Here is a 72,089-nt window from a genome sequence, read left to right on the forward strand (position 1 = left end):
ATGAATATACTTTCAAAGAGATAAGCACAGTAATATATGTGGTTCATTTGAGCTTGAACACTGTAGAAAACGTGAATCAGAACTGAAAACAAATTGGCAGATAAAGACAAATACAAGATATAGTGGATTTTGAATGACCTAAAGCATGTTTAAGAACATTGACTGCTATTTTGTACTACAGATATGGTGTCATATATGTATCTTTCACTTTTCTTTTAAACTGTATTGCCACCCTTAAGCATTACCGCTGTTTTGTGGAGCTTCTTGTGGAGCTTCTTATGAAACTCCTGGATGACTACAACTCTTAAGTGGTTAACAAGTTACTCCAAAGTCTTATTGCTTCTAGTTTAGAAGTATCAGATTATCCCTTGAAGCAATGATCAAGCATGATGACAAGAAGCTCCAGATTCATAGATTTGACTGAAATGCATCAGCACTTTGGGCAATAATGAGAGATTAAGTCCACATCAATCTGCTTAAATTCTGATTTACCTCTCTTGCGTTGACATTTAGTTCTCCTGTTGTTTCAAATTGAGTGTGCAGTTTTTAGTGTCCTCTCTCAAAAATGGGATCTATTGACTGTGATACCCCAAAATTATGTTATTTTCATGTTCTCTTGTGTTCTGGACAGAGAATCACCACATGACTTAGAGCCCACAAAACACAATTTTCCCTTTTCTGGGCATGGTTGGATTTGTGGATTCATTTCTAGCACACCAAGGAGCATTTGGTAACTACCTCCTCCAACTTGTCTCAATAGTGTAGATTTGATAGGGGAATGGGCAGTAATGTGACATTAACCCTGAATTTAGGGTGAGGAAGGAGGGCAGATGTTCAGCTCATGGTCCCTGGGGATCAGCTGGGGCACTTCTGTGGGTTACTGGTGGAAAGCCTGCTGCCTGCTCTGTGCTTGTCTTGGAAAAGGCCTTATCTGCAGAAAAGCAAATCAAGAAAGAGAATGGAAAGAAAAATATCTCTTCCTTTGAGGCCCTACAGGTAGTTTGGATGCAAAACAGCATCCAACAGTAATAGTAATATTTTTTTTTCTTTCTTGGGCACAACATCACAGGGAAGTGTGGCACTGAGGTGAGCAGATGCAACAAACCAGCTTCTCATGTCAGTCATCAAAAAGCTTTACTGGTAGTATTTTCTTGCCATTTGTTACAGTCTATCATTATGGCACGTTTCAAATTAAAAGGAGTGTCCAGTTAATTCTGTAAAATGTAATCTTGAAAAGGGGAACGTTTTATAAACTGTCAGAAGTTCTGTGTTTCGTTCCCTTCCAGCCTCAGAATTGGACTTTTAGCAGGAAGATTTTCCCCACCTCACTCACAATATGTAGAAAATATTTTCATGAATGGATATATTTATCTTAGCATAATCTATCTGTAAAATTAAACAGACTATAAGAGAATCATAAAGGAAAAGCTACAGAGTTTCTTTCCAATAGCCTTAGAGGCTTGTTTTCAGGGTTTTTTTGTTGTTTTTGTTGTTTTGTTTTGTTGTTTATTTTTTTAAACAAATATGTAACTTTGGGACAAAATAAACACCTGCTGTATTAAAGTGAGGTAGATGGGGCAACTCATCTGAGAATCATAGAATCATAGAATGGTAGGGGTTGGAAGGGACCTTTAGAGATCATCTAGTCCAATCCTCGAGCGGCAGGTCAGAGGAACATAGAATTAGCACAGGAGTCTTACACAGACCACTTCTACTTAATATATTTCTTTATTACAATAGATAATCACAGAAACATCATCTGTATGTTTGAATGTTAAATTTAGCATTTTGAAACACAAGCTGGACACCTTTTAAAAGCTAATGAGAAGGACTTAGCTTCTCATGAAGCGATTCTTAAGAAAACCTCAGCTTTATGCATGATAAGTATAAATATTTTACATTTTATCTGGAAAATACGACTTTTTTTTTTTTTTTTTTTTTTTTTACCACAACAGAAGTAAAGCATTGCTTTGTGCCTGGTGTTTTTTCGTTAGAGTCATGACTCATGTCACAATATGATAGAAATGTTCACAACCAGATTCATACAAAGACTCCTGAGCAGCCCTCATAAGTGCCATGAGATCATGTAAAGCTTTTAATTCCTTTGTACAAAACACTGATGCATGGGCATTTGCTGTGGAGATGAAAACAGAGGTTCATCTTTGGAGTGCTAACTTCAGTAGCTGATTCCTCTAGCAGGTTTCCCTGCTTGGGAGTAGCAGAGGCCCCTAGGAAGAATGTGTCTAAACATCCTCACTTCTTCTTTTCGATGAGGATTGGGGAATTCAGCATCTTGCAAGAACCTACTGATGTTTAGGGAACTACAGTATCATGTTCTGCTGAATTTTGCTGGAAAGCTGAGAGAACACTTCATTAGTAAATTGCAGTAGGAAAATTATTGGAGCATATTGTAAGCTGAAGTTTCGATGCTGTAAGTGCTAGGTTTGTTTTCTGCAACCTACCTCTCTGGGTTTTTATACAAAATTCATTAACAAAGTTTATTGATTCATGAGGCAATACACCACAACAAACAATGCTCCACAAATACATCTGGGTTACCTGTTTTGCTTTAGCAAGCAAGGATGTAAAAGGCAAAGACTGCACTATGTGAATATGACAGTGTTCACTTAAGGCCATGTTTTTCAAAATGTTGTCATCAGAACTACTTAACTTTGACAGAGTTCTTGCTGCTCTGCAATAACAAAATAGTATTTTAGTATCCTTGAGCCAAGATAACAAAGAGCAGGCATCACAGAAAAGAAATGAATACATACATATATATATATATATATATCTATATATACACACAATATTTCAGTTATTCAATTTTATGGCTCTTGGAAAACAAATGAGCTGTCAAAATGGAGTGGAGAGCAGTTACTTTGGTGAGGAAGCTGGAAACAGGAAGGGTTCAAAGCACAGTTTCTAGTCATGTATCACAGGCAATAGTCATGCCATGGAGTGAGTGTTGGGTTTAGAATACTTTACCTGAAATCTACCCTCTCAGAACATTATTCAACTTCTTGAAATAATATTTAGCCATCCTAAAACTGAGAGACATGTTGCAAAGGCTGTATCACTCCATCCTCAGGTTGTTTTCCTTATTGTTTCCAAGTATCCTGTTTAGTCTTCATCTAGACAAAACTACGGATGAAAGGTGAATGTCCATTGATTTTTTTCCACCCTTTTCTTAAATACACATCATACAAAGTATGGTATGGAATTCAAAACTATTTTGGCTTGCAAAATCTCCATAAAAGTGTCAGGAATCTAGAATAGGGAATACATAATAGATAATATGTATAAATATATAGAATAGATGAGGAAGCTTTTCTTTATTTTCAGGATCTGAAAATAAGAACCCTGAAAAAATGAGGTCTGAAAATATGAGCAGGTGGGAAGGGGAAGCCCCTACATCTCTATATGGTGTGCTAAAACACAGAGCAGCAAAATAGGAAGAAAGGTCAGGTCAGAGATCAATAAAGACCACTTCATTCTTGCCTTGCCAAAGGGAGAGAGTGAGCAGAGTCTTCTGGCCATCCCAGGAGCTCTCTTCAGCAGGTTGATTCATGAGTCTATGGCTTTCCTAACACAATGTTTTGGTGACAGAGACTGCTCAACATGCTGCTGCCCCCTTCCCCCACCCTATATCCATGTTGCACCCAATGTTGTGGTTTCTAGGTGTCCTGGCAAAGCAAAACTACTCCTTTACTTTGGGGTGGATGAATCACCGTGCTAGGTGAGACTGTTTACTCAGAGAGTCTCTGCACCATAGGCATTTCAGTTCCGTCACAGTCACAGAAGCACAGAATCTCAAGGGTTACCAGTAGCTTGTTCCTGCCACTCCACAGCACAGCTGGAAGATTGACTGCCAGCACTGAGAGGCCTGCTGGGAAGGTCACATATGTGTGTACAGCTGTGTCTGTCATGCTCTTCCTCATATCCCAGGGGATCCTGGGGCACAGAGGCATTTTAGGGCCAGATGAAGAGGAAAGTGAGATAGCTGTGAGCAAAGTGAGGGTCTCTGTGGGCCCTGTTTCTCCTTTGAATGGCAATCAACCCTTCACTTCGTAAACCAACACTTTGTAAGGCAACTAGAGCTTATCTGAGTCTACATCACACCCAAAATCTCATTTTAGACATCTAATATATGTGATCCACCTAGTCTTCTGAGCCTAGCTCTGCCTCTTTCCCCATTAATTTGGTCTGTAACTCAGACATTCAGATTCCTCTTTTCTACAACATCTTCCACACTTATGAGCTCAAAGTTGTCCAAAATATTGAGACCACATAGCTGCAAAAGCCACAGCTCTGCTTTCCTGAGCTGAAGCCCAAGAAGCTCCTAGCTGGTGCATGAAGCAGATCATCCTCAAGATTTCTTCTCCTGATGGACCAGCCCCTTCCATGCATGGGGAGGGACAGGGGCAGAGGACATCTCCCCATCAGCAGGTACTGCTGATTGTTTGTGGCTACATGTTCTCTGTTGTCTGTACCTGAACAGAGGGCTTCCGCATGAACAGCCACACTTGAGCTTCCTTTGTCTTCTGAGGCAATGGCACAGGGACACACAGGGCTAGGAACATTATCATGAAGACACACAGAGTCACGGAATGGTGGGGCTTGGGAGGGACCTCCAAAAAATCATCTAGTCCAACCCCTCTTCTCAGGCAGGTTCACTTTGATCAGGTCACACAGGAGTATGTCCAGGTGGATTTTAAAAACCTCCAGAGAAGAGACTCTACACCCTCTCTGGGCAGCCTGTGGCAGGGCTGCCTCACCTGAACAGGAAAGAAATTTCTCCTCGTGTTCAAGTGGAACTTCTTGTGTTCCAGGTTACATCCATTACTCCTAGTCCTATCAGTGGAGACAACATAAAAAAGTGTTGCTCCATCCTCTTGACATACATCTTTCAAATACTTGTAAGTATTAATGAGGTCCCTTGCCCTTTTTGAGGACTGGAGTAACACAAGCCTTTCTCCAGTCCTCCGACACCTTGCTGGTCCTTCACCATCAAGCAAAATAAAAAGCCTAGAAAAGTAGCATTTTTATTCTTTTCAAAAAATGGTGATATTTTTATGAAGTGTTTAGCTCTCACTTTATTCTCGAATAGAATGTGTCTGTCTTGCAACTGCAAAGTGCTTAAAATCTTCTTGGACATTGTGACATCGTGTTTTACAAAGATCATGAAAATTGTCAGAGGACTGTTTGCTTAGTGTTATGGGAGAAAATTATTGGTGCCAACACACAGAGGATCATTGTGCGATTGATCTCTCCATATATCTGGTTTAGTGACTGCTGTTGGCAAAGATGTAAAGGGAATCTATGTTACAGGTGGCATGGAGGAATGAAAAGAAAGAAAATGTATCTTCATAGTCTGTGAGTTGGTTTTTTTATAGTGTATTAAAGAAGTTTTAGGAGTGTACATTCTCTAGTCATGATCAAAATGTTAAAAGTAACCAATAGGTAGTTTAAGTCCAAATTTTACTCCTCCCAAAATTAATAAAGTCAAGATTTAAAGAATCTAAAGGTTATTGATATGTCTTTCAGATGACTATATTACCAAAAGAAAATTTTTACTTTGGGTTTTTAAAAAAATACTACATTATACCAAACTTGATGAGTTATAAGAATGGTATATCTGATTAATCTTATTTTTCTGAACTGAATGAAGGCAAATGATGAGCAAGCAAAATAAAAAATGAAAACTATATGGACTGGAAAAAATACTATTGAAATTCAAGAATAAAATTCTAGATCTACCAATGCAATAAAAGTTTAACTGAATTTGCTATGAAAATGCCTGACTGTCCCTGCCATTCCTGTGATATCTGATTGGGTATACTTTTCACTCCTGGCCATGCATGGTAAAGGAGTGTGATGCAGCTATTGAAAGATGTGTGTGCAATGAACCGACATGCTGCGGGCAGCTGTCTGTCAGAGACTACAACCCTTTGTCCCCTATCTACCCCGCTCAGTGTGGCACAGACCTTGTCAGGGATTCTAGCCGAAAAAAAAATCACCCTCTTTAAGCACTTTTTGTAATTCTGTGCTGAATCATTTTCAGTGTACATTCCTGAAAATACCAACCTGTGGCAAGAGATACAAATAATTTCTCCTACAAGGACAGTCCCTCTTTCCCCTGCAAAAACTTTGCCTGATATTAGCTCTTGCTTTGCAGAATGTCCTCATCTGTACCTGATTTAAAGATCAACTTCAGATCTTTTTCTTTAGCTACATTGATCCTGTAGCTATTCAGACAGAATCATAGATATTAAATTTTGATCTTTTTCTCCACCACTCACATATATTCACTCAGGTATATTCCCTGCTGTTCTAAGTTGTCACCTAACAATTTTCACCCACGAAGAATATGTTTCCTAGGTTCTAAACTGGAATCAGATCCATCCCAAATGATCTTGCCTTTTATTTCTGTTCTTAGCAGAAACCTCTCACTTCTCTCCTGGGACCTTCCCACTCCCACAGGTAGGACATTAAAAGCTCTGGTTTTTTGGTTTGGTTCTTTTTTTTTTTTTTCCCCACCATCATGACTCCAGAATTGTTCTGTGTGCTTACAGTGAAGAAAATCAAGACATAGCCAGAATCAGATGTTCAGTTTCTGATTTGTTTTTATTCTGAAAGCATGTTTTGCTTAAAGATGAGCTTATTTTTCAACATACTCTCTGCCCAGGCTAGCAGTTAGAAAAGCCAAGTGTATTGCTCAAGTTACTGGTACACATGCAACCTTGAAGATACTCAGAAGATACACAGTTTTAGTAACCTCAATTGATGTGAAGACTCAATATCCAAACTCACCATGCAGAGGTGTGTTATGTACCTGCAGATACATTCCTCTTGCACAAAAAATCAAAATTCAGGCTGTTGATTGGAAATATATGTGATTTAGGAGATGAAGTCTATATAACGAAGCTGGAGTTTTAGCAATTTCTGTTTAAGCACTTTAAGTCTAAGCTTTTGTTCATCTTAAATACAAAAATAATAACGTAGAACAATTTTGTAAATAATCTGATGATTTCCCATTAGAAAGCATTTACTTCAGGAACTAAAGAAAACTTGAAATTATTCTTATGTTATTTCTGCAGTAAAAAATAAATTTCTAGTATTAATAATTTCATTTTCTTAAAATGTAGAGAAAAACAATGGCCACGGGAAAAAAATCTGGTGACAATTTTTGCAATCCTTTACCATCCTCTAGCATAAATCTGAAAATGCTGTGTAAATACAAACTACCTTTGTGGATTTCACAGGATTCATACTGCTGTAAGAGATTAAGATTGTGCTCAAAGTTATAAAGAGCAGGCTAGAAGAAATTTTAATGTACTATAAAAATCTTGATCCACATCATAACTTTACATGTGGAAAATAAACAAAAGGAATATTGTAGTTGAGCATGAGAATTATGTCACTACCTGTCAATACCTGATTGCGTATTGTCTTGAGAGTGCACATCCATGGCCTGAAATATGGTGTTAAAATAATTAAGAAAAACAACAGAAAATATACCCACTCCTTATGCTGTTCATATTCATTAACCCTCTGATTTGGAGCTAGCTGGACATGTCATGTGCAGACATGACTACTATGGATGGGATGGTGGCCAAATAGAGAACACACAGTCTCTCCTCCCCTTTTCATGCTCACTGTCTGGTGAATGTAGGTTGTTGTACCACGTGAGCACCTTTGCAATGTAGGTGGTTTCAGATAAATAGAAGAAAGGTTGTAGGCACAAATGTAGCTTGGACCAGCCAGCTTGAATAAAGATGGTGGGGATAAGTTAATGTAACTGGCATGCTACTTCAGAAACAGGTGCGGCAAGTTAATCAGTTGGGCCCTGGGTGATCTCAAGGGCAGAAGCAGCATATAAGGAGGTAGCTAGCAAAGGAAGGGTGGCTTTGAGTCAGCTCTGGTGATTGTACTATGTTGCCTGTGCATGTCTCTGTGTGTGCATTACCTAGACTCTCTACGTCTTTGAGTGAATGTTGCTTGCACCACTACAACAAAAGGCAATCAGCATGTCTGAGAAGGGAACAACAGGCTTATCTGGTGGCATCCTAATGCTGAGGGATGATTCAGGAGCTCATTTGAGTTTCTCTTCTCTTTCCCTAACTTATTACCTGTTCATTGTCAGGCTCCTTATGACAAAAGGAAAAGTGCAAAACTGTATGTAGGCTGACTGTTCAGCTTCTAAGTAGTTTTCCACAAGCTGACAACTAGTGGATCTTGCTGCATTTCTGTCCAGGTGTGTGTCTGTGTTCACTTTGCAACTGTATTGTTGAGTCTCGCTCCTGAACAGAAAAGCAATCCAGGCAGAGTATGCCAGGACCCAGGGAGCAGCCCGAGCAATTGAGGTTGGAGGTTAGAGAACTCTTGTAGACAAAGGATTTGATTTTCTTTTGACCTGAGACTTCGGTCTTACTTTAATCTTACTGGAAAAAACCCACCAACAAGACAGAGCATTGTTTTGGTCTGATTGTGTTTTAAACTGAGAAAGTACCTCAGAGACAGTCTGGTGAGGAGGAAACCATAGAGCACCACTAAGGATGCTTTAATGGTCTAACCTATCACTGTAAACAGTGATCACCTGTGATATACATTAGTGAGGAAGGAAGAACTAGTCCCGTGAAGTTATGAGACATGGAGCAGTGTAAAGTAATTGGACCTCACAGTAAGTTTTATGATGGATTTCCTCTTGGAGTCAACAAAAGTCAGCAAATGGTAGGCAGTCGTTGTGACCAGTGCTTCTAGATGCAGTCTAGCAACTGAAACTGCAGCTTCAGTTTCTTTCTTTCTCACACAGCAAGTGCAAATGTCCACCATTTAAAATCTGTGGTTGACAGGAGACAAAAAAAACCCCAAAACCCTGGAGAAAATTCAACACACAATCATGCAACCTTAATAGATCAGATATAATACATGTTCTGTAACTACAGTTGTTCCATGTTGTTCTTCCATCCTCCTTTTTAATGATTGTTGCCTAGGACCAAGTGTTGCCAGTCAAAAATCTCATTAGACTTTATAAAAAAAATAAAACTACCTCACCAAATAGTACTATTGTCAGTCACTACACTCACACACACAACTTCTCCAGAAATATTCAGGAACCATACAATGCTGTCTACTGAGTAATAACTTCTTAGAAGTGATATTCTGTCATTATGCATATACAGAATAACCACCAGCAGTGTTGTATGAGGGTATGTTTTTGGTGCATGAACAGAAGTGAGCTGCCCTGATGAGCAAAAGGGAAATGTACAGCTGAAGAAATCCCAATGGTAAGATTCTAGTGTAGTCTGAGGCTTTTCCTGTAAGTGGATTTTTTTTCCTGTACTTTAAGTTGTAACCAAATGCTTTTCTACAAAACAATAGCAGACTTACAAAAGTGTTTTGTTAAAATAAAAAAAATAAAAAAAAAAAAAAGGAGAGCCAAAACTGAAATCTGCTTAAACTTTTTGAAGAACAAAGGAAATCTAACAGAGCTCAGAGCTTTGCTTTTCTTTTCCCCTAATTATTCTTGGCTAGATGTCTTAACACTCACTTTTTATTTATTGGTAACTATTTTTAACTACTGTGAGGTCACGTGTCAATCCCTATGCTCTGTCACATGCTATCAATTAGTTTACACTGTCTGACTATTGTCTATAGCCTTTAATACATATGAAACCTAACATAGTTTTCTCCAGTTGTCGGGAAGTGTTACAGCAGTTGATAGGAGCATCAAAAGAATGCGATCTGCAGGAGTACAGTGTTTGTTCTGCCAGGTATTTCCCAAGTGTAAAGGTACAAAACAAACCTGCAAAATACAAGAAAATCTAAACCCAAATCCACAATAAAGAAACAAATACCCCCAAACCTCAATGTAAATACAAATAGAAGGACCTTGCCTTGCCTCAGCTCGCCTCACCTCACCTCGCCTTGCCCTTGCCCTTGCCCTTGCCCTTGCCCTTGCTCCTGGCCTTGGCCTTGGTCTTGGCCTGGCCTTGGCCTTGGCCTTGGCCTTTGCCTTTGCCTTTGCCTTTACCTTTGCCTGCGCCACGCCTCGTGCCTTGCCTTGCCCCTTGCCTTGCCCCTTGCCTTTGCCCTTGCCTTGCCCTTGCCCTTGCCTTTGCCCTTGCCCTTGCCTTGTCTTACCTTTGCCCTTGCCCTTGCCTTGCCTTGCCTTTCCTTGCCTTCTCTAAAGCACAAAGAGTTTAAAAAAACCTTAGAGACACAACTTATTGTCATTCATACAGCCATGTAGTACTGATTTCCCAAGAGATTTCTTGGTTATTCAGACCAGCAGCTATAAATCAGAACTGCACCAAGTGGCAGTGGTGGTAGTGGGTTTCCACTATCTTTACTTCACTCCAAGAAAGGACCTTTCAAATTGATCTTGAGTAAACTGTTAGGCTCTCAGAAGAAATACTGTTGTATTATCAGAGCTAACAAGGTAGGAAACATCACTGCATAGTGAAGACTATGCAAATATACCTTTTCCTGTTATTTTTCTAGAGAAGAGACACATCCTACAACATTACATGCCTAGTCTAAGCTTGTAAACATATAATTTCAGGTGTTATGTACACTTAGTGGACATTAAAGTGTATGAAGACTCTTAAAAATCACCAAGAAATACCAGAACAGATGCTGGATTGATTTCCCCATCTAAATAGAGGTAAAACTGTAGCCTTTACTGTTGTAGATTGTCCAGATTTGAGAAATCACCAAAAAAACTGGTGGATACTTTGGCAACTTTCCATGTTATAGATCTTCAAATGTGACACCAAATACCAGCCAAAGCCAAATTCTTTCCCACTTCTGACCCGAACAGGGCTCACAGTTCTTCTCACATAACTTGATGTATGTTAAAAAGTGAAAACACATCCTCTTAATCATACCATCTTATTTTAAAATAGCTCTTGATGGCATTGCTTTAGTAAAGGTAGATATGATTTGGACTAGGTGATCTTTTGAGGTCCTTCCAACCTTTAAGATTCTGTGATTTTGTGTGATTTTGTGATGATTACATTCAGGGTACAAGAGAAGCCTGTCTTTAAGTGTCATTTGCCAGAAATGAGTTTGGCCCACGATGAGTTATAAAGGCCACTTTAAATTATAATAAGGTGTTTATTGCCAGGAAAACTCCCCTCTCTAATAAACAGTCTCACTTTTCCCTCCCCAAAACAATTGACAAATGTGATTGGTCCAAAGATTATAGTCTGCAAATGCTAGTAGTTCATTAAAGTGGTCATAAGATATTAGCTAACTCAAAAGTAAAAAATATGTAGAAGGCAGAGTAGTAAATCTAGCTGTAAAAGCACATAGCCACGAGAAAACTCTGATCATACCACAATCACGAAAGACAAGTAGTAGCTTAAAACCTGTGGAATATTTTCTGGTATTCTAATATGTTCTAATCTGAGAAACTAGATGAAATATCTGTAGTATGACTGTAGTAACTGAAACAAACTCCATATAGCCCCAGATATGTATTATTGTGTAACAAGATATGCAGTTTCAATGCATAGTAATACAACAAATTCCAATACATAACTAAATGTTGGTAACTACGGCCACATTCTCTACAAGTTGCAGCACAGAAAAAGAATCCTTTAGATTTGCCTCTGCTTTTCTCTAGTCCCGTTAGCATTCTGGCAGCTCTCCTCAACAGTTTACAGTGTATGCAATCCAGAAAAGAAACCAAGAAAGCACAGCAGAGAGTGACTTACAGAAAACAATTAGGTGTCCTTCAGAGGTTTTCTTTGTAAGTTGACAAGTGTATTATTTTTACTCTGTTAAAATGTCACAGGTATACTATAGACTGGAAGGAAGATATTAATCTTGATTTTTTTTTTTTTCCACAGGCAGTTCAGATGTGTGTAGTTATTGTCCTAAAGCAATCAAGCAAACCAGTAAATGTCTTTGGGTTTTGCCTCTGGCTTCATTTTCTCAGACTGAAGCAGAATACTATTGCTGATGCAGTTACCTCTATCTTCTCTCCTGTCTGTGTTGGATAAAGGCTCAAATTATTTTTAGCATTCTGAACTCATTTATTTATTCTTATTTTGAACATACTGGAAAGCATCTTTGCTGTAACTGGAAAAAGTCTGTGAAACATAACTTATTTCCTATTGCCAAAAATATGTAAAAAATCAAGGCTTTAACATCATAGATGTCAGTCTGATTGAAGATCTAGTCTGATCATACAGACTGGGTATGGAATTGCCCTGGTCTTCAGTTCTTATCCTGACAGTGACCACAAGAATGGTTTTTTTCTCTAGACACTCCTTACAAGAGACTAGGTACCAGGCCCTGGAAGCACTTGTGTTTGAAGTTGTTTGCTCATCTGTATTTAAACCAGCACTGTACATTTCTAAATTTGTGTAGAGGCTTGATTTTTGTAAAAGCACAGCAGGAAAAGGTTTTTTTTTTTAAAAAAAAAGGTTAACATTTGTTCCTGAAATACGTTCTGAAGGACAGATGAACTTGTCCCTGAAAACCTGGGTAGACATGGTAAATAGTGTCCTCTGTTGTGACTTGGTTTGCATGACTCTAGATGATTCTGGTCAAGCTTTTATTTCTCTACAGTTTGTAATTACACAGGCAAGATATTTTTCTGGCACGAAAATCAGTTTCAATGCTTCTTTCTCCTCAGTTTGTGATTTTCTGGCAGCAGTTGGGACAAATTGGCAGAAGTAAGAGCAAGTCAAGTACTACAGTGGCTGTATGCTGGGAAGTGAGATTACTCTGTCTGGCCTTGGATGTGAAAACTAAGTCAGACCTGAGCACTTGAGTGGTGGAAAAGCTGCTGACAATGGGACCAGAGGCAGGATTAGCAAAGATCTCCTGCTCTCCTAGCTGAGATAGAATGCTCTCACAGTCTCCTTCAATCAGAACAGCAAAACTGTCTAACCTGTTCGAGATGATTCACACATATTTGTGGCTAGCTTATTAGCTTTGCAATCATCAAGGAAAGGAAATCTGCCATTTGAATAAGAAAGACATTTGTGACAATTAAGTCCTTCACAGAGGACTACACAGACTGTCACATACCCTCTTATATGTACCTGCTTACTTAAGAATGATCCTCACTTGGTCAGTGTAGGTTTTCTACTAAACTTCTGCAATGTGTTCCCAGTGAAGAGAAATAAAAGAAAACATGTAATTCTTCAGTGTCTTGTTACCTGGCATGCTTGGCAAACAAAAAACGTTTAGAAGCATGGAAGCTGCTACCCTTTTTAAGATCTTGAAAAATAATTACAAAACAAAATCAAAGTTTTTGATCTATTAGACTGACCCTACGGGACAACACATTAATTTGGTGGTTCACTGTGCCTGTTTTCTTTTGTTGTGCTTGGTATGCACTAAATGTCTCTTTGATTAGGGCCTCTGCTCCCAAGGGAGTATTGAGGATTACATTTGCCGTGTATGCCCTAAGTGCATTACATTCTTTTGCTTTGAAAATTCACCTTCTTTCTCCCAGCCCAGGAAATACACAAAAATCACTCATGGCACCTGCACCATTCTGTGAACTACCAATGTCCATTATCAAAACTTTCAGTTTCTGGGTATTAAAAGTCTCTCCAGCCAAACCATTGCTAGTTGTCTTTTAGAAATAGCATCAGAGACTGCATGAAGGAAGACAGGTGCCAAAGGACTACTTCCTATGTTGGTTTGCAGCTTATCAATTCTCATTATTGTACAACAAAAGAATTAATAATCTTTACAGGAGAGGATACCAACTTGTCTTCACATTATCACTGGATTTACAGCAATAATTCAATTTATTTCAGTAACATTCATCTACTGATTGCTCCCAGGGCAAAGAAGAGGTCATTTGAAAGGGGTTGGAATTTTTTTTATGTCTTTCACAAAACAATTTTTTGTTGATGAGCACCTTCATCTTTAGTACTAAGGCTAACTGAAAATGTTACTCCAGCAACAGTGTGAAGGTGTTTACTGGAAAGAACATTAGAATGAAAAAAAAAGAAATTAGCAGGAAAAAAGGGAGCATCTAATCACTATAAGTGGACTTCCGATGATAGATAAAGTTAGGGGAAAACATACAAGCAAACAAAACCACAGTGGAGGACAATGGACTAAACTTATTCCAAGTGTAACTCCAGCCAGCTGGACAGTATCTGGTTGTCAAAATATGTTTAATGATGAAAGAAAGAACCAAAATAAAGTATAAAGTCTGTCCTAGAATATGGCACATGGGTTTTGTTTGTCTAAACCAGGATGTCATCTATAGTGCAATTCTCTGAGATAAATTACTTGTTACTGCAACTCTAGTATCAAGGTATGATCCTTAACATTTTCATATGCCCCTTTGCTACCTTTTTTATTTCACGGTATTCTATAAATTTTCAATGTAGTGTTTTCTTTTGATCACAGTAAAGAGGGGTTTTAAGATTTTTTTGTACCTATATCAGCATAGGAACAAGGTATGTGTATACATCTATGATTGCTCCTTCTCTAACGTAAAAATGTGGATCATCTGTGCAAGCTTACGGCTAATTGTTCTGCATAAGTTACGCATGTTTTCTTCCTACCCACTATTTTGAAAATTCACTTAATGCAGTTGCAGATAGTAAGCTGTAAAGCAGGTTTTATGAAGCCAATAATGCAGATATAATACTTGAGGAATGCCTTTTAATTTGGATATATTTATTTTTCCAAAAATTTTGTTTGAGAGAAAATGAGATTGCTATCTGCTGTTTCCTTTTTTTTTTTTTTTTTGCAGGAAAGCAAAGGGTTGTTGACTTCCTCTCCCCTCCCTTCCTTCCTTCTTTCTGAAGGTACTGTACTCATCTGAAAAAAAAAAAGAGAACGAAATGATTGTTCCTGTTCTCTTTCTTAAGTCATTTGAAACACTGTCCCTGCTAGTTTTCTAAGTTCACTGCAATCTCTGCACAGGGGGAGGGAGAGAGAGAGAAATTACCAACATGAGAGCAGGTAGAGAGTTTAGGGCAAGACTCCTTCCAGCTTCAACAACTGGTAAGTTAAGTAAAAATGCTTCTACGGCTAACTATTTAAGTACAATATATTTGATTTGTAGTAAGAAAAGGCATTTGTCAGAAACACATTTAAATGATAAAAAGATAATAACCATATGCATTGCCAATCATTATATTTATGCTGTAGATACTAGTGGTAATAGCATACAATGTAACAACTGAGACAAGAAAGCATTTTCCAGTGAGGCTGAAAAGAATTTGCTGTGAATTTTGCATATATGCCTTCTGTTACCAGAATCTTGTTACAGGCTTCACTGACTTTATCCTCAATGTTTCAGCAAGATTTAGGCCACTGTTGAAACAAAACGAGAAGCTCTGTCATAGACAAATTGATGTATTCCATGTATCATCTGCCGCTACTGAAGTCTGTTCCAACCCACTAACCTGTGCTATAGTGGGAGAAGAGTTACTGGGGTGCTTTTTTTGATGTTGTCTTAAACCACATTGTGTTTATGATTACACGTGTTTATGGCTGCTCATCTATGTATATGATTAGCCTAGGAACAGAGACACTTAAGACATAGAAAGACAGTTCCAGCTTCTCACTTAAAAAAAAAAGAAGTTCATGTTGTGTAGTACATAAAAACATCAAGGCTGATCACCAATACCAGTAATAGAGAGGACTCAAATGTTTATTTGCTGTTTGAATTGTTGCAGACACCAGTAATATTTTTCATGTTGGATATAAATGTATTAGAGCACTCAGAACTGGATCATAAAAGGAGTGACTGAATGTGAGAGTGTTTCAAATATGGGAAGAAAAAAAAACCTCTCCTTATGCTTTTATAAAAGCAGAATGAAGAGGGGGAAGAATTAGGACAGGTGTCCATTTCTCTTCAGGAGAGCTTGGTCATCTTCTGATCCAGTATTGCTTCAAGCTGCAGCTCTCTGAAGTGCAGGATCCTCTGCAGGATGCCTGGAGCCTTAACAGAAAGGCTCTAAATATCAGGAAGGCATCACGGAGGGCAAGCAGGAGACTTGAGCTACCTATTCCTACTCATGCTCCCACTGGGTCACCTGGGCTGCGCTCCGGTCTTGGGACAGCCCTCTGCTCCCACCCCTTGCTGAACCAACTAGTAGAAGGGATTCACTTCCCCCTCTACTTGATATCTTTCTACAAGTTTTTCCATAGGAAGGAGTGCTCTATCAGAAATTCAGCCCAATGTCTGGGTAAGTTGTAGATTCTGCTCACTTTAGGAGCAGATGGTGGGTTCTGCCAAAGGAGGTGGAAATGAATTGTTTCTTGGACTCCATAGCTTAATGTCGTAGTTTTTTCTGGTTTTATACTAATTATTGGCTTTATCTGTTTATGCTTAACCTTCAATGAATCCTTTTTTAATAGCAAATAAATGCCAGATGTTCCCATGAAAAGCGCTTGCCACATCTCTTGTTTGAGATACCTGGGTTGTGTTTTACATGGCTAAATATGAATTCAAATTAAATAGATTATTTGGACAGCTATTTTGGCAGTTACTTGTCAAACATTTGGAAAGACACATTTTACTTCAAGCAAAAAGTCCCAAACACTAAAAAAAAGAGAAAGAAAATAAAACTTTGTATTTGTAGTGGTACTTTGCTCAAACTGCAGAGTTTGAGCAATCACCTGTGAGTTTTGACTTGATAGTTCAAAAGTTTAGTTTATTATGTAGGTAATAGCCAGTTGCAGCCTTTAGGTACAGATTTTGTTTCTGAAGATACTAAACATTAATGTATTATTGATTTGGACCATGTGTACAATGAATTCTTTCTATGACAGATTGAAATATATAAATATATGTGTTTGTATTCGTAGTAGGTGACCAAAACCAGTACATATTATTTTTAAACCCCTTCCCTGATAACAAGAGCATTTATAAAGAAAGGCTTAATAATTTGACAGTTAAAAACTAGACTTTGAATTTTGAACTTTATACTTAGATTTCACCTATCTGGTTTACTTTTCATTCAAACAATATGTCTTTGCAATCATTTGGAGTTTATTTGTTTACATGTTGTATAATTTATCACTGTAACATGATTTAGTATAATGGTAATTTGTAACACAACTAATGTTTTTCTTCAGGTGACAGGAAGAGATTTTTAGTGTATATATTATCCTTATGCTACATTGCTGAGATATTTACAAGCAGAGAAGGATATAGTCTGCTGCTTGATTGAGTACAGTCTATTACCAATCTTTGGCACAAATTAAATGCCTATGAAATGAATTTTCAGTTATTCACCTCAATGTTATAAAAAAAAAATTAAATTGAAGTAATAAACCAAGCATAAAAAGAAGCCATTATTTCCATTTGATTTGTTCTCAATTATAATGAAACAAAACATAGATTTTGCATTTGTTCTGAAAAATCAAACCAAAGCTACACCAATGATGGCAAAGGTGTTATAGAAATGAGTTGTAGTCCATGGAAATTCCAAGTTAACAGGCCTGATTCAGAAAAGCCTGGAAACTGATGGAAGTCTTTCTTTAAATGTCAATTGTCTTTTCATATTTAAGACCAGCTTCTTTAATGATGAAAACTATTGAGAATGTGACTTTTGGACGCAGAATAGTACCACCGAGTTACACGCCTTGCAACGTTTTGTCACTTCTAACACATATTTTCAACCAGAACATAATTTGAATCTTTGCATTTCAATGAGTTCTTTACTGCTTTTGTGTTCTTTTGAACATCAAAAAGAGCCTTGCCTTAGGACTGTCTGGATGTGGAGCAGATAATGGTAGACTGAGAGGCATGATGTGCATTTCACAGATGAACATATTGACATGCCTTTTCCCAGGCGTCACTTCTAGGAGAGCCAGATAGATATGCAGGACTTAGAATAGGAGAGGCACAGGAGGATGAATCACAGCAGCAGTCCAAGACAAGCCTCATATACAGAGGCAGAAGAGTACGGATTACCCCAAATAACACTTAGACTGTTTCCAACCTTTGATATTGAAAAGCTGATGTAAAAAGACATATATCTCAATGAACACCTCCAGCAGCCAGCTTTGTCAGTAGCAAGTGATCCAATGAGAAAAACTATTCCTTCAAACAGACCTGACAAGTGTTATGTAGCCTGCTACAGATAATTGTACAACTCTTCATTTGATGGAGTGATTTTATACTCCAATTGATTTTTTAAAATCAACCATCTCTTAAAACCAAATGAACATTTTCTTCTTCAATGCAGTAGCCTTCCCTTTTCTAGTTAACCATTCCAGAAGAACATTGAAAAAGAAGTTAACGTCAGCTTGGAGAATAGAGAATAATAAAGAAATAAATAATGTGAAGCTTTCAAGAAACCCCCAAAAAGTCTAGAAAAAAAATGACTTGGGATTGTCCTCTTTTTGCTGAAAAGCTGATATTCTGAAACTGACATTGCAGCTCTCCATTGCTATTAAAACACAATGGGATTTTATAAATTCTATTCATATTTTCACCCAATGAAGAGGCCTAAGTTAATAATAATATCTATTGGTTATTTAAAACACACCTTGAACTGCATGCATGTTTAGTTTTTCAGGGACTAATTTTTCTTACTTGGCTTCTAAAATACTAATGATTCAGTTAAAAATACTATTTAATCTTTGTTCTAGTTCTTTCCCAGTGTAATAACTTTGCAACTTGCTTTTGGAAAACAAATGACTTTATACTAGTGTTACCGTGACCTTGATAAGCAAAAGACAGCATTTTCCTTCTGAACCAACAATTTAAAATGTATTATAAAATGTATTATAAATTATAAAATGTATTTCAATGTCATGGAAAGCAACTAGGCTAAGTAATCCTATATTAAAAAATATATACGCTGAAGGTTATGGGAAAGACACATTATTAATAATTTGAATGAAGGATGAAAAAATGTGTTAATTTTACTTTCTCTTCCCTGTCTTCTACTGTGAAGGTGAAAACACTTATACATTCTCTTTCTACTTTGCTGGTGGGCATGACTTCACGTGAGTTAAAAGAAACAGCTTAGGATAAAAAGTATGTTTCCTGAAAACCTATTTTCCCCTTGCCAATACTCATAAAAATTAAGCCTCTGGAAACCTCTGACTTTCCAGCTGCTTAAACTCAGCAGCAGTAGAATTCAGAGAACAATGAAAAATACAAATGTTCATTGAATCTGAGAGTTTATTTAATTACAAAAGGCTACAAGGTAAACTGGGTCTCGTATATTGATAACATTACTTTTTACTCATGAAATACAGAAAGGTACAATCAATTTGAAATTGAAACCATGGTTATGAGAAGGGTCACAGGTTTTCAGCTGTTATTCTTAGATGAAGTTGTAGTACAAGGAATACTAATGGACAGCAAGCAGGCATTACTTACGCAGTCCTGTCTGGAGGTCTGATGAGGAGTAGAAGTCACTTAATTTCTCTGTGTGGAGAGAATTTTCCAGGATGGTGTTCCCAGGGTGGAGGAGCAGGTGTGGAGGCTCTGGGATGGGAGCACATGGCTTTGCAGCTTCTCAAGGAGAAGCTTATTCTGGATCTGCTACTAAAAACTCTGTAAATCAAAAAGAATATGTGCTCTTAACAACATGTAATACACTAGATTTAAACCAAACTTAATCATATATACTCTAAAGGTATCCAGGAAGAGCACATTGGAATTATAGTTACTCTTTCAGGTTTAGTCCTTCCTCTGAGGTTTTTTCTAACTAGTGTTTCAGCTTCGTGTTTCAGCTCCAGGTAAAAAGTATTTGAAAGCATTATTTGAAAAAAGGTACCTCTTTCATATGGTACCTCTAAGTAACATATTTTTTTCAGTTTTCTTATTTTTCTTAAAAGTATTTGGAATACATAAGTAATAAAAGCAATATCGGGAGGTGAAAAGAAGAGACAATATGTTTTTAGAGTGTCTGTCAACATCTAAAGAACAGTAGAACTTGTGCTGGGCTGATTCCCTAATTCAAGTTTCTGAAGATATGAAGTGTGTTGTATCTGTCCCAAACTATTGTGCTGTGATAGAGACTCCAGAAATCTGTAGAGAATCTCCTGGAAGAGCAAGTTGGAAGTAAAATCCTTTCAGGTTTACCAGGAACTAAAGCCATACACTTGGAAAGGTGCAGGAAAACAGTGTTTTGTTTCACAATACCACAGCAAGGCATTGCACCAGCACAAATATTGTATCAAACAGTTTTCATGTTGCACTCATGATATGAACTCTCAAGGTTTACAGAATAATTTTGTATGTTTGGAGGTTGATTTCAAACTATGCCAAATTTCTTCTCAATAGTTTTCTTTTTCTTTTTCTTTTTCTTTTTCTTTTTCTTTTTCTTTTTCTTTTTCTTTTTCTTTTTCTTTTTCTTTTTCTTTTTCTTTTTCTTTTTCTTTTTCTTTTTCTTTTTCTTTTTCTTTTTCTTTTTCTTTTTCTTTTTCTTTTTCTTTTTCTTTTTCTTTTTCTTTTTCTTTTTCTTTTTCTTTTTCTTTTTCCTTTTCTTTTTCTTTCTCTTTCTCTTTTTCTTTTTTTCACCTTTGGCAAAAAGTGATTTCTTATTTTTTTTGAGCTACCATTCCCACTCCGTATGCTAGTTTACTGAATTCATTAAAACTGGCATTTTAAATGTTTCAGTTTAAAATAACTAACATCAAGAATTTTCACCTGTTAGTTACACAGATATTTGTTTTCCAAGTAATCAAAATCACAGAAGTAATATAAAATATGTTTTAAATTTTAGATTTTCTTTAGTTGTAGCAACAAACTAATGCTTGTTTTTAAAACTTCTAGAAGTGAATAAAATAACCAACACTGGTATGCAAAATGCATTTTGGTGATTCGAAAGGGAAAGCATTTGATTTTTGCTGTTCGGTCAAGAAGAAGATTCAATTTTGGCATTTCAGGTGAAAGAACTTCAGAGTGGAAGTTTTACTACTTTCTTGCAGGCACTTCAAATGATCAGTCAAAAATAGTATTTTATGCTGGAACAGAAGAACTGAGCACGTTTATCTTTAAATAGAACAAACTGAAAATGAACCCTCATTTGAATACAGTCGTGAGATGTATATGAAAGTGATATATTTTCAGAGCAATAGATGCATGTTTGGTAGGATTTCAGCATTTTAAATAGATTTTTAGCTCTGTCAGTCTGCAAAGTACAGTTCTCAATGACAGTCTAGGTATACCAAAAAGTAGTTTCCTCCAATGCCTCAGTAATTTGCCTTAAGAGACATTTTGAACTCTGTCTAATTGCTCATGATGCCTAGCTTTTTCTAGTTGAGTGTCAACTGAATAAATACAGTGGTGTCCTAGAAATGGCAATGACATCTCTAATTCCTTTGCTGTGTTTCCTATAGAATCTATGTTCAGAGGGGAAAGGTCTAAGTCACCACTGAGCCAGCTTAATTGCAAGTGAGTAAAAGAGGTTAATAATGATTAATCATTTTTTTCAGAAAAGCAGTTTTTCCAGCAAGAAATCTGCTCAAACTTCAGCTGAAATTAAATTTATTCGTCTTCCCTAAATGATTAGGAAACCATCATCTGCAAGTTACTTTTCCTGAATTGGACACCAAGAGAAGTGTTCAGTAGCAGATACATTTTTCCTGATTCTCTCAGTTTCTGGATGAAAACTTCTTCTTTCAGATGTTGTACAACATAGCATATCTTACTGGAACACACAATACCTACAACTTTAGCAACCTTCAGTTTCACAATGAGTTTTGAACTGTGTGGAAAAAGAACTGAATGCAAAATAAATACAAAAAGCAGCAGTCTGCTGAAGACTAATAGTAGTCCACTGTGTTGAAGTAAAGCTAGGCTTTCATTTAAAAAATGATCTGTTTTGGATCTGTTTATATGACTGAGACTTTACATGACTGAGACATTATACAATCATCTTTTCCCTTGGCCCTTCTCCAAACATACACATACTTTTTACCTGGTTCTTCCTTTTTTGAGTTACCAGTTACTCTATACGTGCAACATCCAGAGGGTGCCATTAACTGCTAACAATACAGGAGGCTGCCCATGAGATGTCTTGAAGAATCAAGATTGAAGCTGGCCCTTAGCTACCCTTTAAGATAACAATAAGGTGGCAAGAGACAGATCATCTTTCTGGCCATCCTAGAAGTGATAACGACATTAGGGCTACTGTAGGAAGGAAAGTTCAGTCTGTCTCCTATTAAGAGGCTGTAAATACCAGTGCAAGGTTTACTTTCAAAACAAGAGCCCAAGCAGGATAGCATGAAGGTTATGGAAGGGCATGCTTTTTTGATCGTTCTTTTTCTGGGTGTTCTACATAGCTCTGTTATCTGTTTTAAAATAATAATACTGTACAATTCAAACCTCGTCTGTCTTCACATCACTCTATAGTGTTTAATGATTGTGCATTTCAGGTGGAAAGATTATATCCAAACTATTCTTTCAAAGACTCCACGCTCTCCTCAATATTACTTCACAGATCCTTCCTTATATTTGTTTGTTCTTCTGCTCATCCTGTCACTTATAGCACCTATATGGTGAGAAACAAAAAAAATAATCTGAAAACTGCATTAGCATTATTTGATAATTTTCCAGAGGAAATATTGTTTAATACACAGGATTCCTATGGCGTAAAAAATGTACTATTTTAATTTACAGTGGCAGATATGGAAGCAGACAGGAAACAGGGATGGAATTATAGGACTTCTATAAAGAGTGATTAAAGTGACTCCACATACTTTATAAAGGCAAGGGCAGATCCATGATTCCAGTCTTTGACATGAGAGCTCCTTATCCACTGAAGAAAAGGAAGAAATTAATCTTATTGGCATCATCTCATAACAGCCAAATCCCAGATCTTAGTCTCAGCTACACCCCAGATTTTCCACAATGATCTCAGTACAACGAGGATGATGCCAGGGAGAGAATTAGGACAGTTATTTAGGACTAATTACTGTCATTGTTCTACTGAGTGATTACGTGAGCTGACAAACCCATCATTAATTCCAATAACTACCGTGGGTAGGATCAAAGTACATTTCCACTCTGTCTGATGGCACCATTGAAGTTTTCCCCATTTGAAGCTCTGCTACTGTATGTGCTCCAGTGTCAACATCATGACCAATCTGGTTCTGTTATCCTCAAATGTTGGAGACTCAGTATTCTTGTAGCACAATGCTTTTGGAGACCTTATCGTGTAAGAATATTTATATTTATATCTAGAGGTGGGTATGTACTCCTCTCCATGTGTACTTCTCCAGGTATATTGAAAGTTAAAGGCACTTCAACCTCCTCAGTGACTGCATTTATGGCTTGGCTAGAGAGTCAGTGTCCTTTCAGTTCATTTTGCCCCTTTATACCATAGGATGTTCTGCCAAATATATAAAATGGGAGGATTGGGCAGGAGGGGCAGATTGCTGCTCGGACATCAGTCAGCGGGTAGTGAACAGTGGCACTGTGAATAACTTGGGCTTTTCTCTTGGGTTTTGTTTCTCTTAAGTACTATTATTATACTTTATTATTCTTACTGCTATTATATCTTAGTTTAGTTTAGTTGTTATACTTGTTCTTATCTTAACCCATGGATTACGTTTTCCAATTCTCCTCCTCATCTTATGGGAGGTGTGGAGAGGGAGAGCCAGCTAGTGGCACTTTGTTTCTGGCTGGGCTTGAACCATGACAGCCTCACAACCCCCTCTCTATAATGCCAAAACTCCAGAAGAAAGGATTGAGCGGCCAGTATGGGCTGAGTGCAATTTGTTAAGATACACCTCAGTCTAAATTTAGACCTGTACTTGTTTGCTAGACAGCAGCTCTCAGTGCTCAGTATTACATTTTTGTTTTCTTTTCAAAAGAAAACACACCAAAAAACTGGCTTAGACAATTTCTCCTAGTCACAAACACCAGAGCAGCTTAAAAAGCAATCCAGTGTAGCACACTAGTTAGCCTGCTTGAGGCAATAGCTCACCCTCGTGTATCCTCCAAACTTCTATTCAGAATATGAATGTCTTTTGCTCTAAAGATTAGAGAAACTGAAACAGGATAGGATCAGCCGTTAAAGCAGTGGGAAAGTGGGGTATGCGCAAAATACCCTACACATGAGTTTCACGTAACTTTAAGGAGAAGAAATAGAAGTGTTTTAGGGAGATTGAGAAGAGTGTAGGTGAACATCTGTTTCCCTGAACAATGCTGTTCTTGCTGCCCTGACTCATCTAGAAATCTCTGGAGGTTCAAGATCCTCCATCAAAACACTCAGAGATATCTCACTTCCCCAGGACAGAGTACTAATTTCCATATGTCCTGCAGCGCACAAGAAACAGTGTTCTCCATATTTTTATACTAAAAAACTTTTATCCACATTCATCCCCTATGGAATAAGAAAAAAAGTCAAAATACAACATCTTTGGATAATGAAAGCTTTGAGCCACAGACAACTGGACACCTGAGGACAAGACTGGAAATTTGTCCTGATACTGTCCCCTATTTCTTATATTCTTCTCAAGATTAGGATCCTAGGTTAGCTACACTACTAGCCTAAGCTGATATGACTTGTTTTACATCCTCCTCTACCTCACTGGAAGCTCTACACTTAGCGGGCTTCTGTGGAAGGAAAGACAAAGGTATGAGGCTAAGTCAGAGTCCACTCTGCTGTGAGGAGATGGGGCAGAGCTATGCTGTGAACCCAGAGGGAGAGATATGCAAGCAAATGGCTGTTCTCTCTCACATTCTGCTCCACCTCAAAGCAGCCTTGAATTCTCTACTGAGACCAGAGAATCAAGCAGGTGGAGGTGCTCAGTTTAGGACGTATAATCTTTGCACCCTTACACATTTTTAGACCAGACGCTTTGCGTGCCTTGCCTCGCCTCACGTGTAGCTGTAGTTTGGGGTTACTTTGTGTAAACAGTTAACACTTCAGAGTCTGTGGACCACTTCGTTATCCAGATTATCTATGTGTTGCTGACCATTTTAAAGCCAGAACACAGAGGCAGAGATGGAATGAACCACAGATGGAATAGAGAAGTGAAGAGGGAAGAAAACATAAGAGAACTAAGAAAACTTACAAAGAGGAAGGAAAAAAAAGGAGAAAGAAGGATGAGAAAAAGAGAAACAAAGGGACAAAACAGTTGTGAGCCTCAGCTGTACTCAACGGACACTTGCTATGTACATTGAAGTGACTAGAGCTGGTCCATGAGGCTTAATTAGTACTAGGGGCATTGCCTGTAAGGTTCTGTTGAAGATGTTAGGTGATTAACTCAGCCTTATTGCTCTGTGACCTCCACCTGGAGGCTAGACAGCAGAAAATAGTAATACTGATAGCAAAGGTTTTGTTAAGCCTTGGACATAGGACATATAAAAGCAATAAGAGGGATAACAGACCATTTTGCTAAGGTAGAGAACATGTCAATTGCTCTGGAGAGAAGAAAAATATCTACAGCACCTGTCAATCTTTTGAGTTAATTAACGCCACCACTGAAAATCAAGCATGTAGGCACACCTGATGCCACAAATAGTGCCCCAGCTTTGGCAAGATGAGTAGTGGGACTGCTCCATACTTTCAGCGGAGTAAATCTCCAAGACTGTTTTAACACTTTCAATAATTATCCAAACACGAATGATCTGTAAGTTATGGGAAAGTGAATGTGAAGTCATTTTGACACTATTTTGACCATATTTTCTATTACAAGGAATACTGAAGTAACTGTATTCCTGTAAAAGTGCTCAACCTGTCTTGCTCTCCAAAAACTGAGAAAAAAACCCCAAGTTACACATATATCCAAGATGATTCTAAAAGCCATTCCATAGAGTATGTGGGCAAACGGGGATGTTTCCTAAACTTCTATCTCTCCCAGCTAAAATAAAACAAATATCATGTGATATAAAATGGTTAAAAAATGGAATAACAAAAACAATGAGGGGAGAGTATTTCTGTATTTCTGTCAGGGGATTCTGAGGGTATTTCTGTCAAGATCCATTTCTCTATATTGATGTTATCTCAGGCAATACTGATACAGATATATTGCATAAGAAGCCTTAGAGCAGAATGAATATCTAAAATGATCAAACTTCAAACATGGAGCAAGACACACCAGAACAGAGCCAATGAAGGAAAAAACCATAATTAATATGTATGTTTGAAAGTTCATTACTCATTGCATCTGTTTAATATGTCATGTTAAGCTGTTTAAAAGTGTCAGATTTTTCAATCAGTTAGGTTTCCTACATGTGTAATTGTTTGATTTCCATTGAGTTTGTCTGCAAAGGTTACTATCTGTTAACATATTGTCTCGAGATAGAAGTTGATTTTTCTATATGTAATACATTTGTCAAAAGTATCAAATTTTGGTCATGGCATAGATGGATTTGACAACAAAACTCACAACAAACAACAAGGAAAATTGTGAAGGATTAGTTTCAGATTCACTGGAAATCTTTCCATAAACCCTAGTGGACTCTGATTATGCCCTATGAAGAGTTACCAAAGGTTAGCCGTTTTCTTTTACCAAGCATTTGCTGAGAAAAAAACCCTATTTTTGTTGTTGGAAAGAAGAAGTTTTATCCTGAAGCCTGATATCAGCAGATGAAGGTAGTTTCCCAGGGAGAAGTGAAAAAATACTGAGGTCCTCAATACTATAATATTAATGCAGGAAGAAAAAAACCTGATCCGTTCCACTTCTCATTTTCAGTCATTCCAGATCATTGTCTCCAATTCCAGTCCTATTAATAACGGGAATATGAAAGGGGAAGAGTAACACTTATGGCAGTATCTTTAGTGTTGTCCATTTAAGCTGACATGTCTGTGTCATAAAAGGCATGGAAGAAGAAGCCTTACCTCACCAGACAATTAAGCTAGACTTCATTTGACACCCAGTCTACGTGTACATGACAGGATGAAAACAAAAGCTTGTAAAAGTGGCATTGGAAAAGACTGGAGACTTCACGATGGCTATTATTCCAGATCAAACCTGTTTTTTTAAGGTGTCACCAATATTTGTGTCTCCCTAATCGATGTTTACACTCATTGATTTTGAATACTTTTCCTAAATACATGTTTATTTTTGCAAGGTAGTCCAGATTTCTTCTTCCAGCTATATCCCTGTGACAGAAAAAGTGCTCTTTTAATTTAAAATATAAATAATATTTTTATTTAGCTTTAAATAATCTAACATAAGGACTTCAAAGACCGATTTGGTTCTATTAACTTAGTTTACATATAACATATTCAGTTTATGTATTCAACTTGAATATATAAATATGCACTCAGTAAATGTTAATGGAGTCCATTTTTCAAATTTATATACTTGAAATGGTTTCATTTATGCCTGGAAGACATGAATGGAAAACACACCTTGCATGGACCTCTCTAAAGAAGGATGGGGGAGAGCTGACACAGATTTTAGAGAAGTTCTGGTATGGTTTTGAAAATGATCATTTGCTTTCTACCCTCCTCTGATGACTACAGTCACTCAAAAGCCTAGAGTACATGAAATACTTTCATTTGAAAAAAAATAAACACATAATCCACTATTGAATAATAATGACATCTTGAGCCAATATATCATGAACCTAGTACTGAAATCCCTCTAAATCTTTTGAGCACATTTAGAACTTCTGCAACATTCACCAAGGTAGCATGTACAAGCAAAAACCTGACTGTACAAATGACAAATAGATGCATGGTTCTTATCATCTAACACAGCTTCTTACTCAAGACATGGCATAAAACCAGTAAAACAGACAAGACATGATTGAAAACTAAATGTTAAAGAATCCACAGGATCGCTTTCCAACTCTCTGAAATTATGAAATTCCCAACAAAAAAGGAAATGAGGATTGACAACATTATCACACAACTTCACCCACATGCTGGAGGCAGCAGGAGAGACGTGGAAGGGACAGAAAAAAGGAACTTACAGGAGTTCATGATGACATTGAGGAAACTAGCAGGGAAAATTGTTAAGGAGATGTGTGCTAACTGAAAATATTTGGTTACCAGTCATGGATACATAAATTTTTCTATAGCCTGACAAATCAAGTCAGTGACAAAGCAGTGTAGATCCATTTGAGAACACGACTTTGTTGCTGAAATGAGATTAATTCATCATAGTAAAGCCCATTTGGTCAGATCCTGAGACTGATGTGAGTCTTCTGTAAACAGTAAATGAAAGATGGGTAAATAGTTTTTTGCTTAGTTCAACGCCTATATGTCTGAGTAGGTTTAAAACCAAAACCTATTTGGAAGTGTGAACTGAATGAAGGAGATCCAATAGAATCTGTTAAGTTAACCATAACTATCTCCATATTAACAGTTTACGAAAGTCAGTGATTGTAAAAAAAAGGTTCAGTAAGTCTAAAGATCTCTATCTGCACAACTTCAGCTCAAGAAATGCAGTAGTGTGTCAGTGGTTACTGATCTTCACCACATCAGACACAAGAACAGATTTATAGATGTCAATATTTCAGCCCTAAGAGGAGTGCAAGAAGGAAAGCACTCTTACAAGGCATGGTTGCTACAGTCATATATATTCAATTAAACATGAAATTTCTCTTCCAGATAAGAGACACCTATTCAGACATCTTTAGACTTCTTACAATTTCCTCTTTTTCAGCTTCTTGTTAAATAGTACACAGGTGCAAACCTCCTAATAAAGCCTGTTTCCCTTTGTTAGAGGGTACATACCATTTCCACTCATGTTGGTCTAATTTCTGGTTTTATCTCTGTGTTGACCAGGAGAAAAATTACAACAGTAGCAGTCAATGTTCATCTTGAGAAATTTCATAACCTCACATTTTTATGGCTGGGCCTATTATTAGTCTATAGACAGAAGAAATCAGTCCATAATCCACAGACAGGAAAAATTTTGAAGGTCAAAGCAGAATCTTGGTTCCAGTGAAGTCTAAAGAAAATTGCTGTTGTCTTTAGTGCAAAATATTAACTGGAGCATATCCCTCAATGTAGAGTGAACAGTATGTTTTATATACTTTTAAAAATCCTTTGTCTCTAGAAATATGATGAGTGGAAATGGGAAAGTGAATGTTGATTCCTATTCTGTACTAAGTTTGGGGTTTTTTTGAAAGAACGGGGTGAGACCTCAGTTGTGGTTTGATTTTTCAAAACACTGTATCTCCAAATACACCTACTTACTTAAACAAAGGAACTGTGAGGATGATTGTCTGTTCTAAAAAATATAATTTTTTAACAAGCTCTGGAGTACTAGTTTTAGGAGTTTTTAAACTGTGGAGAATACAGTACAGCAGGGAAACTTCTGTGTCAGTAAACTTTCCAGACTATATTTTCAAAAGTCATGAGCTGAAATATCATAAAAGCTAGAACTTTTGATGTCTAGTCAGGTTTAAACTAATAGCATTACCTTTTAAGAGTAAGTGATGAAGAAAATTGAATTCTTAAACTGCTTAGATAAGGAACACAGACTGTCTCTAGGAGATATTTAAAACAAAAATTTTTCAATTGCTCCCTCCTTATTTATTGTAGAGTATTAAAATAAGATCGGCTGTTCCAGAGTCAGATTAAACAAAATTATTGAGGAACTATACTACTGAAAGTTTAAAGTTCTCCACCTAAGCTCCCTTTAGGAGCTCTTTGTTGGATTATATAGCATCTCTGATTGTGCTGGTTACTGACTATTTAAATACTTTCCCTCCTAGGCTTAGTCCCATGATGTGTGTAGCTGTGGACAATGGAATAAACCCACACACTCAGTGAAAGCAGCCAAAGGTTAGTAGTGCAAGGAAATTATTTTTTTCTAGTAATCTCAAGCAGTTCTACAGCCTCTACCATAACTACGCATGCCAGAAAAAAAGAAATTTTGCATAAACCAGGCTGTGAAAAAAGGGAGTAACTGACAGTCAAGAGACAAGACAGTCATTAGACACAACCCACTGTCATTTCTGTGGGTTTTTGGCAGCATTTCAGTAATCTAACAAAAAAAGCAAATAACATAGCCGTGTTTTCAGTTGCTATTTGCTTTCTGAAGAATTTTTTACCCATATTGCTGTAAAAGAATCTTTCACACAAGGTGAGAAATGTTTGAGGGATATGCCTGTGCTTTGAAGGGCAGATTTCAGTCTGCAGGCATATTTTATGTTTAAGTTGTGTGAATTTAAGTTTGCTTAAAATTAATTTAGAAAAAAACCCTTTGTCTCTTCCAGAAGTAGGATCTTTTTTGGTAATCAGAGGATTCTCTTTCTCCCTTTTTAATAAGCCAAGTCTTTGTACCTAAAGAACCTTCCAAATCTATTTGTTCCTTTTTTTTTTGTGCAGAGGATAGTGAGTGACAAGGAAACAGAAGAATGCATACTCCCTACTGATCCTCTGGAATGGAACATGCACACATATACATTACATCTATATTTGTATACACACACTAATATTGTGTATGTAGCATCTGTGTATATATATATATGTGTGTGTGTGTGTGTATATTTCTAATCAGTGAGCTAGGGACTTAAAGTCACATCCTGATATAATTATTAGATACTTAACCCAGCTGTAAGAAATTTTTTATCCTTTTCCACTATCACAAGTGTATTTTGAATCATCGACTTAGAGATCCTTGCTTTAATTACTACTCCTTTTTTGTACAGTAGTTGATTGATTGTGCATTTGTCCTTTGTCTAAATTTTCTATCTTAAACTTTTATCACTGAGCCTTTGCCTTCACACAGTATCTCAAAGACAATGCAATAGTTGACCCTGTCAGAAGGAATTTCTTTGCAAGCAGGTTTTTAAGATGCCTGCCCTTGTCCACAGCTTAAATAGGTCACAACGATGTGTTTTTATCTATCTTTAGAAGCAAGTTTATCCAGCATGAAGCTTTTTGGAAAAAAAAAATCAAACCCCAGACATGTCTTTAGTGCTCCAACTACCTTCACGCTCTCCACCCAAGCATTTCCAAGAACAGTGTTATAAATAGCATCAACATGTCACAGGTGAAAGGGAGAAAGTATGTCTAGTTTTCCAAATGGACCTCTGCCTGGATAGATGCATGTACTGAAACACATACACACACATCCAGATAAGTGTGTCACTAAGGAAGAATCCAAGGATGTGAGATTATGCAGGGAGAAAATCAGAAGAGCCAAAGACCAACTAGAATATATTATCTGCCTACTGCCATAAAAGGCAATAAACATATTTCTATATATGTATTAGCAACAAAAGTAGAGCTGAGGAGAACCTCCATCCTTTGTTTAACATGAGGCTAAACATAGTGACAAAGGCTCAGGTACTCTTTGTTGTCTTCGCCTCAGTCTTTAATAGTAAAATCAGTTTTTCTACAGGTCCCCAGTCCCTTGAGCTGGAACACAGGGGAAGGGAGCAAACTGAAGCCCTCATAATCTAAAGGGAACTGCTATGTGACCTGCTGCACCACTTAGACACTCAAAAGTCTATTGGTCCAGATTGGATCCAACTGAGAGTGCTGAGGGAGCTGGCAGAAATACTCAGTAGCCACCTTCCTTCATCAACCAGCAGTCCTGGTTAACTAGTACGGGAAGCAAATGTGAAGCCCATCTACAAGAAGGGCTGGAGGAAGGATTCAAGGAACTAGAGGGCTGTCAGCTTTACCTCTGTGTCAGAGAAGGTTATAGAGCTGATCACCGTGAGTCCCATCATGCAGCATGTGCAGGACAACCAGGTGATCTGGCTCAGTCAGCATGGGTTGGTGAAAGGCAGGTCCTGCTTGACTAATCCAGTCTCCTTCTATGGCAAAGTGACCTGCTTAGTGGTTGAGGGAAAGGCTGTGGATGTGGTCTTCCTGGACTTCAGTAAAGCCTGTGGCACCATTTCCCACAGCATCCTCCTGCAGAAGCTGGCTGCCCACAGCTTGGATGGGCGTACTCTTTTCTGGGTAAAAAATGTCTGGATCTGGGCCCAGAGAATGGTGGTGAATGGTGTTCCCCACTGCTCAGTGTTGGGCACAGTTCTATTCAGTGCCTTTATTGGTGATCTGGACAAGGTATTTGAGTGCACACTCAGGCAGTTTAAAGATAACACCAAGATGAGTAGGAGTGTTGATCTGCTGGGGGGCAGGAAGGCTCTTCAGAGGGACCTGGAGTGATAGGCTGAGGCCAACTGCATGAGGTTCAACAAGACTCAGTGTCAGAAAAAAAACTCGTGGGACAAAAAAACCTAGATTGAGTGTGTAAAACTGAATGTAATTTGGAGAGTCATCAAAGGTCTTTCCTCCCCAAGATCTGCCAGGTAAATATCTCTGGGATTAAAATAAAGAAAATAAATTAATCTCCACCTTCTTATTACAATACAAAATGAGAGAAGCCAGGAAGCACGGCGCAAAACCTGATGGTACACAGTGTCCTTAGATCACTTGGCCATTGTTTTCTCTCACAGCAGCACACATTAATGATAAAAAGAAGTTTAACATTTTTTGGCTTTGACTTTTCATGTCACAACCATAATAAATGTGCACATTATTGTTTGTATTGCCATATCCTTTAGATGCACCGCCAGTTTCTAGAGCCTGTGCATACAGAGCCAAGGACAGGATTTTGCCCACAAATAGCCTGACTGAATTACATTACACAGAAATATCATCGTAGAGATTCAGCGGCAAAGTAGTGTGTCGTGTCAAACATGATGAAGAATGAAGAAACGAACTTTAATGAGGACAGTACTCAAGCCTCTCCCTTCTCCCATTGCCTGCAGCCACTGAGCCCTCTTAGAAAGCCACATGGAACAACGCCATTTGGTGAAGAATTCAGACCACACCTCTCACATTTCTGCTATGGCTCTCCTCCTCTTGGAGACATGGAAACACTCCAGGGGTCCTTGGAAGGAGGGTCTCGGAAACGTAAGAGCATGCCAACAAAAATGCCTCCCTCTATTGCCCTCGAAGGTTCCTCAACACCACCAGGCAGACCTGAAGACCACAATGGTGTAGGCTCTTCCAGTCTCCCCTTCGCTTTTCAACAGCAAGCACAGTCCAAGTACAGCTCCCAAATGATCGACCTCTGCAACTTTAGCTTTCAGTTCTACAGAACTCTGGAGCACTTTGGAGCCAAGCCCATTAAGCAAGAACCATTGAAGCCTAACATGTCATGGCCCAGTAGCCCAGCATTCATGCAGGCTCCTTACCATTATTATCCTAAAGTCCACCCTGGCTTAATGTTTCCTTTTATTGTGCCACCGAACTTTCGTTTCAGGAACCCTTTTCAAATGAAAAGACCTCCAGAGCCATCCTTCAGGAGGGCTGAAGTAAGAGAAAGTGGTGAAAATAAACAGAAAGTAGAAAGAGTAGATGTCAACCTTCAGATAGATGACAGTTACTATGTTGACGTGGGAGGTGAACAGAAACGCTGGCAATGTCCCATGTGTGAGAAATCCTATACATCCAAGTACAATTTGGTCACTCATATCTTGGGGCACAGCGGCATTAAGCCACATGCTTGCACCCGATGTGGTAAGCTTTTCAAGCAGTTGAGCCACCTGCATACACATATGTTGACGCATCAGGGCACTCGGCCACATAAATGCCAGGTGTGCCACAAGGCTTTCACTCAAACCAGTCACCTTAAGAGGCACATGATGCAACACAGTGACATCAAGCCTTACAACTGCAGGATCTGTGGCAGAGGTTTTGCCTACCCCAGTGAGCTGAAAGCACACGAGTCTAAACATGAGAGTGGCCGAGAGAATATTTGTGTGGAGTGTGGTCTGGACTTCCCAACCCTGGCCCAGCTGAAGAGACACTTAACGACCCACCGTGGCCCTATACAGTACAATTGCACGGAGTGTGATAAGACCTTTCAGTACCCAAGTCAGCTGCAAAACCACATGATGAAGCACAAAGACATCCGCCCATACATCTGTACTGAATGTGGCATGGAGTTTGTCCAGCCCCACCATCTCAAACAACACTCTCTAACCCACAAGGTAAGCCAGCATGGGTTGAGTTCTCACCTTGCATCATAAGATAGCACAAGCATTGCAGTCTGTTAAAGACACACACACAGGAAAGCTACCAGTCTATAGAGTCTCATGCTGGCCCTTTGCCAGCTGGAGAATTTTATGCAGAGCAAAAGCTCCAGGAGTGCTGGCAATAGCAGAAGCTAGATGTGTCTATCGGTCTTAAAAAAGTATACACAAAACCCACTTTTTTTATGAACAAGATTTCAATTAAAACACTTATACTAGTTCACAAAACTATATTGATGCCTCTCTGTTCCTGAGGTTTATCTTCAGAATGACCTTTGGCTACATAATGTAACTTTGTAGAGCTGTATGATCATCCTCCTCCCACTTCTGAAATTGAAGCAGACGTTTTCTGTTGAAAAACAGTTCTACTGTCTGGCACCCTTAATTGGGAAGTAGGTGAATTTGCAGCAGACTGTGTACACAAGAAAAGAAAGTATGCTATTACTCATCAGATTTTGAAGAATCATTATAATGAGACATTTAAGGAAAAAAACCCACCCAAACACAATAGCTTAAGAAAAATTTCCCTTTGTGCATTAAATTATCAAGACTGACAGTTGATAAAAGGGGACAAGCAGGACCATAATCCCAGGCAATTTGTAGCAGTCCTGCCACTGATGACAGCAATGACAGCAGATTCAGTTTAGGCTAGGACTGGGCTTTGGAACACATTCAAAAAGACTGTTTTCAAAAATAAGAAAAATATAACAGTTCCATTCAAGAATGTCTGAAATTGGCTTATCTACCTTCACAAAAGTGTTGTTCAGATGAAACAAAACCCCACATATTTTTAAAAAATTTTCTTCCAGCTTTTAATATTTTTCCCTTGACACTTGAATTTTGGCTTTTATATGAAAGATATGAAAAACTACAGAGAGCCACAGCATTTCAGTCTTGCAGACATGTTTTCTTTTAAAAACCAACAACCTCTACTTCCACATTTAATTTTTTTCTGTGCTACATGATTATAATTTCTGCTCTTTTTAGAGATTCTCTGTTTTTTGGAATTTACCATGCAAAATGCTACTAATTTAAGACTTGATAATTTTTCATCACAGGAAATTCCACATCCCCAGGCCTTTAGAGAGCTTCTGCTTCTTTGTCCACAGTTGCAGATGAATTCAGCTGTGAACATAACAGTACTTAGCTGAACAAATGCAGTCTCACATCTGGGCATGCACTTGAAGCCACAATTACTGTTCATAGTTTTAGCTTTCTAATTACCTGTGAAAACCAGAGACTGGTATGAAAGTAGAGATAGCTGCAAGCTTTCTGTGTAATGGAGGTATGCAGGAGAAGTAATTGCTCTTGGCATATCTCAATCCTCAGTAGTAAATCCTCACTACTGTCAGCAAAATATACTGAAACTCTTCAAGTGTTTGTTTTCTGTAGCATCTAAATGACTTTTTGAGGAGATGGCAGTTACATCACATAAAAGTGAGCAAGAACATTGAATTATGCATTAGCAAATTGTCTGGATGATCTAAAAGATGTTAGAAATACTTTGCAAATGTCAGATTAAGTAAGATTAGTCCACTGAGGCTAATGCAAGTCCCACTAAGAACAAACAGTTATTTTTCTTCATTGAGTGTAACATTTTCTTCATTGAGTGTAACATGTCTATCTTGATTTGGTGACGTTGCTTGATTACTGACTTGTTACTCCAGATTATTTTCTATAGCTTTCTTCAAAACTCGACTTTGTCTTCTTTAGAAGTGAATGACATTAAGTTATCAAAGGCAAGCACTTCTTTAGTCTCTTATGTGGTTGGCTTTTACTCTTGGTCAATGAGGGTACACATTTGAGCGATACTTTACATCAGCAGCAGAGTAGGACAGAACCTCTGCTATCGACTATGTCTCAGTGGTTTGTAACCTTACTGATAGAAACAAAACTCATTATTTCATTAAGCTTACATTTTGTTTTCCTTCTCTACTTCTCGAACTCTTGTAAGAAATTGCTACAAAAAAAATACAGAAGTATTTATTACTTGAGCAAATAATGTTAAAAGTAGAATAAATTATTACCTGCTTTGCCAATGCAGAATGAATAATTCATATATTGCTATACTGAAGATGAAATGATCTAGAAAATTTTCCACCTAGAGAATTTTCTGATTTTTTTTCTTTTCTTACAGGGTGTGAAAGAGCACAAATGTGGGATTTGTGGCCGGGAATTTACTCTGCTGGCCAACATGAAGCGACATGTCCTGATCCACACCAATATCAGAGCTTATCAATGCCATTTGTGCTTCAAGAGCTTTGTGCAAAAGCAGACTCTCAAGGCCCACATGATTGTTCACTCTGATGTCAAGCCCTTTAAATGCAAGGTAAGTGCCTTTGGTGTCAGAGACCTTAACTCACTGGGTATTTCTGTGATATTATCATCTTGTTATATGGTATAGCTAGAAAACCAAGACTTACCAACACATACTGCAGTTGCATTTAGATTGACATAAACCAGCCTGTTTTTATTTCTTAATACAGGTTCTGCTTATGTAGGACAAAATAACAGCGGTAAATATCTGTGGTTTACTCCCTTCCTCAGTACCAGTATCTTCCATCCCGAAATATTTTTTCTTCTTTTGAGAATTTAATTGCCACAGCCGACTGAGGACAAGAAACATACCTGTCCTTTGCTTAGTACAGCCATCCAAAATAGAAGTCTAACTGCTTAATAGCTTTAAACATTGACTAAAAACAGACTTGGTGGTACATGCCACAGTAAACCTTGGAAAAGAAGCAACCACAATTTCACATGGTGATGTTATACTGTGCCATAGTTCAGGGAAGGACTCAAAGACAGCCGCAGTGCAACATTCCCTTTCCATCCTCTCTTCTGCTCCTTCCCAATAAACCTTTGAGGCTTTTGCTTTCTTAATCCATATTCATCTCTAATATCTTTCTTATGAAATATTCATGTTTACACTCTTACTCAACATGGACACTCTGTCAGTCCTATCTATTTCATTACTGTAGTCACACCTAGTGAAACTGAAGGTTGCAGGTTTTAGCATATAATCCAGTTTAAACCTAAGTAACTGAAGACTGATATGAAAGAAATTTCTAGTACTCTTTCATCCAACATCTTTACAGAGTTAAAGATTTTCTTAAAATGAAGGTTTCATATAGAAGCAGTTGTGATTGAGAAATTTAAAATGAAATTATTTTCTCTTGAAAAATCTAGAACTTCAAAAATGTCATAGGAAAATATGGCATTCGGTGACAATTTTAAGAAGAAAACACTGAAATGAATCTCTTTTACCTCCTTATTTTTCTTTCATAACTTTGAAGCATTTCAATTTGAAAAAATAACTCTTTCAACTTCGGAGTTTTGTTTTATTTTAATTTATGTCATATTAAAATGTTATTTTGTACCCTAAGACCTATGTTATTCCATATTGTTAAAATCATTTCTGTTACTGAAGTGCTTAGGTAGTTTCATGTCAATAAACTACGGGAGACTTTAATTATTTGAGAACACCTGTAAACCTGTCTTTTGTTCCTTCTTGGTTAAAGTCATCCTCTAACCCCCCAAATTTCAGAAAGTAAACTGAATTGTTTGATCAGCTGTTATGAATGAGGTACCTGGACCCAAATTGTGTTTTAGGTATGTGCAGATTAGCTGGAAGCTTATGTTCAAGTTAGAGTTTGATCATGACAGGCTATTAGAACTTTGAGATGGCAATAGTTTGAACTTGGAACTGTAGTATTACTGTTATGTTTTCCAGACACTAACAAAAGCTGTATGGGAACACCTGTTTTTTTTTTTTTTTTTTTTTTTATCTCTTTCGCCACCCAGTGTTTCTGGGAGAAAAGAAACAAGCAAGCACAGTGAACCAGCTTCTCCTATGGCTGCAGGGGTATGGATCAACATCAGTGCCCCTGAACAGAGTAGAGATCATAACAATAAGAGAAGGGAGAATCAGGAATTGCTCTTTGGTGTTGGAAACATTCCTTACCTCTCTTAAGACCCCCTGAAAGACTTGAGCAAGTATTTCTGGCTGGTATTCAGAGGGTTAAGGCAATGACCAGATAGCAGCCTTTTGGCACCAAGCTCCTCCTCAGCAGAAGGAAGGATATAGCTGTATGAACAGCCTGCTTAACAATGGCTCACATGTCCCCGGGGAACCGCCTGCAAATAGATTTCATCTTGCTTTCTCTTGTACTTTTCAAAGCTTCCTGTTTTCTCACGGTCCTGTTGGACAGTTTACAGTCTTTCTCCCTCTCCTTCTCTCTTTGAGGAAAGAAACACCCTTTTTACCAAGGGAAAAAAAAAAAAGAAGAAGAATGCAAAGGAAAAAAAGCACAGCAGTAGCCTTTCTACTTCACCACATGCAATGGTTTTCTTTACCTTTTTCTCACAGCAAAAGAAAACATGAGGCTTTCCTATGTGTCTAATCACAGCTAAGCATAGACTATCTGAAGTGAGTGAGTAACAAATAGTTGTCCCTTCTGTTTCCTCATTCAGCTGCAGCCTAGATCCATGATTTTTCTCTGAAGCGTGAACTTCTCTGTGGTGTTTAAAGGCCTGAGTCTGTTTATTTATTTTTTTTAAGACATTGAAGGGTTCTGAAGGAGTTGCACCAGCTGGTCCAACAGTGGTTTCTGATTTATAGAGGAAGCTTCTGTGAAATTTACAGGAGCTTTTAGGATTGAAATCAGCAATGTTTCAGACCTCCAGTAAAGAACGCAAGGAAGTCTTGTCCAGCCCAGCTAAATAAGTTTTGCAGCAAACGTTTTGAACACTGCTTTTTTCCTATCTAAAATCGTGAGTTTACATCAGGAGTCAAAACAGATGAGTACTTTGGGAAGAAGCAAAACAGACTGACAAATCTAAGCAGGTGATACTTCATGTGGTAGCTTAGGAAGATAATATCTAACGTTGAAATTTAGCTTTTGTAACAACCTGTTCTGAAGTACATTTCACAAGCCAGTGCAATAAAGTGAATTCAGCAGCCTTGTAGCTGTGGTCTTTCTATTTAAGGCTTGAATTTTGTTTTGTCTAAAGAATACAGCCTATCAAAAGGTCCACAAAGTAAACCATGTTGTTCCCACTATCCCAAGACCTCTTGCATGAGCTTTACATCTCCTTGAGTGTTAAGTGCGCTGCTGTGAGTTCTGCTGGAACTCCCTCCTGTGCCACTGGCTCAGAGTCGTCTTTCGCACTCAGCTCATCGGTATTCACACTGCTGCCCTGTCACAGAGGAGGAAAATCTTGTACATTTTCCTATTTTTGTCTGCAGACTCAGGCTGTTCATTAGGCACTATCTAGATCTGAGTTGCTGTCTTACAGCACATGAGACCAAAATATACCGCCTTCATCCTCTTGAAAGTGAACACTGAAAGTTGGTTTGTGCCTTTGGAAAACAATAAGTTGCTCAGAGAACATGCCACACAAAGCCATCATTCCAAAAGAACAACTTTTATATCTGCATTTCTTTCATTTTCCTGCCACACCTCACCACTCTAGTACCATTTCCTCACGTCCCCAGAGGAGATTTCAGGACAAGAACACATTATATATCCCTAAGGCTGCGCGTGTCTTCAAGACATGGAAAACCTACTCCCTTTACTCAGAGAAACAAAAATTCATGCTGTAAGGAACTGGTTTTTTTTAAATCCCCGATCTTTTCATTATGAAGAAAGAGAAGTAAATCTGGCCTTGACAGCAACAAAATAAATGCTGCTATTAGGTCTGTTTTAACACTTAATGCCTTATAGAGATACAGATCTTCATGAAGTACTCTTAGCCATTATCCCATTTTTTCTTGATTACCAGTTTACACAGAAGAGTAAAGATTTAACTATCAAAAAGCAAAAGACATTGAGAACATATGTCAGCCACAATATAAGCAGATAAGCAGAAATCTTCTGCTAAAAAGTATTAGAGAATTATTATTATTGGTATTCCTGTAGAAAGAAATATTGACATGTCATAAGTTGTTCCAGCAGATGTCAAGGTATTATCAGCTGTTGTTCTTTCTTGGAAATGTTTTATGCTCATCAGTGTTTCTTCTCTTCTTTTTTCCTCCCAGAACTTCCATATTTTTAATTTTTTTTTTGGTGCATTAACTTTCCTGAATGTAAGTTATCCAGCATATGAGCTTTCTTTGAATGCAGAGATGTCCTCTTTTCTAAGTGGATGGATGACCCTTGGAATTAGATATCTTCCTTACAAATCAATAACTAATTTTCAGATATATTTGATTTTTCCCTACTGTCTTAGTGAACACTTTGCTGAGAAATTCGTTTGCTAGATTACTCGCTTTAGCAAAATCACAAAGAGCAAATCACGGAATAGAAATTACACAGATGAGCAAATATTATTTTAAAAACAAGTGGATATTACTAGATTCTTTCTTTTTTCCCCAGCATTGACTTAGCTTTAGGTTTATTTAGAAACATTACCCCTGCACATTTTTATATTAATGAAGTGGTTCTATTTTCTCTCAAGAGATGTTTTAAAATGCAAAGGGTACAGTACTAATTCACCAAGGATCATCCCACTCTCTACCTTTCATCCATATATTACAGGTGATTGCTTTGTAAATTTGAATCAAAAAGTACTATAGCAGAATTTCTGACTAGCAAGAAAATGTAAATATAAGTCTAACTAGATCAAAAATTTGGCAGAATGTCAGTAATTGCTGTTTAATAATTTTCTTCCAGATGAATACACTGCTTGATAGAAGTTTTGGTTACTCAGTAATGGTGATTCTGATCACATAATAATAAAGATCATAAAAAAAAAAAAAAATCTGATGGCAAAAGTTTTTCTCTAAAGCCATTCCAGAAAAGGAACTGAGGTAGAAAGTCAGCACAGAAGTTTGCAGAGGATGGAAATAGCCATTTGAATGTGAATAAATCCAGATAAGGAAAGACCAGAAGACAAGTGAGACTGGAAGTTTGTTATACTGATGTCAAAGTCTTAGGCCTTGAGAATACATTTAATTTATAAGGACCAGACTACAAAAGAACCCATCTAGATAAACAACAACCATGAAAAAATCCCCCTTATTGTTTCATCAAAGGGAAACTTGCAGGATCAATGGCTTGAGCTGGCAGGAACATGCTTCAGGGAAAGCTGAGTCATTTTTGCAGCTCCATGAGTGTTTAAATTCCAGCTTACTCACCAGAGACACTGAAACACAGAAGCTGGTAAACAGAAGATAAGATGATCAGAGAAAACAGGGGGAGTAAGAAACAACAAAAAAAGGAATTCAGTTTTTTTTTTTCAGCTTTAAGCAATATGTGCAACGATTACTTTTCTACTGAAGGAGAAATAATATTTTGACTGATTCACAGAAACTCTTCATTGGTTTCATTTTGTATCTCCATCTCTGCCCAGCATTGTTCTTTTTTAATAGATAGACTTAGAAACTACAAATGAAATCATTCAGCAGGACAGAACTTTGAATTTCAGCCAAGTTAAGAACTTTCCTTACAACAACATTCCCTGCTTTTGGGGAATCCATGACTGTGTATCTTAGTGAACAAATTTGAAAAATGACACCAATGCACAAAGCCATAGATAGATCAGACTCAAATACATATTCCTATTTGCAGGAATTTAGTTCATTACATTGAAAACTGAATTGCAGACAAAAGCTGCCATGGCTCAAATTGAGAAGAGACAGCATTTAAAAATGCTCTCCTTGGCAATAGCCCTTCAAACTAATAATTTTCTGTTTTATTGTTTTTACAGCTGTGTGGAAAAGAATTTAATAGAATGCACAATTTAATGGGACACATGCACTTGCACTCAGATAGTAAGCCTTTCAAGTGCCTCTACTGTCCCAGCAAATTCACTTTGAAGGGGAACCTAACCAGGCACATGAAAGTCAAACATGGCGTCATGGAAAGAGGATTTCATTCTCAAGGTAATATTTTTCAGAATGGTTAGTCTCTGAGAGATTTGAAGATGCATTTTGTACAACAGATCCATGGTCTTGTACCATATATCCAATGCTACTGGAAGAGAGTGAATCCCATAAGCCCAGGAGGCTGTTATTAACTATGTTAACCCAGTGCTACAGATCAGAGATCCCCAAGATACTGACTTGTCTCAAGAGACCTTTCAGAGTAGATATCTAATAACACAGAGGTACAAACCAGATAGAGTTGACAGAGACAAAATTAGGCAATATCTACAAGCACAAAGGAAATAATTTTAGTGTACTAAGTTAGATTTGTCATGTATTACGGAGAATACAGTGAGTTTTGATGCATTATGCCTGCAGTGTCTAAATCTTCTTTGGTGCGTCACGATGCTCAGAGCATATTTAAATCCACAGATGCCTCCTGAGTAACATCTGACTTCCAGCAGAGATGAGATACTCTCACACATATTAAGATAAACCGGATCTCCAACTACACTCAGACTTATGCTGCACCACCCTTAATCATCAGTTGTTTATAATGATTTCCTCAAGCTGAAGCACTGTCTAGTATGTAGAGCTTTTCAGTGGCATGAGTTGCCTCTCAGTGGGAGAAGGATGAAAAATTAAGGAGAGTGGAAATTCTAAAATGCTGAGACTTGGCTGTCTTTTAATTTTTAAAATAGTAACTTTGAACCAGAGTGTCAACAGCATGAACATATTAAAAAAAAAAAAAAAAGTGGGACTTCGATTATGGCCTGTGATACTTTAGAGCAAAGGTTTTATTTTTTAAAAAAATAGGCAAGATGAAGTGTGGAAGCTTGTTTGAAAATAGAGTTTATGAGAGGCCAGGCCACTTTACTTTTATTCCTAGCTCCCTTCTCAAGTGTCTGGCATGTACGGCACAATGTGTGGTGTGTTCTGACCTTGCTGTGATATGTATACAATAGTATTGCTTTTAACAGTATCTCAAAGAAGTTGCCGTGACATGTAAACAGTATGAAATATGAAATAGAAAGCCTCTTCACATTTTATTTTTTAACCACGTATCACATGGTAACATTTCCTATGTTTAAATTGTTCCTCTTCTCCTCCCCTTGAACCACTACAAGGTTTTGGAAGAGGAAGAATGGCTCTGTCCCAGACAAATGTCTTGAGAAGCTTGGAACAGGAAGAACCCTTTGATCTTTCCCAGAAGAACCAAGGGAAGGTAATCTCATTCCATTCGGATGGTGAGAGTGCCAAGGGAAGCTCATGCCAGGAAGAAGAGGAAGACAACTGCTGTGATGCAGAGCAGTATAGCCCTGCCATGTACCACCATGATGACAAACTGTATGTGGCTCAAGATTCATCTGACAAACCTGAATGTATGATGAAGGGCTTCAGAGAGTCCCACTGCAATGAGAAGGAAGAAGTCCTAAGTGAGGGAGAACTGGAGAAGACAATAGGAAGTTCAGAAAAACAGGAGAGTCAAGGAGAGAGAGACCTTGAAAACAACAAAGGACATCTCAACTTTAGACCCTTTGAAAAATCCAGACTTGGCCACTCTCTCTCTGATTACTTGTATTTCAAGCACAGGAACAAGAGTTTGAAAGAATTACTGGAAAGAAAAATGGAAAAACAAACAATGCTTATAGGAATTTAAAGTGGACATTTAAAAGCAAATGGAAAATGGGAACCAGATTGCTTTTAACATGAAGTATAATTTGCCAAAGTCTGGAAGTTTGTAGTAGTCTTTAGAAATAAACAAGTCAAATGAATAAAAATAACTTAAGGTAAAATATGTTAAAAGAATAAAGCAATCTAAGGTCACCAAGAAACATAATAGATACTGAGCAATGACATTTTTATACTTATTCATTTGATGTGTAAGCAAATAATGGAGTGAGTACAGAAGTTTATTTTCCTTTACTGGGGATAATAGAGACTTATATGCAATATTCCAGATATCAAAAAGCATACTTTTTGATGACAAATACTTTAGCATTTGATTTGTTATCTGTCTGAATAGATATTAGTACTTCTAACCATACATCTCAAAAAAACCTCTGAAAATACTAAGTATTTGACAGTATAAGCAAGAGTACTATTGAACATGGTGGGCATGGAAGTGTTGTGTGTCTCAGACATAACATCGTCCAAACACTTTCATTTAATGAAGTGACTGTTAGTTCAACTACTTACAATAACAAATGGAAAAGAAATCAAGGAGAAATATTAATGTCTTGTGAGGCAGTGAAGGGCAGCTCTGTAAAGCTTTGAAAAGACCAGAATTTATTTTGGTCACAGAACCTTTTCCTCTGGCACAAGGAATGTTGATGCTTTACTGTTTTAGTCAGTATGAGAGTATTCAACAATTCTTCAAGTAAAATAACATGGACTGTGTTGACATTTTGTTCTATTGTCTGCTCAGATCAATATTCATAACAAGTAACAGCTACAGTATGTAGCACTTACATTCCATTTTGTAATTACACATAAAGCAATATGAGTGGTTTAATTGAGAAAAATGATGCAATTTTGCCTTTTACCTCTTCAGTTTATCTTGGCTTAGTGAGTATGATTTTGAAATACACAGGTCTGATCAGGTTTTCTTTTAGAAGATATGCCAAAAAAGAGGCCTTACAGGGCAAGCAATACCTCATAGAGGAAACCTGTTTTTGGATTTCCTCTTACTGGCGTCAGATTTTTTTGCCTTATCTACATGGTTTGACCAGTAAGATCCAGGCTTTTCAGAGCTCCACTCCTGCTGTTTCTCCTGAGTCATTCCCAACTTTTCATCCTCTGATTCCCATACAATTCCATGTTCAGAGCAAAGATGCTGAAAGCACATTCCGTTACTTGCATGAATAGTTTGATCAGCACCTTGGTCCCTTCATCTTCAAGACAGAGGACAAATAGCTCCCACATAAGTAATTTAATTAGTCCTAGGTCATTTTGACATCCTGTCTCAAAAATTTTAAATGCATATGTATGGTACACATTTTCCAGCCATTACTACCTTCTTCACTTACCTGTCAAGTTCTTGATTTGAAATACTTTGTTATCAAGCTCAATATGTAGCAAGTTATCATTAAATGTAGTCATGTACTTATGGCTTGATAAGGCTACAGTCTTTTAATTTCAGCTCTCTGCCATTATAAGAAACTATTTACAGAACTAATGATTCTCCTGCTTGCCACTTAATCAATGTTCACAAGGCAGCAGCCTTTATTAATTGTGTAAAGCTGGGGTTGAGACTGAGGTTGCAGACAGTGGTTTCATTTTTCAGGGCTCAAAGATAGCTTGATAGCATTGTTTCTGAATGAAGAGCAGACAAATCTCTTTATAAAAGAAGGTGTAACCACACATCTGACTCTTCTAAATGTAAATAACCCTGATACACATACTTTTTTAAAATAAAAAGGATATATCAAGTTGAAGTGTAATGTAGGTCACTTCAGACTTAGAATTATTGACATCTTTCAAAATTAAGTGTATTTCAGAGGTAGATAGCCATGTTCATTTAGTGATTAACTGTGTTATCAAAGACATTCGACTTCCTTACTTCCCCTGCAAGACAAGTCCTCTTAAAAAAAGGAGAGGTCTTTCTTTCAAAGAAGACATTGTTGTCAAGCAGAAGAAACTGAAAAGTTTCAGACTAATGTGTGTAACTGCATTCTTTCTTAGACTAGAAGGGAAATGATCAGGTATACATTCAGCATGGTCTAGGAGCTTGTCTTTTAGAAATGAGAGACATATGTCCCGCTAGATAACATCATAGCCAAAACCATGATGTCTAGTGGAAGTATGCAGTCCAGAGTTCCCATACAAACCTTGTAAGGGAAAGTGCCAGCATGTCCTTAGGAAATGAAAACACTGCAAACAGTTCTGTATTGTCTGAATGGTTTACCCAAATGCTTTCAACCACACTGTCACTGCTCCCAGTTTATCCACTTCTACAATCCGAGTTATCATTGGCTCAGAAATGACTGCTAACTACATACAGCAAGATGGACGGGAGTACAGATCCCCAGAATGACAGTGTTATTTGGAAATAACTCGTAATGTGAATCAATCTCCTTGAAGTCTTCATAAAAAGTGGAGAATATGTCATTACAGTGAGGCCTTGAGGCTGCATCCACTCACATAGTCAACCCTAAGCTAATTTGCAAACACCCAAGGCTAGTTCAGATTGGAAAAATAAAGAACTCATCTAAGCTCGCAAGTCACCAGTCAGAGGAATTGAAAACAAAACTATTACTGAGATAAAAAGACAGTGCCAAGAGACTCAAGCAAAGCAACTGGGATATGATAGCTCTTCCTAGTGCAGGACACAGTGTAGCTGGGTCTAAGACACTTGTTACAAAGACATCCCAAAGGACAAATTAAAAGTGAAATAACAGCCTTCATTGTGAAACACCTTGCTTTTCAAACATAAGCTATTTTCATGATATTTACATTGGCACTGTTTTGGGAACAGACAGTAATAGCCTTTGCTTTTTAATAGCTTTGAAAGTGCTTCATACTAATTTGCTCTCGTCATGAAGTTATTTCACATTCCTAATTTTTGAGGTATTAGCTTTCTTGTTTTATCTTTGAAAAGAGGTCCTGTGGAGATGTTGTCTGTGTCCTGGACCTTAGGGGATATGTTTTCTTTTTTCCCTTCTTCCAAATCTGAGTCTACTTATCTTCTTCTGGCCATGTTGCAGGAAAAAAAAAAAAAAAAGTATTTATCTATCTCTTCTCTAATACTTGGATTTTCAGCTTGTGGTAACACATTGAAAGTAAAGCCCAGACTCCACCATCTCTATATTAAACCACATCCATGTCATTTCCGTGTGTTATTATATGAATTCTATTTTCATCCTCTTGGAAAGCATCAGGGCAAATAAGAGTGGCCACAAACTCATGTGGCTGAGATGCTTTCTAAACTTGTACAAACTGAGATGCTTCAAGAAGCCGTTTCAAGGAAAGGTAAATTGGCCACATCTCAAAATGTCTGGGCAGGTGAAGGCATATGACTTGATAAATTAGAGGCTTTTCTATTGTTGAGGGCTGCAGGGAGAATTCTGCAATGATGCTGTACAGAACAGAGTACGTGGATGGAAAGTTAAATGCTGAGTTAGTAAAATCTGAGGGTAAATGAAATACAATGTATTTATTAAGAAAGTGAAGTTGTAGGTAATTACAAAACAAGATGTTTCAAGTCTGGGCAGCAGAACTCAGCCACCTGCTTGTGCACCTGAGTTCTCCTGGCTGCTGACGGTCTCTAGTTTGTGAAGGCAACAATGAGTGTTCTGTGTTCAGCAGCTCAAATGATAATACACTTGATGATAGTTACAGAAGTTTACTCTGTGTTAAGTAACAACTGAAAAGACCAAGTAACACCACTGCATCTACCTTTTTCCAATTCTCTGTCTATTAGCTACTCTCCAATTTCTGTCTTCGTATGGTGCTGCTGGATTCTGCTGTTTTGAGTGTACAGTTAAGAAGTAATATAAGTACTATATTTATTATTCCAAGAAGTTTTTAATAATTATTAACATTTTTGAAATTAAATCGTGTCTGCTTAGCTGAACAAGATGTAACAGAGCTAACATTTTGTACTTATAACAGATTTTGCAAATAATGTGGTGTATATTTATTACATGTACAACACTGATTTCCTATTTAAAGCCCCAACTCAAAAAATGGACCAAGTATCTGTGAATACTTATTTTCTGGCTTTCTATCTCAATAATAAAAGCATGTACTATATATTGTAGTAATTTAAGCTAATAAATACGTACTGGAGAAACTGCTGTATTTTGTATTGAAATGGATCTGGAGTTACCGCCACTCTAGCTATTTTACATAATGAATGCATGGTGATGGTCTGACAACATCATATACTTTGATCTACCACTGAAGAGTGGTCCTTGCAAAGGAGAGCCTAAGTCAACAATGGAGGTCTAGTTAGAAGACAAGGGCAGAAGAGTTGGCAGTTGCTCTGAGACAGATATTTTCACAGACTGCAGGGAGAACATAAAGAATGCTCTGGAATGATAATGCTATTTGTTAACTAGGCCTCAGACAAGCTGAAAAAGAAAGATGTAAACCTTATCTTAAAGATATGTCAAAGACCTTAACTATTTAGAAAGAGAGGAAAAACCAACCAGACATGTTTTAAGATTGAAGAAAGTAGGAATACCTTTATAAGTCAAAAAATAAGCAGAAGACTGAACTCAGAGGCTACGAGTCTATTTTTCAAATGGAAAGCATCACTTTAAAGTCTTGAGTAAACTCTTGCATTTATTCATTTTAGTGAGTTTCTGATGGAATGGACCTCATCAGGCTTCACAGAGACCATTTTAAACTGTTTTTAATCACACAGAGAAAGGAATTACAATATTGGCTATAAAATAAGTAAAGTAATAAGAAAATAGAAATATTCAGTTTCTAATTCTCAGACATTTATACCTTAAAAATGTAAAGAAGGCTTCTACGAACAACAGAAATACAAGAGGTTAAATGAAACAGAATTGAGCCTTTTTTGCTTTCTTGTTATTTTTTTTTCCCCCTTCCATTTTGATTGTGGGTAACAACCACTATGAAGATTATAAGCCACCTCTACATGAAGAGGAGAAGGACATGTTGGGGAGTGATCTAGTTCATTACCATGTGGCTCACTATCAGTAAATCTCAAAGTTTCCCCTTTGTCAGTCACAAAATTATAGTTTAGAAAAACATTGTTTGGTCCTTTTCACAAATTTCTTTTTCATTTTTGTTGAAAACTGAGCTATGCTCACATATGTCTTCAAACAAACAGAAAGGCATATAAGAGAAAGAGAGCCTCTCAGATGGTTTTCTGTGCCCCAGTATACCTGAAGTATTTGCATGAAGGCAGCCGAATTAATCTTGATACAAGAAAAAAAAGTGGTGAATCATTAAAAGGAAAACCAACCCTAGTTAGATACAAATGATATGGAATATCTCTGAGAAGAGCAAGTCACTGTGAAATTGGAGCATTAGGCCTTCAACAGATTAAAATCCTAGTTGAAATAACAAGGCTGCATACACAGCCTCCGGCCAAATTTGTCCTATTAATATACCCTTTAGCTTGTGTAGTCTGGTACAGCTATATCTGTGTGTCCACTGACTCATGATGCAAAAATCTGATCAGGTTGTCATTTATTTCAGTACTATTAAATAATGAAGAATAATGAACAGAGACCACTGCTATAATGCTGTTTCCAGGTATGATATCATATGGTGATGTGCTGGATCATAGGGTGCAAATTTCCCTACTGATCAGCCTGCAATGAAAGTATAGCTGAACAGAAAGCAACCACTTTCTGAATAAACCTCCTGGTATCCTATCATTCCGTTTATCCTTTCAAAAAAATATTACGTATCCAGTCCAATCATGGAGGTTATTGAATTTGGATGGAGCCAAACACCATTCCTTTTCAGTGAATTGCTTTGTAGACTGAAAAATCTCTCATACTGTGAGTATTTTTATTCAACAGACTTTTGTCAATTTACATCAGTGGAGAATGTTGGCTTGTGTGTACTGTATTTTTTTGAGTACTTAAGTACCCTTACAGTTCTGAATGGAAAATAGTTAAAGAATAAATTATGATCAAAATACTAATTAATTAACTAAAAATAACTAGCATCCTCCTGGAGAAATCCTCTAAGGACCATCCTCCTAGATGCCAACTAATTAGAATCCTCCTGGGGAAACTGTCTGCTCATGGCTTAGATGGACATACTCTTTAGTAGGAAGAAAACTGTTTGGATGTCTGGACCCAGAGAGTAGCGGGAATGGAATTAAATGTAGTTGGCAGCTGGTCACCAGTGATGTTCCCCAGGGCTCAGTGTGGGGGTCCATTGTGTTTAGGATCTTTATCAGTGACCCGGGTGAGGCGATCAAGTCCAAGTTTGTGGACAATATGAAGTTGAGATCATGCATGAACCTGCTGGAGGACAGGAAGGCTCTTCAGAGGGACTTGGGCAGGCTGGATCAATTGCTGAGGTATGAGGTTTAACAAGATCAAGAGCCAGGTCCTGCACTTGGGTCACAACAACTCCATGTAACGTTACAGGCTTGGGGCAAGGTGGCTGGAATGCTGCCCGGAGGGAAAAGGATCTGGGAATGTTGGTCAACACTTGCCTGAACATGAGCCAGCAGTGTGTTCAGGTGGCCAAGAGGGCCAATGGCATCCTGGATTGTATCAGAAATAGTGTGACCAGTAGAACCAAGGAAGTGACTGTCCCCTAGTACTCATTGCTGCTGAAGCCACCCCTAGAATACTGTGTTCAGTTTTGGGCCTCTCACTACAAGTAAAATATTGAGGTGCTGAAGCATGTCCAGAGACAAGCAAGAAAGCTGATAAATGGTCTGGAGCATAAGTCTTACAAGGAGCAGCTGTAAGACCTGAGGTAGTTTAGTCTGGAGGAGAGAAGGCAGAGATCACTCTGTACAGCGTCCTGAAAGGAGGTTGTAGTGGTCTCTTCTCCCAGGTAACGAGTAATAACTTCAAGTGACACTAAGAAAGGTTTACACTGGATATTAGGAAGAACTTAGTCACTGAGAGGGTTGTTAAATGCTGGAATGGGCTGTAAGTTACCGTTCCTGGAGATATTTAAAAAATGTGTAGATGAGATGCAGAGGGACGTGGTTTAGTGGTGGTCTCAGCAGTGCTTGGTTAGTGGTGGACTTGATTCTTAGAAGTCTTTTCCAACTGAAAGGATTCTATGACTCTATGATTCAAAAAGACAAGGTGCAGTAAAATGAGAAGGATGGAGTTGTGTGAAAACAAGTATTTCTATCCTGTAGGGAGTAATTATAAAATTAATGGAGACAGGAACATTCTAAAGATAACAGATGTGATGTCACAGAAATGCCTCTAAAAGAAATACAGTTTAACAAGATGAGTGGCAAATATAAGCCCTCAAAAATATCTGTCAATTCAGAGTAATATTTTGTCTGGGAATTCTGCAAGCTGCTTTATTCTTTACAGACCTTGTCATTTTCTACAAAAGCTATAGGACTTCCCTAGAAACATTAACTCCTGAACTTTTCTACTCATTTCACAGGTCAAGATGATTTTTTTAAATCACTACATGAAGCATTTGTACAAGAGGCAGAATAAACTCTCCAGCCAGCCACATAAATATAACAAAAACTGACAACAGTGGTGAAGTCTTGCTGTGAAAATATTTACACTAAAATTATAACAGAATTGTGCCTTATACAATCTGTCATGGACATTTTTAGGAGCAGTATCAAGATAGACAGGTCCAAGATGATATATGTCTGATAAATGCACATGCATACACTGCCTGTGAGCTTAGAAAGAAACATGATCTTATTTGAAGGAAAAAATTAAAAGCTGTTCCCTAATGAGTGTTTTTGTTAAACTGGGATTAACTGCATTGCAAATTCTAGAAGGATTGTATGGGGCACACTTCTCATGATGAATTAGTTGAAATGAGACACCAGCAAAACAAATGTCACTCTGTAATATTTCCTACAGAAATGTCTGAGGTTGTTTACGATAACAGTAATTCATATGTGCTTGCTGCTGTCAACTGTCAGAGGCAGCCTCTTCCGTCGCCAACAGCAGAATGGAACATGACAGAGTATTGTCCAAATGTCACCCACTCCAGTGCAGTTAACTCGTTTTGATTATATCATCCCCAGGTGAAGCAAACCTGCCTCATTTCACTCTGAAGGGATGAAGCATATTTGTGCATCCTGTTCTGTCCACCCTTCTGTACCATGTAGCTTTGGGCAAATGCATTTTAAGTAACTGCATGCATTTTACTCATGAATATCTGATGAGAACGTTGACTACCGTGCTTTATTTCATCAGTGATGGTAGTTGTTCTTCTACCAAAACTGTATTAGCAGATCCATCCCTGTGCAACTACCCAACTACTTGTACTCTGTTGAAGAATGTAAAGATTTTTCATTTCTATTGCCCCAGTAGTCTCACCATGGGAGTCTGCTAACCTTTCAGATAGTTTGATCTACTTTCTCAGTTTCTTACAATGATATACTTCCAGGTTTGTTTTCCAGTACTTTGGTTTTGTGTTTTTATGATTCCATGTAGAACCAATTTTTATGTAGCTATCACAATGCATGTTAACGAGAGTAAATGCAAGTGATTACTTGCAGGCATTGTTGACAGATGGTGCCAAACTATCAAATTGTATTTTCTTATGCTTCTGTTTTTAATTAAGAAAAAAAAATTAAAACCATATTTCTTCTGTTTCTATTTTACTTTTTCTGATTTACTCTTCAGGACCTTAGTGCATAGACTACCAGTCAGCTTCTTACAGATGACCTTAAATATTCAGGCTGATCTGCTCTGAGACCACTGCTGCAGTGCCACTACTATCCTTTTCTTATGAACTGCCTAAAAGAAAAAAAAATACCTCCCATGTAACACACAGACAGAATGACATACTCAACTGCACCGAGTTATCATTTCCAAGAGCCAGTACAATGAGTACAGCATATTAGTCCTTGCAGATTTAAAGACTTTTAGATTAATTCTGAAAAACTATTTTGATGTTTCAGGGTTTGCATTTTTCAGACAACGGACTGAATATATGAGTAACAGCAGACAGTAGGAACACACAGATGACCTGATCTAGGTGGACCTGCTTTAGCAGGGGAGTTGGACTAGGTGACCTTTAGAGGTCCCTTCCAGCCCCTACCATTCTATGATTCTATGATTCACTCATAATGGGCAAAGATAACCTCCCTTTTATCTTTATATCCCATGAATTAGCAGTATAGTCAGAGCATATTTATAATGCAGCTATTTCCATATGTGAGTTGTTTCAAGCACATATGAAAAACATACCTTTGGGTTGACAGTAACAGTAAAATCCTGCCCATCAGGATGTGAAAGATGGTCGAATCCCATTCATATCATCCCAAAACAACAGTTTCAGAAAGCATCACAGTCAGCAAACCTAGACTTTCTCTCCTTGTGCACATTTGTAAGCACACAGTTAAAGATCCTTTCACAAAAAATAATTTGCTACCTTCTCTTTTCTGCAGCCCTAGCATTTCCGTCACAGTGCTGTCAAAAGCAGAGGAGTATTTGCATATACATCAGAAGATTTTCCCCACTTGATTTTTTGTTTTGAATTTGACTTTTCAATTGCCATGAGTCATACAAAAAATATATCACAAAAGCATGGAAAGACAGCATAATCATTTTGGAGATCTAGGTTCACTGGAAAAAAAAAAAAAGATAATCTTATCAATACTAAACACCTCCCAACCTGTGTATTAACCATCCTTAAAGTTTCTTTCATTTTAGATCTTCTTTAGGATCTTAACATGAAAATGAGGCCTGGTTGCCCAGTAAGTAGAAAGCCATCCTACACTGTTTAAATCTGAAAACCCTCCAAAACCATTTAATTAAATATGTAACTTTTCAAGCATTAATCTATGTGTTTTTTGTTATATCCAACTTTTACATTAGTGACCCTGCTGTTGCTTTCTGAATGACTTATGCAAGAGAATGCCCAGAGGCCAGTTCTCCTCTCCTGTCAAGTATTCAGCTGGGAAGTCCTGACCACTACATTTTAAAAACTAGCTACTGAGCTTTTCAGTTTGATCTTGTGGGGTGCAAACCATTGCAATTGGTTTTACAGGGAGAGACGTAAGACTTTTCCCCACCATGTTAAAAGTACAAGCTCTTCTCATAACACCTCCAGCAAAAGTTATCTTTGATGTCTGCCAAAGATAGTCAGTTCTTATGTTCCTCCTCTAATTTTTGTTACAGATTTCCAACACCTCCAAGGCAAAGTTACATATCATTTTTTTCCTCCAAGCATTGGAGAAACAGGACTTCTTCTCTTCAAATGCCCTAACTACCTCTCTCCACCTCACTGCTCCCACGAATGAATATGCTCCACTGACTGGGTGGGCTCACTTGTTTTCCACACTGAAGGAAACACTCAAAAGCATCCCTCACCTAGTCAATGCCCTCCTCCTCATGCCTTCTCTGCTTTGTCTTCTGCAAACATTTGGTTGTTTGACTTTAGATCCTGAATACTGTTCTATTAGGGAACACATTTTGTTATTACTGAGCTCACTTTGTGAGAGGAGGAATCACATTGCTGGCCTCAAGTGCCATCAGACTGTGCTTCACATCTTCTCTAGCAATCTTTCATCCCTTTTGTCCTTTCTTGCTTTTGCTTGTTTTTATTTTTTTCTTCTAGGCAGGTGCATCTAGCCCATTGTATCTTCAGGTGGTAAGCAGTAGATGGCTATGTTAGGAAGACCGTAAGAACAAATGATAACAAAGAGCAAAACTGAATGCTGCTTTAACCGTGCAACTGAAGCACATGTGAAGGTTCACTGTGCAAGAAAGCAATAGAAGCCTTGTATTTATGGTGGATGCAATTGCACTCTCTACCTTTAAATTAAAGTTTTAAATTGCTTGTCTTTAGTCATCTCAAGGATGTTGTTTTTGAGAGGGTAAATTTTAAAAGCTTGATCCACAGGGAAGCTTGACTGATATTCATAACTGACTTTCACTTTACAACAGACCAATCTTAACATGTATAAGAGTAAGGAGGACATCATGGAGCCAGTTCAGCATGCATGAACAGCATCCCAGGTCTGCTCCTTGTCTTTAACAAGCAGCAGATTGGGCCTGACAGTCAGAACAGTAGTTGCCTCATCCATTGGTGATAACAATATCAGCCTGGGCTGTGTGCTTGTGGCCAAGGCATACGTGCAGAACTAACAGAACAATGGATTCCACCACATATCTGAAGCAGAAAATGGCTTTATCTGTCAGTTGAAGATGTTGATTGATGTTTTACACTCTCATCCCGTTAATGGAGGAAGGGATGTACCTAAACAGGTGCCACTAGACCTTTCAACTTTGAATGCCTGACCAGTTGCCAGTTGACTCTTTACTACAAAGGATAAAACAAGGTTTCTGACAGCCAAATTTCCTTTACTCTTTCTTCTTACTCTGATGGTTGAGGAGACTCTGATCTGAAAATGCTCCTATGCTGGTGTCTGACTAGACAGCGTTACCATGGTGAAGTGCAAACGTGATCCAGTTTGACTCGTCTGCTCGATTTTGAATGGAACACGGCCAATTTGCTACCAGTTGGGTTATTCATGCTGCAATAGGAAGTAATCTTCCTGACATGCAAACTTCCTTCTTCTTCTGCCTTAGCTGCAGCGTAGGCAGTCAAAGGTGCTGAGCTAGATAAAGAACATTTTGGCTCAGTTAGGACACGGAACTTGATTCAAGGCTGCAATTCAGTTTCATTATACTAACCAGCAGCAAAAACCCTCATTACCCGTGTCCTGGAAAGAAATAAAGGCATTCTCCCAACAGAGAATTGCTGTTACAGTTCCAGTAGCAGCAGTTACTCTACATTCAGATGAAAATGCAAGATCTAGAAATCTTTGATAATTGAAATGGGCCCTGGAATTCAAAGTGCTACTGCAGAGTTGGATTACACTCATTTTGCTGTCAAGAATGATAATTAATCTATTAGAAATGACTTGATCATCTGCATGTTAGAGGACATAAGATTATAGGATGACTTTCTTCCTCTCCTTTTCCATCCTCAAGGAAGTTCTTTACCGTATTTTTAAAAAAGTGTCACATCAGCATGAAATGTGGTTCATTAGTCTGGTCACTTGAGCTGATGCCCAATATTTTTCCTAGAGGACAGTAAGTTGGAAGAACTATCTTTCCCATCTGAGAACACTGAGGCATCAACACAAGCCATATGTTTGTAAAAGGCTCTCCCTAGTTCCTTATCTGAGGGGGAAGGAGAGGATTGGAATTGCAGAAGGAAAGAAAGGAGAATCCTGTATTTTATTTTCCAACTGATACAAGTATGTTCTGTTACAGCTCATATCCTCACACTCATAATTTTTACTGATTCTCTGTGTAACTGTTTTACAGTCCAACCCTGAAAGCAAGGTGGTAGTTGTTAGAGATCTGCCACACTATTCAACTAAGTAACTGGAAACTAAAGTCAGTGACGAGAAAACACTAAAGGAAATTAAATTAATTGAAAAATCATTAATGCCAAGTTGTAGGTTCCATGATGTATTTGTCTAAGCCAGAAAGATAGGAAATTCACTGCAGGAAATAAAGAGTATTCATAGAAGAATATCATGCTTCAGACAGAAAAAACATCTGCTCCAAGACACTTCATCATTGTGACCATGATGTTTTTGAGCCTGCTGTCTGTGAGCCTCTTTTGCCTTTTGCTGATTATTTCCCCCAAAGGCATTCTCACAAAGCTGCTGTTTTGCAGAGTAGGATGTGGGTTCACATTGCTGAAACAGTCCAGGCCAGCTCCCAGGGAACTTTCCCCCAGAAATGATGACCTTGTACTAAGCACCCTTCTCAGTAAATTTGTAGATGACATCGAACTGGGTAGGAGTGTTGATCTACTTGAGAGCAGAAAGGCTCTTCAGAGGGACCTGAACAGGCTGAATTGATGGACTGAAGTCAATTGTATGAGGTTTAACCAGGCCAAGTGCCAGGTCTTGCACTTGGATCTCAGCAACACCATGCAATACTACAGGCTTGGGGTAGAGTGGCTGGAAAGCTGTCCTGCAGAAAAAGACCTGGAAGTGTTGTTCAACAGCTGCCTGAATATGAGCCCAGAGTGTGCCCAGTTGACTCCGAAAGCCAATGGCATCCTGGCTTATATAAAAAATAGAACGACCAGCAGGAGCAGGGAAGTGATTGCCTCCTCTATACTTGATACTGGTGAGGCTGCTCTTCAAATACTGTGTTCAGTTCTGGGCCTCTCTCTACAAAAGGACATTGACGTGCTGGAGTATGTCCAGAGACAGGCAACAAAGCTGGTGAAGGATCTGGAGAACAAGTCTCATTAGGATCAGCTGAGGGAACTGGGATTCTTTAACATGAAGAAGAGGAGGCTGGGAGCAGACACAATCACTCTACAGCTACATGAAAGGAGGCTGTAGTGAGATGAAGGTCAGTCTCTTCTCTCAAGTAATGAGTGATAGTAGAAGAGGAAACAGAGTCAAGTTGTGCCAGGGAAGAGTTAGACTGGACATTAAGAGGGGTTTTTTCAACAAAAGAGTTGTCAAGCATTGGAACAGACTGCCCAGGGAGGTGGTTGTGTCAATTTCTCTGGAGGTATTTAGAAGACGTGTAGATGTTTCACTAAGGGACATGGTTTAGTGGCTGACTTGACAATTTTAGGTTTCTGGTAGGTCTTGGTGATCTTGAAGATCTTTTCCAATCTAAACAATTCTATGTTTCTAAGAGTTTCTGGAGACTTGCTCTGTATAACCAAGGAGTGGTGCAAGGAGAGAAAGACGTTGTGACTTGTTCTGCTATTTACATCAATGCACAATATGCAAGGTGAAAAAGCAAGTATTGTTTAGATTCTTTAATTAAACAGGTTTTTTCTGCCAAAGATCAACACCCACTAGTACCTTTGCAAAAGGAGCTGAAGAATAAAATTAACAAAGGATTTTAGAAAAACATTAGCTATGAACCAAATATCAAGTATCACAGGAATATATGTCTGCTTTCAGCCAAGACTCTTGATGTAAAACAAGTTAAATCTGGAGAGTCTGAGATTTGGGGAGGGTGTTGCTCTCTATTTACAAAGAAAGTACACAGAATTCTCTCTTTGAATACAGTAGGGACAAACAACAGGAGGTAGTTTCTTTGTTCAGAAAATTAAATGTGTTTTAAGCCAGCATTCTCTCCAAAATTAGAACCTTCTCTCCCTCTTTGGATTTCTTCCAGGGCCATGCTGCTGGTACTTCCTTGGCTGGCTCTGACTCTCTTTTGACTGCATTTTTGTTAGGTTCACTTCACATTCTCATAGATGCGCCTTTATGATGTAGTCTGAAATCATCACTTGTATTTGCAAAATATCTCAGAGAAAGCTTTTTGACTGATACAGTCCAGACTTTCTTTAGCACTTTGCTAGTACGTGACTTGGGTAGCAGATTCTATTGTTTCATTTGTTGCTAAGCAAAAGGGTATTTAATTATTTTTCTCAGTGATGTTATGTAAGAGTCTGCTAGCTGGCTGTACTGAGGTTTGAGATCACCAATATGTCAAGATTATCAATGCTGACAATTACCTGCATCTTCCAGTGTAGAAGTGGTGTATTTGTTAGAAGAAAACAAGTTAGAATACACAATAGTTCAACTGGCAAGTTAACAACATGATCAGACCTGATTATATGAAACTGTGCATTTAAAGTGCAGCATTGTTACAGCTTTAGACGGTTAAGTGTTATGGTAGTATGAATTTGATTTGATTAAATTCCTCTTGAACTTGAACTAAGTTACAGAAAAATTTAAATCTTAAAAACAACATACAAAAAGAAATTAAACACAGTTTACCTAATCTAGTTTAAAATTAATTTGGTTTCACATCCCTTAGGGTCACTTTGTATGTCTAAACCATAAATACTACCTCCCTGACTTCTTTCATGACGTCCATGAAAATGAAATATTGATGATTAGTGTAATATTAATATGTACTGACATACTTGGACCAGTATGTAATAGGTATTCAGCATTGTTCTGAGAAATAACTTCAGATGATGATATACAAAACAGAAGGGTATAACAATGTGATCTCTCTGCCAAATTTGCTCTTAGCAGCAGTGATTGTTAGATGTGCCTCAATAACACTATGTTTTAGTAAATGGTTTGCTGCTTGGGAGCATTGCACATTCCTAGCTAGTCCAGTTTAGGAATCAAATAGAGTTGACTTAATTTGTCAGTGGGAAAGGGGCATGAGCAAGTTGCTTGGTTGATCCTAAACCTGGCTGAAATCCACTTTAACGAAAATGGCAGTCTGGTGTTTGTTTTATTGCTTGTGTCATTGAAAAGTAGTTTAACACATTGCTGTAGAAAACCGCTTTCCAAGTTAAAGCTTTTGTAGAATCCTCTTTAGCAAATGGAGGGCATTAGTTGTCTCAGCCTCTAAATCTGCTCTCCCTTTTCTTGCAAATTAACATCACAGAAACCAAAACACTGAAATCATGTTCTCTGATGGCTAAGCAAGAAGACTGGCTTCCTAAGGGGCAGCAAGCTTACCTGGATAAAGGTAAGCAGCATATATAGCAACTACTTCCCTCCAAGATGTTTCATTATAAACCAAATCTGTGTTACACTAGACAAATTAAGAGTTAGTGGTGTCAAGAAACATAAGCTAGCAAGTGCCCAGAAACACAAGCATAACTTACATGATGTATGCAAATCATCCAAATCATCTGAATATTTTCTGAAGTAAGCCCCTTTTCTGTAGATTTTTTTACTGAAATCAATACAGCTTTGCCAGAGACAAATAGTTTGATTTGAAACAGCTTTATCTGACAGAAGTTACTCTGAAAGTGTTTCTCAACTGTGGTTACTCCTGACCTTATAAAAACTTCAACTGTTCTCTAAAACTTGAAAGCTGAGATGGTTACATGTGCAGCACTGTGTTCTTTTGACTTTTCCCCTTCCTTTAAAATGTAAACCCATGACAGATCCATCTATTTATTTATCTTTCACAGTAGAGAGCCATGCACATTTCTTGTCCTATACAAATGATTAATAATGTCATGACTTTTTAGCTACTGACTATGAAGAAACGCTTTGCTTCTTACCCTCTGCTTCATAATTTGAAGTCTCCCACCCCCACTCATGACACACAGGCTTGTCATTCTCTTTCACTGTCATTTCCTTTTATTTTATCTAAGTGTTTCAGTGTTTTCCCCAGGAAATTCTTTTCTATTCATTTTTAGTGTTTTTAAGGGAGCAAACAAGATGAAAGCTTAAGGAAAAAAAGAGTTGTCTTACTTGACATTGTAAATATAGCTGATGTTTTCCTTTTTGTAGCATGAGGGATGTAATCTGAAAATTATTAAGGTAAAATAGCAGTTAGTGAAGTCTTTATTTCGCAGCACAGCAGACACTGCTGAAACTAAGTATCTTTCTCAATCAGTTAAAAAGCAGCTCAAAGTCAGAGCATTGGCATAAAAGATTTCAGTGGATGTCTAAAGCCTAGTTGCTCCTCTCTCAGCAGCAAAGATAGGTTAAACATTTAGCTATTTGTTGGCTCTTATTAGTGGTTTTAAAGCTAGGAATACAACTTGTCTTCTTATGGTGAACTGGATTGCCTTCTGATAGTGTAAATCTGGAAGAACTCATGTGAAGTCAGGTTGTTCTCATGTGAGAGGTTACTAATCAGACTCTGGTAAGACAGATGAGAGTAGTCACCTTTTCTGTAGTTACTTTTGTGCAATAAGCAACATGTAGATGGTGAAATGTCTCTCCTCATTTTTTACTATCACCATCAGCCACCTTCAGTAAGGTCTTCTTGTAATATGGTAATTAATCTAACAAAGCATGAAAAATTGAGAAAGAGGAACTCCCTTTCACTGAAAATAGGTTTGTTGTATTAATAACCTCAGAAGCTGAAGGGAATACAATATTTATAGAATTGGAGAATCACAGGATAACCGAGACTAGAAGAGATCTCTGGAGATCTGATCTAGTGTATTCAACTAGATCAGATGTTTCAGAACAGCTGAGTTTTGAGTATCTCCCAAAGACAGAGACTCCACAGTCTCTCAGAAAAGCCTGTTCCAGTGCAATAGAAATTTTCCACTGAAAAATGTTTCTTATTCTCATGTTCTGATTTGTGCCTGTTGCCTCTAGTCCTGTCACTATGCACTTCCAGGAAGCGTTTGGCTCTGCCTTCTCTACATCTTCCTATGAGGCAGTTGCAGATAGGACTTTAATATTCTCTGAAAATTTAATTTCCAACCACTTTGTCCACTTTTTGTAGTGCTGAAGGAGGTTATTCTCTGCCAGGACTCTACACCGCTTTTCCAGCCTGTCGATAATTTCAGGTTCCTTTGAGCATACCTCCCAGCATATCTACCATCTGGTGCCATGGTAGCACTGGCAGGCTTGCTGAGGGTGAACTTCTATCATCCAGGTTATTACAAGAGATATTAAACGATATGGATCTCAGTGTCTGTCACTGAGTGATGTACTGAGTAACCAGCCAACAACTGGGCTTTGTGTTGGTCGTTGCATAACCCCTTAAGCCCATCAATCCCACAGATTTGCCACCTACTTGACCATCTGCATATTCATTCCCTAGCTCATCAGTTTGGGTACTATGCGATACATGTCAAAAGCCTTGCAAAGTGTGGTGCAGTCATCTCTTCACAGGACTCGGTTAGTAGCAATGATCTTTGAGGTGCTAGAGATTCACATTGATTCATTGACTTTTGCCTGTTTGTTTTCAGCTAGTAGTTTTGACCTTGCTATTTATACTCAGTTAAAACTTCTGATTTCAATTGACCTGGTACTTTTTGAAAATTCAAAGATTTTGTCAAATAAGTGAACAGAGGAACATGAGCCCGTGAAAGGAGACCTGTACTGGCTTATGGCACCTGATAGGTGATATGGCACAGTCACATTTGGTACAGAGCTTTCAGTCAGAATGCTATTTTTCTCTCCTGGTCAGGATCCCTAACTGGCTGAAGTCACTGGGAAGATATCTCATACTGTCCTCCTCTGAAAAGAAAGAAAATTATGTATTGCATTAAGAAGCATGATAGAAGATTCAGTTTATTTGTTACTGGCAGACAACAATTTATAAAGACACCATTTGGAAAACAAGTCTTTAATTTCAGCTGAAATATAGTAAACTTCAACCACAAAGAAAACCTTTACTGATTTCAAGTTTTTTTGGAACCTTTACTGATTTTCAGTATTTGGAAAAAAGGGAGAAATTTATTCTTCTTCATGGAAGACAGAAAGTCTTTGGGGGAAAGTTTCATCAAATATTCAGTTTTCTGCCTGAGAGTAGTTTAGTCAGCAAATATTTCTAATCTGCCAGCTAAGGCTATGTGTTCTGAGTCACTGGAACCTAGCTGAAAATAACGTCCTGTCATTTAAGCGCAAAGATGGAACTAATGACATTTATGTACAATTTGTAAAATGCTCCAAATCACTCTAACTGTAAAATCCTTGCATGCAAGCTATTAAAACTTTTGTTGAAATTATTAAAATGAATATTTTGAGTATATGTCTAACTCCTCAACATAAATTATTATTGTTACAAAACACATAGAACAGTGTGGATAGTCCATTTTTTTCCTTGCAACATTCCTATAATGGAGAGCCACACAGACTCACAAATGTTAACAATAGCTGTGTAATATTAAGGGGAACAAGTGAAGCAATTGCCCCAAATCTCTAATTCATCAGACCTCAGATCTGTTTACCCTGTCTCCAGCACCCATGTGACCTCACAAATATCTGATATGCTCTAACAAATCTCCATTGCATTCTTTCTCAGGATATTGTAGTTACTTCCTTGTACCTTGCAGTAAAATATTAGAATAGTAACTTATGTATCATTACCCTTGCATGACATCACTTCTTGTAAATATCTTCTTAGTACATATCTAAGTATTTCCCATTTGAATTTGTGTAAACATTTTGTGCTATTAAACTAGAAGTCACTTAATTTTACACCTGTCCCTTCCTCAGTTTAAATAATAAACACATATTTCTCCTTCCTGCTATTGTTCTGCCATATAGGAAAAGTATGAAGATCCAGAGTGTACAACTTGTAAAGGAAATTACATTAATGTATATTGGAAAAGCAAATTAATAATTAATGAGTAAGCAAGTGCCAAAGTTTGCTACAGAAAAAAATCCAACCCTCATTATCCAAAAGCATTTTCCCATCACTTACAGGTGTCTGTTCTTTGCATGAAGTCTGCATCCAGCTTCTATTTCACCCAATGTATATTTTCTTTATCCAGCACTGACAAAATTAGTGAAGATGAGGGTAAAGAATTTATATCTTCAGTTTATTCAAAGTTCCCATGTATGTCACTAGCCATGAGAGATTACATAGCATATGGATGAGAGGAGGTTTAAATCAGTAGTGTTAGGGCCGCTGGGAGATTCAAAGGAGAGGATCTCCAGATGCAGAGAAATATTTTGAGCAACATAACTGAAATGTGGCACTAACTAAGATTAAGTGTCTGACACAATGGATTGGACAGTCACCATGTAGAAAGATCTTGATAAATGTAGGAACTGGTAGCTCATATGTTGCAATAAAGAAAAATGGAAGAAACCTATGAAACCTAGTATGGCTGCGAATGGACTGCCTAAGACCACTCAGAGCACTCTTGTACATCAGGCAAACCTGGCTGATATGTTGGGCTGCTTTAGGAGGACTATTGCTGACAGGTCAAAGAAAAGTATCGTCACACACTACTCTGTGCTGTGAGACTGGCTCTGGGATATCACCTCCAATTTTATTCTTCTCCCTCCCAGAAGGATGTAGAGTAAATAGAAAGGGTTCAGTCAAAGGTTACTAACAGGACCTACAGTATATATCTGCAAAGGAAGGCTGAAGGATTTATTTAACCTAGAGAAGGCTAAGAGATGATCTAACAGCTATGTATCATTACTTGGAGGGTAGTTATGAAGATGACAGACTGAGTCTTGATTGTGCTAGATGATATAATTGGACAGTGATCAGAAATTGTGGCTTAGGGTTTCAGGTTATACATTAGGGGCATTAAAAAGCATGGTTTTGCTAGCAAAAACTAGTGCAGCACTGGAGCGGGTTATCTGTGAAATAATTTGATCTGAAATCTGTCTACTCTAATTCCAACAACAAACTCAAAACTAGAGGAACTGTGATAAAATTATGTTATTTACTAGCTACAAAAATAATTAAACTAATTTATGATGATTTTTACTCAATGCTGCAATAGAAAACCAGCTAACAGCATGCCTGGAAGCTAGAAAAAACAAGAAAAGGCAATGTTTGGGCACATAGTCAGGAATACTTGAAAGTTTTTTCATGGTGTAGTGGCAAGTTCTAAGATTTACTGTTGTCAAAGCAAGTAAAAATAGTCAAGGTGTATTGGTGTCTATTTTCCTCTTAATTGGAAAAGGATGATGATTTATTTTGCACAGTTACTTATTTTCAGTGAAACCACCTTCCCTCCAATCACATACTCCAGAGGAATAATTTTAAGAGGACCAGTTTCAAAAACTTCACTTTCAAAGTATCGGTAGAAAATGGTTGGAACGGTTAAGTTTTTTGTTGTAGAGTCTGAAGTGTCTCTAGTATTCCACAGTAGAAAATACATAGAGGACACCAGTATCTGTCTAGACAAGCTGCAGATTCCACACAACAGCATTCTTTTATGTTTGAGCGTATTAGATATATTGGATAAGGTATGTTTTCATATCATGATGTAAGACCTCAGAGAGAGCATAAGGAGCCTCAATCCTTGGTGATAAAACTTTTAGAATTATGAAGGTCTATTTTCAGTCTTGCTGCAGAGACAAAGTACACGAATGGGTAAATCTGACTTTTTGATTTTTCATTTAGTAAAGCTGAGTTTCAGTTATGTTCATCATAGTGTATTGATGAAGCATGTGGATATTTTTCAGACATTACAGAAGTTTCCTAAACACAGTGTCATTCAGGTAATACTAGACTTCCGTCTACCAAGAACCATGGATACCAAACTTGGGATACCAATGCAAACACATATTCAGACTAGAAAAATCCATCATAGTTAATGAACACAATGGGATAGTTGGGGATTATTTAGCAATTTGGTAGTGTGTGTGAACTGTGAGTCAAGAGCAGAAAATATATTTAACCACAAAATTATTATAACTGGTCTTTCATGTGTAGAGATGGATGGATGAAGGTCACTGTGACTACTGGGCTTCTTTTACATACATAAATAACTTTAGTATTATTCTGTATTTCCATGAAAACCATTCCAAAGATGAAATCACTTTTTGATACAATTATAGTTTGTGAAGTTCTTGAGAGTTAGCATCTCATGCTGGAAATTATAGAGGGCATATTTTTATTGTACCAGTGTCACTGTAAGTCAAATTTTAATTCTGTGAACAAAATCCTTTACACAACAAGGTGTTTCCTCAACATTATCACTTCTGATAGCTGAAATCAAGGTCATAGTCAAAGGAAGTTGCCAAAACAGTGACAGAGCTGAAGCAGAGCATCTTACAAGTGCACACAAGTTCAGTGTAGTGAGTAGATGCCTTCTCTGTGTAAGAGTACCAGGTGTCGCAGTACAGAATTCAGTGAGTATGCAATATTAATCAAAAGTTATATTTACTTGGAAAGGCTTTGTTAGAAAGATTTTGTCTTGGTAAGTAGTTGGAGTGGGGTAAACAGTGCTTGTGGGGTCAATGTTAGACTTGCAGTAGTCCTCTTAACTCTTCAGAAACATTTACTACGTACTTCATTACATCCACAGCATGTGAGGAATTTATTTTATTTATATGTCATACACAATGAACTCAGAAAATTTGAACTATTGCCTAGGTGAAACATTATCTCCTAGTATTTTTTTTTTTCTGCAGTATATTAATAGATTTTGTTTTGTAGCATAGTCAGCAAAAATAGTACTTGCTATCTAGATCTCCAGAGGCAGAAGGTTTCTCCTACTTACGCAGAATTTACTTGAACTTGTCTCTAGATTTAACACAAAGGATTTTGTGATACAGCTCTTTCTGCAATACTTGAACACTTTTGCTTTTATCTTACCTTCCTCCATTGCTGATTCAGCATAATGGTATTTGTAGATGCCATGGGCTGATTTCATGTTATTTCATCTACTATGCCTCTAAGGGCACGTCCAACTATTTGGTCCCATGAAACAGCAAAATAGCATTCTGTTCATGTGCCCAGTTTCTGTCCATGTTGCCAAAATTTATAGTCTGCAACTACAATATATAGTTTAACCACACAAAAAGTTACTCTATGCCAGACGAGTAGTATCACATTTATCATTTGTGAAAGGAAGTGCACTAAATACCCTCTGACTCTCAGTGGAGTATGCAAGAATATTTTCTCTTCTCAGAAAGTGCTCTGGTCTTATTAGCTTTCAGACACTTGAATTCATCAATAAAAATAATTGCAATCTCACTCTGGCTTCACAGAAACAACAAAAGTGAGTCTATATTTAGCAACACATTTTACTATAGAAACAGTGAATTTATAGTCTCAGTTTATTCCATAAACGTTGAGGAACAAGAGCAATAAAGAATGTCTGAGGTCACAGGCAGCAGCAGTCTGAGATGCACAAAGAAAGATTCATCTATAAAAAAGTAAAAGTCTCTGCCTCTTGTATTACCTGGTAAAGCATAAGGAGCATGCTCAGTGATAGCACTGCCCCACCAGAGGAAAAAAAACAAAACATGCATAAAGATCAATGCAAGGAAAATGGTTTCCTTGCAGGTCAAGGCATATTAAAGTGACCTTGACAGTGATGAAGTATGAATCTTACAAAAAAGGGTGGCATTTACTCACTGACACAAAGAAAGTAAGTTAAATGATACAATGCCAAAATTAGCTTTGTATGATAAACTGTAAATCTACTGTGGGTTCTCCAGTATTTCTGAACTGATTTTGTCTTTATTATTCAAAAAGGCACCTTTAAAAATGTCTGGTATTCTGAGTTTTGTACCTTCATTTTTTCCTGCAAGGTCATTTAGGGAGACAGGAAGCATATTCAATCATTATGTTTCTGCTTATTGTTTAAACAACAACATTCTCTGAGCTGCCCTTTTAACCACATTTGTGAAGTCTATAGATTGGGTGCTTGTTGTTGGGAGCCCAATGAGAAATCCCCTAACAGCACGAGTAATCAGAGTTGAGATGAAGCAAAGTGACACACAACAATTTATACCAGTGGATGCCTGTCTTCTATATTTTCTTGAGTTTCTACAGAGGACCAGGAGCTTCACTTATCTGAATGAAATCTCTTGGGATGTTGTAACACAGAAATCTCTTGGGATGTTGTAACACAGAACCACAGAATGGTCAGAGTTGGAAGGGACCTCTAGAGATCATCCAGTCCAACTTACTGCTAAAGCAAGTTCATTTCAATCAGTTTGCACGGGAATGTGTCCGGGTGGGTGTTGAAACCCTCCAGAGAAGAAGACTTCACAGCCTCTGTGGACAGTTGTATTCCAAGGTAAGGTGTGTTTTATGGAAGTATTCAAATACCTTGGGTTTTATGAAGCTTTCAGGCTATTTGTGCTGGAATTTTAAAACCATCAGGATTCCAGGATCTTTGGATTTGCAAGGAGTGTAGAAAAATTACACTATCACATCTTCCCATCATCCTCCTGCACCCTTATTTCTGGTGCAAGGAAGGGCTTTAGAAGTAAAACATCGTGGTTAAAAACACTTACAGTCAGCATGTGACTTGACTGTTAGGAGCTATTAACTCATCTCACAGCTGGAAGCCACCAAGATACCATATAGCTACCAGTCAAAACTGTCAACAACACTTACAAAAGGAATCCAGTCTGGGATGCTTAAATTCTGGTACACCATGCTATGCACCTAATTTTCTGAGCTGCCAGACAGGGTAGAACTCACGTGAAACAGTATCTGAAAATTAGTCACTAAATTTCCATGTCTCTGAAACTGGGGCCAGTATCAAAAGTTTGGTTGCAAACATGTACCTGTCCATAAAATACATGATATAATCCCATAATATAACTTCCCAGACCCTCAGTCTTTCTAGCTAGCAACTCAAGAATCAGGTAAGCTAAATTACCTCAGATGGTCCTAAGGAAGACATTTCAGATCTTTCATGAATTATCGATTATGGTCAATGTGGCACACAGAGGATATATTCCTACTTGTGCTCATAAGAGATGGCAGTCTTTCAGTCCATTCACAGGAAACATTTCTCATTGCATAGCGTAGTGGAACCGATTAAATTATTCATCATTACAGTCATTTTCTATGTGTTTTCCTTTTAATGAATATATTGAACAGAAACATATCGAATTATGTAATAAGATATAATTGGTGCTAAAACAGCTGGGAAACAATCTCAGCTATAAACCAGCTGGTTTGTTACTACCTTTCCCCACTACTCTGATTTGCCATAATTGACATCAGAGACTGTGACTACATATAGGATAGGAAAAGACCTCTGCTGAAGTAAACAACCACTGATGTAGTTTTATTCTGACATGGAGGAGCAGATGTAACTTCCTCTTTCCCTTCACTCTTTTTTTCATAGGTTTTCTTTCTAAATGTGAAAGTTTAAGGAAATAAATATTAAGAAATCAAACAGAAGAAAAGCATAATACGATTATAACTTGCAACTTCCAGGATATTTGCATAAATGGTCAGGCTAGTTAAATCAGAAGTCTTGCTCAAAACAGACACTACTGCTCTGACTGATTATTTCACAGAATGAGAGAATCAGAGAATGGTAGGGGTTGGAAGGGACCTCTAAAGATCATCCTGTACAAACCCTCTGCTCAAGAAGGTCCACCTAGATCAAGTCACATGGGAACACGTCCAGGCAGGTTTTGAAAACCTCTAGAGAAGGAGAGTCCACACCCTCCCTGGGCAGCCTGTGCCAGGGTTCCCTCGCCCTTATAATGAATAATTTTCCCTTAACTGGAATTTTTTGTGTTACAGCTTTTTTCCATTACCCCTAGTCCTGTCACTGGATGCTACAGAGGAAAAAAATGTTGCTGCATTCTCTTAGCACACATCTTTTAAATACTTGCAAATATTAATGAGGTCTCTCCTCCATCTCTTCTTCTGCAGGCTGAACAGCCCCAGATTCTGCAGTCTTTCCTCATAAGAAAGGTGCTTATTTGTAAGACTGACCTTGCATATTTATAAGATAAAACCCACAACATGTAAATTATTCCTTGCAGCTAACAAAAGACTAAGCACTTACACAAGCAAAATGTTGTAATAACATGCATGATATTTTCATTGGTAAATTAAGCCCAGTGTTATATCTCTTGCTAAATGATAGGGAAGGATCAGGATAAAGCCAATGAGGAAACAAAACCCACTCCTGTCTCTATATGTGAGCACAAGGGAGAAAAAACATACCCTAACATCCATACTGGGACTGCAGAAAAGGTCTGATTACTGCAGCTCACTTCAGGAAGAGAACAGCTTCCTCTTTGGACATCCAAATCTGAACAATGGAGAAAAAACACTTCAACAAGTCCTGTGTTGTTTATAAGCCTTATATGCAACATAAATCTCACATAGCAACAATCAGAGCCATGCTGGTAGATTACTTCTTATTGCCGTTATTTTGGCAGCATACAAACTCCTTCTACAAGCTGTACATTCTTAGGTATGTCATCAGGATTTAGCAAAAGGTCTTTAGACATATCCTTGGGAAAAATGTCACTACCACGCCCCATTCCTAGGATTTATAGGAAATAAAATTGGCTAATTATATAGGTACTCTGCTAAATAACTGACATGGGAAGCCCTGGCTTGGTTCAGGAAGTTGTACATCCACTCTGAACCCAAGAAAAAGACATTTAACAGAACAGCGTAAATAAAAAAAGAACATTAACTAAAAACATGGGAGTTCAAATTGCATACTAGTTGATAATAAAGATACATCCATAGTAAAGAGTGGCTCTTTATATTTAACCAGTAATTAAATGGTTCTACAGTAGTGGGATATTTAAGAACTGTCAATGGCAGAAGACTTCTTTGTTCCACTCTCTGAAGGTCAGAGGATATTTTTAGGCACCTGTGCTTAGGAAGAAAACAGTAAAAGCTAGTTACTAGTAGAGGTCCTGATTCAGAGAGGTTCTCAGCCCATACTTACAACATTCTACTGAGTCTGGAGTAATTTTAGGACTAGGCAGGAAAACAGCTAACTATAACCCAGTGTGAAGAAAGACAAATGAAAATATACAGCTCTAAAAAGGAATAAATGGTAAAAGATCAAGCCTGTTTTCACTGCAAGAAAAGAAAGCTGCACCTATATGGCTACAATTGCACAAGCAAGGGATTTGAATTTCGTTTCTCCAGCCTAACATTTCATAGCTATTCTCTGCTCATATGTATTGGGGGATGGAACAAAATGACCTGCAGAAATCTCTTCCAATGCAAGTTACTTACAGTTCTGTGATTAATTTGCAAGAAAAAAAACAACAAAAACAAAACCACCAAAAAACCCAAACAGGTGTCACTAACATGGTTGCAAACATAAGTAAAACTAGGGAAAAATCTAACATTGCGTTCAGTAATGCAAATATGACAAGGTACCACACTTCTTTCACCACATGCTTCAAGGCAGCAAGCTACTCTGGTAGGAAATCAGTTCTGCCTGTGCAAAGGTGCATACTGTGTAAACTTTCATGAAGTTTGTCATGCTGATGTTTTCATCTGTGTGGCTGGCTATAGAGAGGTGCATTAGGGCTGCAGCCACCATGGGTTCTTTTCCAACATCAAGCATATTTTTTTTAGCATTTTGTGAGATATTTTTCAAAGCTTTAATTTGCCAATGCTTTGAAATCTTAAACCTTTCCAAAGGGTAGTAAAAGTGCAGCAGAGCAGATTCTGTGGTCTGAATTTCCCCAGAAAGTACTTAACCACTAGGGCAATTCTGTAGATGTATCATCCTTTCTCCATCACAGTTCTCTTTTTCTGTCATTCAGATGTGAGAACTGATAAAACTTTAAACATAAAGAAGAAGTTATCAACAACATCTCTGCCTTTTATTTCTCCTTTTTTTTCTTCCCTTCCCTTTACTGCTCCCCAAGTGATGGTATTATAGAGGAGGAGCATAAGAAGTTTCTCAGACTAGCTTAACACACACTTAAGACTTCTTCAATGAGGTAAAGTGAATTTGTGAACTGATTCCTTTTCTTGTTCTAACAAGTTATACTGGACTCATAGCTGCAGTTCTGCAGTACATAGGAAGGAGTGCAGGACCACTCTTTCTAATGGTTAAGACAGAAACAAAAAAGTCATCATTAAGATCCTGCCATCCAGAACAAGGTTCATTTGCTGTCATAAAGCTGAGAGAAGTGCTACAGCACTTGTAAGTAATTATAGATGGAGTAATTACCAGGAAGTTGTTACCTGGGATTTCACACTGTGCTCTCTCAGCTGTTCCAAATGTTACTATTAAGTTACATTTTCCATTATTCTTTACTAGAATTTTCCATCAAGATTGGTGCTGCCAAGTTTTCTGCCACAAGACCTTTCCTGTTCCTAAAGTAAACGTGGTTATTTTTTGCGTGGTAGTTAGCCTGAGTTACCTAGCACAGGCAAAACCGGAGGTGGGCAATTCTCTGTTTTATTGTGATGTTTCAGTTTCTGATAGATATGGCCAAGGTCCTAATCTCTCCAAGCATCTCACAAAGGTCAATGGGACTGAGATCCCACAAACTTCACTTAATAGCATAGAAACTGAAAGCAAGGACTAGCTCGGGACTTAGGAAACTGGACACGAAAAACACATCTTACAATCTACCTTGTGTACAAATCCTCGGAAAAAAAACCCAAAAATCTTTTTATGTGAATTAAAAGGATAATTTATCTTTTCAAGTAGGTACCAGAGCATGCACAGGGGCAGGCTGCTGCAAGCACCCATCCTCTTGAGAGTCCAGGAGCAAAGAGACTCGGCTATTTCAGATAAACAGCAGTCATGCCACCTGCCCAAGGATACCATCAGCCCAAGCAGGTAAGTCAAAACTTTGTGTTTGACAGAAGTGAGTGCACTTTTTTTCCCTTCTGCTTTGCTCCTGAAGCAGGGAACCGGTATGACTTGCACACAGAGCTGTGGCTATTTGGTAAGAAAATTAGACTGCTGATAACATGGTGTTAGGCCACATCAGCATCTGCTTAGATATTGTATGTGAGAAGTAGATGTCCCCTTAATTTACTTCAAAGACAGCAAGAAACATTAAGACTGTTGCTCTCATGGACTGTTTGCTATGGTATGGCAAAGCTCATATGAGATGTGTATTTTCTTTTATCTTGGCAAATTGTGAAGCTTCAGAGGGCAAACAGAGGCTGATGGTATGCGAAATTCCAAGACACTGCACGTGAGCTGTCTGTGAAGACTATGTACTAGCATCTCAAGTCAATATACTAGGAGGTATGCCATATTCAAACAAATCAGAGAAGTAGCAATGATTCTGCATCTAAATGGAGAATATAGCAAATGAATATATGAATCAGAGGCTGAGGACACCAATTCTGTCTAAAGCAATCCAGGTAGTAACACAATGTTGATCTTACTCCTTTCCAACTTGGATTTTACAATATGAATCAGACAAGTTGTGGAGAAAGAATAAAATGTGCTGCAGTTACACCATAGATGGAAGTATCTGACAGTGGTTTTGAACTCATTTCAGGACTCTCTCATCATCTGCTCAAAGAATTTTGCACATTTGATTTTACCACCAAAAAAAGAGTAATGTTTGACCACATAACAGAAGTCCTATAAAGGACTGGTGAAAAGAGT

General features: G+C 37.8%; 1 protein-coding gene across 4 annotated transcripts; it reads left to right on the forward strand.

Moving 5' to 3' along the window:
• Positions 1 to 14,866: 14,866 nt before the first annotated feature.
• Positions 14,867 to 47,535, forward strand: ZNF366 (zinc finger protein 366). Of its 4 annotated transcripts, XM_062017862.1 has the most exons (7): positions 14,867 to 14,994; positions 21,304 to 21,358; positions 29,591 to 29,660; positions 32,402 to 33,835; positions 36,015 to 36,206; positions 41,585 to 41,759; positions 42,869 to 47,535. In XM_062017862.1, exons 4-7 carry the CDS (start codon positions 32,537 to 32,539, stop codon positions 43,399 to 43,401), a joined length of 2,199 nt encoding a protein of 732 aa, XP_061873846.1. In that variant the 5' UTR covers positions 14,867 to 14,994; positions 21,304 to 21,358; positions 29,591 to 29,660; positions 32,402 to 32,536; the 3' UTR covers positions 43,402 to 47,535. The 4 variants fall into 4 exon arrangements, with proteins under 4 accessions (XP_061873846.1, XP_061873845.1, XP_061873848.1 ...); XM_062017861.1 differs by lacking the exon at positions 21,304 to 21,358; XM_062017863.1 differs by lacking the exons at positions 14,867 to 14,994; positions 21,304 to 21,358 and adding an exon at positions 16,107 to 16,184.
• Positions 47,536 to 72,089: the final 24,554 nt, after the last annotated feature.

Source organism: Colius striatus, chromosome Z (genome assembly GCF_028858725.1).
Source record: "Colius striatus isolate bColStr4 chromosome Z, bColStr4.1.hap1, whole genome shotgun sequence".
In the NCBI taxonomy this organism is placed as follows: Eukaryota; Metazoa; Chordata; class Aves; order Coliiformes; family Coliidae; genus Colius; species Colius striatus.

Coding starts and splice junctions, on each gene's coding strand:
- ZNF366 (XM_062017862.1), top strand. CDS start 32,537: ATGATGAAGAATGAAGAAACGAACTTTAATGAGGACAGTACTCAAGCC. Junction 33,836..36,014: donor AACACTCTCTAACCCACAAG/GTAAGCCAGCAT, acceptor CTTTTCTTACAG/GGTGTGAAAGAGCACAAATG. Junction 36,207..41,584: donor TCAAGCCCTTTAAATGCAAG/GTAAGTGCCTTT, acceptor TTGTTTTTACAG/CTGTGTGGAAAAGAATTTAA.